At 45.0% G+C, this 72,089-nt stretch overlaps 1 protein-coding gene across 11 annotated transcripts; it reads left to right on the plus strand.

Annotated features, from left to right (window-relative positions):
* Window positions 1-17,914: 17,914 nt before the first annotated feature.
* LOC138749785 (craniofacial development protein 2-like) lies at window positions 17,915-51,512 on the plus strand. Of its 11 annotated transcripts, none has more exons than XR_011348861.1 (5): window positions 17,915-18,082; window positions 18,193-18,306; window positions 23,173-23,277; window positions 25,456-25,654; window positions 30,578-30,660. XR_011348861.1 is itself a non-coding variant. In XM_069911651.1 (5 exons), coding segments are annotated over exons 1-5 (780 nt in total). In that variant the 5' UTR covers window positions 17,915-18,081; the 3' UTR covers window positions 49,433-51,512. The 11 variants fall into 11 exon arrangements, 10 of the variants coding, with proteins under 10 accessions (XP_069767752.1, XP_069767753.1, XP_069767754.1 ...); XM_069911651.1 differs by lacking the exons at window positions 18,193-18,306; window positions 25,456-25,654; window positions 30,578-30,660 and adding exons at window positions 40,569-40,742; window positions 47,425-47,563; window positions 49,069-51,512 and having other exon boundaries at window positions 23,176-23,277; XM_069911652.1 differs by having other exon boundaries at window positions 29,689-31,956.
* Window positions 51,513-72,089: the final 20,577 nt, after the last annotated feature.

The raw sequence follows: 72,089 nt of genomic DNA on the forward strand, positions 1-72,089 counted from the left end.
CTAGCTTTACAGGGGTAAGGAAATCATAATGAAAGCAAATAGAATAAGATAAGCAGTGAGTCAGGGAGTTACAACAGAGGAATGAATTAATAGTAAAGTGGTGGTCAAAAACATAAAGGCAAGTGAGCAGACAAGAGTAAGAGCTGTTCAACAGGAATACAGCACAAACAATATCGATGACGAGCTTATGGGAACTTTACTTAAATGCATGTAGCATCAGAAAGAAAGTAGATGACCTGGTTGCTCAGATTCAACTAAAAAGGTCTGACATTGTGCTCAATATCCAAGGAAAGATAGGCAGGTGGGTAGAGTAGGGGTGGCTCTGATGATAAGTAATGACATTAAATCAATAGAAAGAAGGGACATAGGGTCAAAAGAGATAGAATAAGTATGTGTTGAATTAAGAAATGTCAAGGGTAAAAAGATAATATTGGGAGTTATATACAGGCCCCCAAACAGTAGCTGGGAAGTGGGTTATGAGACAGACAGAAATACAAAGGGCATGTTGCAAAGATAACATCAAAATAACATGGCAAGGGATTGGGAAGGACAGGAAGTGTTACGGAGTTAAACATGGGTGTGTGCGAAGTGACATTCAATTTCAAATTTGAAAAGGAAATTTTTTTATCGGATGTATCAATATTGCAGTGGAATAAAGGAAATTATGGTGGTATGAGGAAAGAACTGGCTCAGGTCAACTGGAAAAGCAAACTAGTCGGAGGAACAGAGCAGGATTCTGTAAATAAAAGGCATGCAGGATAGATATATTCCAAAGAAAATAAAATTAGTCAAAGATGGTACCAATGTGGCCAACAAAAGAAGTTACCGCCAAGATAAAAGCAAAGGGGAGGGCATAGAAGGAAGCTAAAACTAGTGGGAAATCAAAGGACTGAGAATCCTTTAGAAACTTACAGAAAGAGACAAAGAAAGTCATTAGGAAAGAAAAGATATGAAAGGAGATTGGAAAACAATATAAAAAAGAAACAGAGTTTTAAAAAAATATATAAATAAAAGAGAGACATGTGTTGACATAGGACTGATAGAAAATGATGCTGGGGAAATTATAATGGGTTACACAGATATGACAGAAGAATTAAATCAATATTTTACATCTGCATTCACAGAGGAAGACATTAGTAACGTTTTTGACAGACAGAGGCTTCAGGGAGTAGAATTGAATACAGTTAAGATTACTAGAGAAATTGTGCTAGGTAAATTGAATGGATTAAAGATAGATAAATCTCCCAGACTGGATGAGGTATATCCATGGGTTCTGAAAGAGGTAGCTTTGGAGATTGTAGATCCATTGGTAAAATCTTCTAGAAATCAATAGTCTCTGGTGTGGTTCTAGGGGATTGGAAGGTTGCAAATGTGGTTCCGCTGTACAAGGTGGGAAACAGAAAAAAGAAAACTACAGACCTACAAGTCTGGTGTCGGTGGTTGGAAAGATATTGGAGTCAATCCTCAAGGATGAAGTTATGAAATACCTGTAGATACATGAGAGAATAGGTCCAAGACAGCATGATTTTTAAAAGGGTAAATCCTGCCTGACCAACCTATCAGAGATTTTTGAAGAAATCTCAGGTAGGATAGACAAAGGGAAGGCTGTGGATGTTATCTATTTGGATTTTCAAAAGGCTTTTGATAAGGTACCGCATGTTAGGCTGATAAATAAGATGAAGGTCCATGGAATTACAGGGATACTACTGGATAGAAAAGTGGCTGATAGGCAGGAAGCAAAGGGTTGAAATTAAGGGTTCCCATTCTGGATGGATGCCTGTAACTACTGGTGTTTTGCAATTTATATTAATGATTTGGATTGAGGAATGACTGGCTTTGTGGCCATATTTGCGGATGACACGAAGATAGGTGGCGGAGTAGGAACTATTGAAAAAACTGTAAAATTGCAGAAGGATATAGACAGATTGAGAGACTGAGCAAAAATATGGCAGATGTAGTACAATGTTGAGAAGTGTTTGGTTCTACATTTTGGCCATGAAAATAAACAGGCAGAGAATTTTCTGGATGGGGAGAAAATTCAATCCTCGGAGGTGCAAAGAGACCTGGGTGACCTCGTGCAGAATAATCTAAAAATTAATGCCCAGGTGGGATTGGTAGTGAAGAAGGCAAATGCTCTGCTAGCATTCATTTCAAGAGGAATGGTGTATAAGATTAGAGAGGTGTGGGGCACTGGTGAGACCCCATTTGGAGAACTGTGTACAGTTTTGGGCCCCCTATCTTAGAAAAGATATGATGTTGTTGGAGAGGGCATAGAGATTTACTAGGGTAATTCCTGGTTTGCAGGGGCTGGTGTATGGGGACCATTTGGCAGTTCTTGGATTGTATTCATTGGAGTATAGGAGAGGGAGAGGGGATCTCATAGAGGCATTTCAAATATTGAAAGGTTTTGACAGAGTGAATGCAGAAAATATGTTTCCCTTGATGGGTGAATCGAGGACAAGGGGTCATAGTCTTAAAATTAGAAGTTATCCAATTAAAACAGAGAGGAGGAAGAACTTCTTTAGTCAGAGGGTCTTGGATCTGTGGAACTCACTGCCGCATACAGCAGTGGAGACCAGATCACTAGGAGTATTCAAACAGGAAATGGATAAGCATCTAATTAGTAAGGGTATCAAAGAATATGGGGAAAAGGCTGGAAATTGGAACTAGGTGTGAGCATAATTCAGCTTAGTGCAGAGTCATGGAACAGACTTGATGAGCCGAGTAGTCTGCTTCTGTTCCCTTATCTTGTGACTTGGACAAGTTAGGTGAGTGGGCCAAGGCATGGCAGATGCAATATAACCTCACACTTATCCACTTTGGAGGTGAGAACAGGAAAGAAGATCATTGCCTCAATGGTGTCTGATTAGAAAAAGGAGAGACGCAACATGAACTGGGTGTCATTGAAAGTGAACATTCATGTTCAGCAGGCAGTGAGGAAAGCGAATGGTATGTTGGCATTCACAGCAAGAGGATTCGAGTACAGGAGCAGAGAGGATCTACTGCAGCCATACAAGGCCCTGGTGAGACCACACCAGAGTATTATGTACAGTTTTGGTCTCTTTATTTGAGGAAAGACATCCTTGCCATAGAGGGAGTGCAAAGAAGGTTCACTAGATTGATACCAGGGATGGCAGGACTTACATATGAAGAAAGGCTGGATTGACTAGGCTTATACTCGTTGGAATTTAGAAGATTGAGGGGGATCTTATAGAAATGTATAAAATTCTTAAGGGATTGGACAGACTAGATGCAGGAAGGTTGTTCCTGACGTTGGGGAAAACCAGAACCAGGGGTCACAGTCTTTTAGGACTGAGATGAGATTTTTTTTTTCTCTCAGAGTGGTGAATCAGTGGAATTCTGCCATAGGAAGTGGTTGAAGCTGGTTCCTTATCTATATTTAAGAGGAAGTTAGATTTGGCCCTTGTGGCTAAGGGGATCAGGGGGTCTGGGGAGAAGGCAGGTACTGGGGACTGAGTAGATGATCAGCCATGATCAAAATGAATGGGGGTGCAGGCTTGAAGAGCCAAATGGCCTCCTCCTGCACTTATTTTCTATGTTTCTATGTTTAAATTCTCTCTGCATTCTTTCAAAACTTACTGATATTTTTGTTCCTGTAGTTAGCACACACTACAACACATTTAGCTTCAACAATGTCTTATACAACTTTAGTATAACATCTCAACTCCTATACTCAATAAGGTGATTAATGAAGGCAAAAGTGCCACAAACTCTCTGAACATCCCAAAACTGTACACAGTTCTCCAAATGGGGTCTCACCAGTGCCCCACACCTCTCTAATCTGACAGCACATTACTGGAATTAGGTATCTGCATTCCTAGACCCCTCTTTTCTACCGCACTCTTCACTGCCCTGCTGTTTCTCATGTTGAGGGTCCTTGCTGTGTAGCTTGCTGCATGGATTGCTCCATCTCACATGGCTCGTGTTGCAGTTTTCTCAATGCCATGACAGCACCAGCGACCCCAGTTCAAATCCCGTGCTGTATGAAAGGTGTTTGTACATTCTTCCTGAGTATGTGTGTGTTTCCTTCGGTTTCCTCGCACCTTTCAAATCTGAGGTTAATGTTCGTGTAATTGGGTGGCACAAATTTAAATTTAAATAATTGTCTGCCGCGCTGTAAAATTTTAAAAAAGGCAGAGACAGCTGCATTATTGTAAACCACTAATTTATCTTATTTGGTGGAAATTGTGAATTGGTTGCTACTGCTGGAGAGGTTACGCTCAAAGAAGAGACCCATATTATGGGAGTGAATTCAACTCTGGTTTATTATGCAGGCAGCTCTGCTTTAAAAGGGCTCAGAAGCCCATCTCTGATGCCATCATGCCCCTCGACTGGTGGCATTAGGATCCGCTTCCTGGGATTGGTGATTGGTTGTTTAGTGCTACCTGGGGAGCGGGCAATCAGTGAGCCCCTCTCATCCCCGGGTGTGGCTGCTTCCCCAGTTCCACTCGATAGGCTGCCACTGGCCAGTCCATCGGAGTGGGGCACTGCAGCCGCGTGCTGCTGAGTCAGGTGCCGACTTCGAAGTGTGTAGCTTGTCTCGGTCGGCTGTGTAGGCCGTGGGCTCCAGGTGACGGGTCGCTGCGGCGGTCCACTACATGACATTCCTCCCCATCCAAAATCTGTGCTTGGCAAGGCCTTGTGCTTGAGAGGACTGCCCTTTCGGTGTTGGGATGGATCAGGGATTGGATGGTCAGAGTCAAGGAATTCCAACTTGAGCGGGTCCAGGGTAAAAGTCTCGTTTCTCCCCTCAATATCGAAAAGATACGCTGACCCGTTGTGTCGTATAACTTTGTATGAGCCTTTGTAAGGCCTCTGTAGTGGGGTCTGTGTGGCCCACGTCTGACAAAAACATATTTACAAGTCTCATGTTCTTTAGGTTTGAATATTGTCCATGAGCCATGCTGCTTTAGCTGTGTCGGGGCGAGTGTCCTGCAGGCAAGACAAGACAACCTCAGGGAAATCATCCCCAGTGTCTTTGGTGGTCAGGAATTCACCCGGAATCACTAATGGTGCACCGTACACCATTCTTGCTGCAGAAACCTCTAGGTCCTCTGTAGGAGCTGCCCGGATTCCCAAGAGTACACATGGGAACTTGTCCCCCCAGTTAGGGCCATTGAGTCTGGCCCTGAGAGCTGCTTTAAGGTATTGATGGAATTGCTCCATCAAATCATTGGCCTGAGAGTGGTAAGCCATTGTATGGTGGAGCTGAGTACCCAGGGCGAGATTAACCCAGAGGCCAAAGGTAAATTGGGAGCCTCTGTCCGAGGTTACAAGCTCTGGAACCCCGAACCTATTCACCCAGTTGTGCAGGAGGGGCCTGATGCATGTTTCCATGGAGGGATGGTTTCCGGCCATCTGGTTGACCTGTTTACTAGTGTCAGTAAGTAGCGTGCACCTCTGGATATTGGAAGGGAGTCACCAGATCCATGTGGATGTGGCTAAAATGGTGTCAAGGCAGTTAAAATTACTGTGAGGGAGCTTTAATGTGGGTATGGATTCTCCTAAATAGAATAATACCTAGTGTCACCAAGAATGTTCTCCCAGAATCACAGTGAGGCTTTCGCGCAAACAGAGGAACTACTGACATGGTCTTTGCCCTCAGACAGCTCCAAGAAAAGTGCAGAGAACAAAACAATCACCTTTGTTGACTTCACCAAAGCCTTCGACACCATGAGCAGGAAAGGGCTTTGGCAAATGCTAGAGCGCCTCGGATGCCCCCCAAAGTTCCTCAACATGGTTATCCAACTGCACGAAAACCAACAAGGTCGGGTCAGATACAGCAACGAGCTCTCTGAACCCTTCTCCAATAACAATGGCGTGAAGCAAGGCTGTGTTCTTGCACCAACCCTCTTTTCAATCTTCTTCAGCATGATGCTGAACCAAGCCATGAAAGTCCTCAACAATGAAGACGCTGTTTACATCCGGTACCACACGGATGGCAGTCTCTTCAATCTGAGGCGCTTGCAAGCTCACACCAAGACACAAGAGCAACTTGTCCGTGAACTATTCTTTGTAGACGATGCCGCTTTCAGAGCCAGCTCTTCAGCGCTTGACGTCCTGTTTTGCGGAAACTGCCAAAATGTTTGGCCTGGAAGTCAGCCTGAAGAAAACTGAGGTCCTCCATCAGCCAGCTCCCCACCATGACTACCAGCCCCCCCCCACATCTCCATCGGGCACACAAAACTCAAAACGGTCAACTATTTTACCTATCTCAGCTGCACCATTTCATCAGAAGCAAGGATCGACAACGAGATAGACAACAGACTCGCGAAGGCAAATAGCGCCTTTGGAAGACTACACAAAAGAGTCTGGAAAAACAACCACCTGAAGAAACACACAAAGATCAGCGTGTAAAGAGCCATTGTCATACCCACACTCCTGTTCGGCTCCAAATCATGGGTCCTCTACCGGCATCACCTATGGCTCCTGGAACGCTTCCACCAGCATTGTCTCCACTTCATCCTCAACATTCATTGGAGTGACTTCATCCCTAACATCGAAGTACTCAAGATGGCAGAGGCCGACAGCATCGAATCCACACTGTTGAAGATCCAACTGCGCTGGGTAGGTCACGTCTCCAGAATGGAGGACCTTCGCCTTCCCAAGATCGTGTTATATGGCGAGCTCTCCACTGGCCATCGTGTCAGAGGTGCACAAAAGAAGAGGTACAAGGACTGCCTAAAGAAATCTCTTGGTGCCTGCCACATTGACCACTGCCAGTGGGCTGATATCGCCTCAAACCGTGCATCTTGGCACCTCACAGTTCGGTGGGCAGCAACCTCCTTTGAAGAAGACCGCAGAGCCCACCTCACTGACAAAAGACAAAGGAGGAAAAACCCAACACCCAACCCCAACCAACAAATTTTCCCTTGCAACTGCTGCAACCGTGTCTGTCTGTCCTGCATCGGACTTGTCAGCCACAAATGAGCCTGTAGGAGACGTGGACATTTACCCCTCCATAAATCTTTGTCTGCGAAGCCAAGCCAAAGAAAGAAAAGAAAAAGGATTTTCGAGGTCTGACACTGTATACAATTCCTGATCCACTGTCTAACCTCTTTGTGGAAGCCATGCCAGATGAATCGACTAGCAACCATTTTGACAGTCATTTTGATGGCAGGGTGTGCCTTGAAATTATAATGACCTTGAAAATGCACCTCCTCCACATAGTGGGAATGATGGGATGAGGCTTAACCATAGAAATGTTGCACAGGATGATCTGCTCCCCAGGGCCAAGCTGTATGTCCTCAAACTGGAGGCTGGTAATCGCAGTGCGATATGTGTCGATGTCCTTGTCCACTGCCTGTGCTTCAGCCAGAACCTGATAGTCACTGCTAAATGCTGAGGTGTGAACTGCCTGTGGTGGGACGTGACAAGACATTGGTCACCACATTGGATTTACCTGGAATATGCTGAATACCAGTAGAAAATTATGAAATATATGAAATGTGCCTATGTTGCCTGGTTGACCATGGGTGGGAAACCTTAGTGAAGACAAATGTGAGGGGCTTGTGGTCTATAAAAATTTGAAATTTCCTGCCCTCAAGGAAGAATCTAAAATGTCTGACTGCCAGGTACAATGCCAGGAGTTCTCTAGGGAAAGCACTATATTTCAGTTCAGGCGCCTGCAAATGTCTACTGAAAAATGCACTCACCCACTGTTCCAAGATTCCCCCCACTGCTGTGTCAGAAGCATCCACTGTGAGAGCAGCATTAGCCCGGGGGCCTTTGTTGCTTGGAAAGCATCGGATGCCTCTTGGTTCCACGAAATCGTCGTCTTTGTACAAGTCATGGTGCAAACCGCTCCTAGTCCCCTTACTGTTGTAGGTTTCAGGAAGGCCCAAATAGCCTCTACCTTATCGAGCGGTGGTTTGGGCCTGTGGCAGTTGATCCTGTGACCTAAAAAGTCAATTGAGGCTTTGCCGAACTGGCATTTTACTGGATTAATTGTCAGGCCAAACTCACTCAACCTGTGGCACAACTCTCTGATGTGAGCGGTGTGTATGGCACGGTCACGGCTTGCATCAGAATGTCATCGAGGTAGATGAACACAAACTTCAAATCCCTGCCCACAGCATCCATAAGCTTTTGAAAGGTCTTTTAGGCCGAAGGGCATTCTGAGGAATTCGAACAGCCCAAATGGCATAATAATGGCAGTCTTTGCGATATCCTCAGGGTGGACAGGGTCCTCAGGATGATAGCCGCGGATTAAGTCAATTTTGGAAAATATCTGTGACCCCTGCAGGTTTGCAGAAAAGTCCTGAATATGGGGGACAGTGGTGGCTTCATTTAGCTGGGGGTAGTCCCTGTGTGATCTCCAATCCTCTGATGCCTTAGGGACTACATGGAGTGGGGAGGCCCAGTGGCTGTTGGAGCAGTGGACGATGCCGTTCCTCCATTTGAGAAAACCTCCTTGGTGAGGGTGGGTTTATCTGGTGCGAGGCAATGTGCTCTGGTGTGGTGGGGGTCTTTAGTGAGAATGCAATGCCTTACCCCAGGTTCGGGCTCAGTGGAGTTAAAGTGCGGCATCGTGATGGAGGGGAACTCGGCTAGAACCTTGGCAAACTCATTGCTTGGACTTGCCACTGAGTGTAGGTGGAGAGCGGTCAGTTTGGTGCCTTCCAGTGCAAGGGTCTGCAAGGTCTTTGCGTGTACTAGCTGGTGGGAGGGAGTTGACCCTCAGGAAGTCTGCCCCAAGGAGAGGCTGGTAGACTTGTGCTAAAACAAATTGCCAAGTGAAGCGGTGGTGGCTGAAATGAAGGGGGATAGTAAGTCCATATTGAAGAGTTATTGGCAGCCTGTAACCCGCATCCTGCCTTCCAGTGGCATTCGTTGGAGATAGAGGGAGGGAAGATGTTGACCTCGGCCCTGGTGTTGACCAGGAAGCTTTGGCCTGACACTGTATCCCAGACATGGAGAAGGCTATTGTGTAGGACTGCCGCCTTAGCCACTAACGATGGCTGGCGTTGGCGTTTCCCGGGAACCCGCAGGGTGATTGGCATTGATGGGCCTCAGCACCCCATCGCTGATGGTAGAAGCAATATGGCTCACCGGTGTTTGCAGGCTTAGAGGAAGACCTGTTGGGGTCTGTTGAGTGGCCTCCTGGTAGGCCGATGTTGATGAGAAGAGGCCACGTGGACTAATGAAACTGGTCCTGGCAACAACCTTTCTGGGGTCTGCAAAGTCCTCTTCAGCTATGAGTAGTCTGATGTCCTTGGGTAACCTCTCCAGGGAAATTTGCTCGAATAGAGCACAAGGGGTATGGCGATCATTCAAGGCAAACATGTCCCTCGAGAGTGCATGGGGCCCTATCCCCCAAACCATCCATGTGTAGCAGATCGGCAACACGCTTGTGCCATGAAAGCCTGAAAACTCCTTGATGGCCTGATACTTCCCTTGTTCTGGAGGTTTCTGGAGGATGTCGGTAATACGTGCTGCCATATCCTGCTCAAGGGCGTCAACCACATAGTAGAAGCAGGTGTCCTTGTTCCATACGGCGAACTGTGCTTTGGCTTGCTGTGATACCCAGAAGCTGGGCAGCTTCAACGAGGCTGTTTTGATTGCAGGCTGGTCACTAAATCTTCAGGACCATGATGCTGGTTGGACTAGTCAGGGGTCATCACAGTAGCAGCTGCTAATGCTGGAGAGGTTACACTCAAAGAAGAGACCCACATGACGGGAGTGAATTCATCTCTGGTTTATTGTGCTGGCAGCCATGCTTATAAAGGGCTCAGAAGTCCATGTCTGACATCATCATGCCGTCTGACGTCATCATGCCCGCCGACTGGCGGCATTACGATCTGTTTCCTGGGATTGGTCATTTAGTGCTACCTGGGTAGACGCCAATCAGTGTCCCCCTCTCATCCCTTGGTGTGGCTGTTTCCCTAGCTCCACCTGATTGGCTGCCACTGGGTGGAGCGCTACAGCCGCGTGATGCTGAGTCGGGCACTGATTTCTAAGCATGTAGCCCATCTCAGCTGACTGTGTAGGACACTGTCTCCCGGTGTTGGGTCATCGTTTAAGTCATGGCGCATTCGGCGGCCCGCTACAGAATGCTTAAATTCAGCCACCTTTTGTATTTGTGAGGTTTATTAATTTAACATACACTGTTGATGGTGTTTCTACTGAGTAGCAGTTTGTCTAAGGCAGTGACACACACCTACACCCAAACCCACACTGACACACATACACACACACACACACACACACACACACACACACACACACACACACACACAAACCCACAACAACAGACACACCCACACACACATATGCACCCACACACACACACACACCAACACACAAAGACACACCCAAACAGACACACCAACACTGACATACACCCACACCGACACACATACACACACCCACCCCCAGACCCACAACAGCACAAACACACACAAAGCCACACCGACACACACACACCCACACCAATGCCCACATACCCACACCAACGCCCACACACCCGCACACACCCACACCCACACCGACACACACCCACACCCACACACAAATCCACACCAGCACACACATGCCCACAGGCAAACACCCCTCCCCACATACACAAACCCCACTCTCACACACATACCCCACACAAACACACACCAACACACACACACCCTCACACACACACCCCACACAAACACACATCAACACGCACACATAAACACCCACCCACCCCTCACACACACACAGACACATAACACACCTTCACACAAACATGCACACACACACACCCCCCACGCACACACACACTACCCCCCACACACGAACAAACAACCATCCCACACACATACTTTTTTTTGGCTTGGCTTCGCGGACGAAGATTTATGGAGGGGTAGGTCCACGTCTGCTGCAGGCTCGTTGGTTACTGACAAGTCCGATGCGGGACAGGCAGGCACGGTTGCAGCGGTTGCAAGGGAAAATTGGTTGGTTGTGGTTGGGTGTTGGGTTTTTCCTCCTTTGTCTTTTGTCAGTGAGGTTGGCTCTGTGGTCTTCTTCAAAGGAGGTTGCTGCCCGCCGAACTGTGAGGCTCGAAGATGCACGGTTGGAGGTGATATCAGCCCACTGACGTGGTCAATGTGGCAGGCACCAAGAGATTTCTTTAAACAGTCCTTGTACCTCTTTTTTGGTGCACCTCTATCTCGGTGGCCAGTGGAGAGCTCACCATAGAACACGATCTTGGGAAGGCGATGGTCCTCCTTTCTGGAGATGTGACCCACCCAGCGCAGTTGGATCTTCAGCAGTGTGGATTCGATGCTTGCGGACTCTACCAGCTCGAGTACTTCGATGTTGGTGATGAAGTCACTCCAATGAATGTTGAGGATGGAGCAGAGACAGCGCTGATGGAAGCATTCTGGAAGCCGTAGGTGATGCCGGTAGAGGACCCATGATTTGGAGCCAAACAGGAGCGTGGGTATGATAACGGCTCTTTACACGCTGATCTTTGTGTGTTTCTTCAGGTGGTTGTTTTTCCAGACTCTTTTGTGTAGTCTTCCAATTGCGTTATTTGCTTTGGCGAATCTATTGTCTATCTCGTGGTCGATCCTTGCATCAGATGAAATGATGCAGCCGAGGTAGGTAACTGGTTGACTGTTTTGAGTTCTGTGTGCCCGATGGAGATGTGGGGGTCTGGTAGTCATGGTGGGGAGCTGGCTGATGGAGGACCTCAGTTTTCTTCAGGCTGACTTCCAAGCCAAACATTTTGGCAGTTTCAGCAAAACAGGAGGTCATGTGCTGGAGAACTGGCTCTGAATGGGCAACTAAAGCGGCATCGTCTGCAAAGAGTAGTTCACGGACAAGTTGCTCTTGTGTCTTGGTGTGAGCTTGCAGGCACCTCAGATTGAAGAGACTGCCATCTGTGTGGTACCAGATGTAAACAGCGTCTTCATTGTTGAGGTCTTTCATGGCTTGTTTCAGCATCATGCTGAAGAAGATAGTAAAGAGGGTTTGTGCGAGGACGCAGCCTTGCTTCATGCTGTTGTCAATGGAGAAGGGCTCGGAGAGCTCATTGCTGTATCTGACCCGACCTTGTTGGTTTACGTGCAGTTGGATAACCATGTTGAGGAACTTTGGGGGGCATCCGAGGTGCTCTAGTATTTGCCATTATTATATAATGGGGTTAGAATTGACAATTTACCTTTTGATCCTAAAATCTTATTTCTTTTAGTCCCCACCTTTAATAAATGCTTTAATATTGGCATATTATATTCTCACAACAAATTTATATTCCATCAATATATAAATTGATGCACCTCAATTTCAGAAATGCTAGCTATCTCAACTTTTGCCCAACTTGGGGGCTTGGTCCAAATCCATCAATCTACTAATAAATTTCAACTGGGTTGCTTCATAATAATTTTGAAAACGCCCACCTAATGTATACTTCCAAGTAAGTTTATAGAAAGTTACCCGCAATAATTTACCTTTCCATAAAAATTCTCTCACGGCTTTATTTCAATCCTGAACAAATCCCTTTAAAAGAGGACATGGTATTGATTGAAATAAATATTGAATTCGAGGAAAAATATTCATTTTAATACAATTAACTCAACCAATTAAAGTTAACGGGAGATCTTTCCATTTAATTAAATCTGCTTTAATCTTTTTTAATAAAGGAACATAATTTAACTTATATAATAATTGATGATCAGTATTTACAATTATTCCTAAATATCTAATTTTATCAGACTATTTCAATTTTATAATATCTTTATGTTCTTAATAATCTCCTTCAACTGGTAAAATTTCACTCTTATCCCAATTCACCTTATATCCAGATAATGTTCCATATTGCAATAAACATTCCTGCAGATGTGGCAATGATCGTTTTGGGTCTGTCAAATTTATCAAAACATCATCTGCAAATAAATTAATCTTATATTCTTCATCCAAAACTCTCATCCCTCTTATCTGTTCACCCTGTCTTATTGTTCGAGCTAAAAGTTGAATAACCAATGCAAACAAGGCTGGTGACAATGGACACCCTTGTTGAGTCGAATGCGTCATTTTGAACGGTAATGAAACTTGACCATTTGTCACCACTCTAGCAATCAGGTTTGTATATAAAGCTTTAACCCAACCAATAAAAAAGGGCCAAATTTAAACTTCTCTAACACCTTAAATAAAAATTCCCATTCAACCCTGTCAAAGGCTCTTTCTGCATCAAGTGCAACCACCATTGGAAGAGTTGCAGAGCCTTGCCTGTGTAGGCTTGTACCATGGATTTCATTTTTGATGTAGCCAACAAAAAAAGCGAGCATTGTTGGGCCCTTTATGAGTACCCATGGCTACCAATTCAGAGCAAGTCGATTTGTTAACACTTTTACTATAATTTTATAGTCTACATTGAGTAGACACTTTCAATGGATCTCAATCTTTTTTTGGAATTACAGTAATGAAAGCACTGGAGCAAGATTCCGGTAACTCGTGCTCTTCAGTTACTTGTTGTAATACATCCTCAAACACAGAGGATAAATCTTCATAAAAAATTTTGTAAAATTCCACAGAAAATCCATTGTCCCCCAGTGACTTTCCATTTGGCATCTCTTGTATAGCTTCCATAATCTCAAATTCTGTAAACGGAGCTTCCAATTCCACAACATCTTCCTCCTTTAATGCTGGTAATGTTAATTTAGATAAATAAGATTCAGTAACACCACTATCCTGTTTCCCTTCAGAAGTATATAATTTTTGTTAAAATGAATAAAACTGGTCATTAATTTCCTAAGGTTTATAGCTAACTATTGAATTCTTTTTAACAGCATTAATAATCTGTGAAACCTGTTCCATCTTTAACTGCCATGCAAGTACCTTATGTGCTCTCTCACCCAACTTGTAATAATGCTGCTTAGATTGATTAATTAACTGCTCAAATTGATAAGTTTTTAATGTGTTATAATGTAGTTTCAAATTATCCAAAACCACTTTTTAAAAAATCTTCTGTCACATCTTTCTGAAATTCCTTCCCCAATTCAGCAATTTGCTTCTCCAGTTCTAAACTCTCTGCCATATACTGTTTCTTAACTTTAGTAGTATAACTAATAATATAAATAAGCTTTTAGCACATCCCATCACACAAAATGACTATCTACAGAATTATCATTCTCAGTCAAGAACAAAGTGATCTGTTCTTTAATAAAGGTAACAAACTCTGGTTTTTTCAACAACATTCACTGTTGTTCCATCTATAAGATGAACGTACCACTTCTGAACTTACACAAGAAAAAATAATAAAGAATGGTCCAATATAACCTTATTTTTATATTCTGCCTACAATACACTTCCTTGTAAATGTGCCGATACTAAAAAATAATCTATTCTGGAAAATGAATCATGTCGAGACGAATAAAAGGAAACATCCTTCTCTGTAGGATTGACACTTCTTCAAATATCCACCAAATTTAAGTCTTTCATCAAGGCCCCAATTTTTATCACCATATTTGATTTCTTTATACTTTTTGGAGACTATCTAATAAAGGATCCAAAACACAATTGAAATCTTCTCCAACTAAAATATTTAATTAGCCTGATTTAACAACAAAAAAGCATCATAAATAAAAAAGCATCATCTACATTAGGTGCATAAACATTAAGCAATGTCCAAGATTCAGCAAAAATTTTACAATTCACCCTTAAAACCCTCCCAGCATTTCCTTCCATAGATTGTAATTCAAAAGGCAAATTCTTATGAATTAAAATCACTACACCTCTTGCCTTGGAATTAAATGAAGAAATAAACAATTGACCAACCCAATCTCTCCTCAATTTGAGATGTTCTTTTTCAGTCAAAAATGTTTCTTGGAAAAAAAGCAATATAAATCTTCATTTTCTTAATATAAGCCAAAACTCATTTTTGCTTAATCGCTAACTCCTGCACATTAAAAGTTGCAAATTTTAGATTAGATATCCCTACGAATTAACAACATGATCACTCATTACAAATTGCTCCCCTCATAATATCTTAAAATCACTATCACTTTCCCTCCCCTACATATTTTTAAAAATTCCAAAACCAAATTTTTATTAACCAAAAACAACTACCCAATGGTAGTAACGCTCTAAAAAAACTGGGTGTGGTGAACCCCACTAGTGGCAGATGACTATCAAATATTTCAGTACCATCCACACCCCCAGCCAGAAATACATTATTCACATCAACATAATCAAATATAGTCAATATATTCAACCCATTGACTCCAATCCCAGTGATTGTTCTGGGTCTTCAATGTCAATCAGACTTTGACTTAACACTTCTTTCTTTCCATTCTTCCTATTTCTCCCATTCTTCCCATTCCCATTGCCATTTCCATTTCCATTTGTCTTCCTTTTAGGTGATGGCGGCAAAAATCGACAGAACTCTGGTAGTGAATTAGCAAAGATTAATGCATCATATTCATTTTCAAAAAATTGAGATTGAAAATTATCATAAAAGACTTTTAACATTGCAGGATAATGAAAAGCAAATTTGTAAACCTTCCCCCACAACACTTCTTTAGTCTAATTGAATTCCTGTCGTCACCTAATAATCTCCTGACTCAGATCTGTGTAAAAAAATACTCTGTTATTTTGAGTCATCATTGGAGATTGACTTTGTCGCCTTCTGCACCATTTCTCTATCCTGATATTTCAGACAATGAATTAAAACCGTCCTTGGCGGTTGTCCCGGAAGCAGTTTCTTTCACATTGCTCTATGTACCCGGTCCAACTCGAGGCCTTCTGAAAAAAACTCCTTGCCCAATATCTTGGGAATCCATTTCTTAAAATTTTTTATTGGATCGGAACCTTCAATATCTTCTGTAAGACCCACAATCTTCACATTATTTCTTCAACTTTGATTATCCAGTGAATCAATATTTTTAATAATTTCTTCTTCTGAATTCCCCAATCTACAAAAGAATCTTCCGCTCTCCATTTTTTCCTTATTATGTTCAAAAAAAAGCTGTCTCAATTTTTAAAACAATTTCTTGCACTGTATCCACTGATTTGATACATTTATTAACATCACTCTTAACTGCAGTCTTGTATTCAGACATAGTATTCATTTTAGTTGTCACTTCCAAAAATCCTCGAGTCATTTGTTTAAACATATTATCCATTTGGTAAGCAATCCCTTCCAAAACAGCAGATTCCAGTGCCTCTTTGTGAGGCCTACCTTCTCCAGTTTCCACTTCCAGTTGCTCCTGCGTGCTGGCCAGTAAGTCTTTTTCCTCTTCACATGTCATTGGTCCCTTTCTGGTGCTGCTGAGGGTCTGAACACCCAACGACGGCACTCCGACAATGTCGCGATGCTGCCGCTTGGGCCCCCCACAGCCCACACCCGATCCACCAACTCCAGAACTCCTAGAGGCACCGTGCATGCCCGGTACGGACAGGGACTGCTCATGTGCGGCTTCCAACAACACTCTGCACGTCCCCAGTCCACCTGATTGCCATCAGGTGTGGGCTCACAGGCTCCTCTCTCAGCTGAGTCACCCGTGCACCCAACATCATGGGCACGCGGTTCAGCACCAACTGAGCTCGTCGTCAAGCTGGTGCCATCTTGCGAAGTATAACCGGGGTTATACTCAGCCGGGCAGGGGTCCTCTGTGCCTTAGGAACTCCCGAAATTGACTCCGTGGCTTCAGTTAAGCAGGTAGGCCTCAATTCTTTAGTACTCTTAAAAGGTAGTTTCTTCTGCAATTGAGTTTTCATTTTTTTTTACATTAGTAGCCATTGTAACCCACTAATGTTCCACAAAAAAAAACCCAATTTTTAATCACTTTTAAAACTTTAATAATGGGTACTTTAAAAACTAGCTGAGGAGGGGTGGGATCGCACATCTGTCCTCTATGCCATCTTGCCACGCCCCCCCCCCCCTTCTAATTCTAAGCATATGTGTATGTAAGTTCAGAAAAGTTTTCTGATTCACAGCCGAATCTCACTTCTCTTTCCTCCAAGTTCCTTATACTGGGCACAGAATTTAACATTTATGAAGTTCACCAGGCTTTGGTGCTTGAAAGGTAAACAGGAAGGTGCTTGTTGGTTTTCAGAGAGAGATTTGTTGTTCCAGACACCCACAACTGATTGATTTTTAGTCAGCCACTTCAGTGTCTTGCTGATGAAACTTTCCCCCTCAGGGTTTTCCAGATGATAACCTCTTTCTTTCATGTCACCACAGAGTTCCTTTTTGTCTCACTTACTTCAATGAAAGTTTAAGCAGCCAGTCCTCTCCTCTTGCATGAACTACAAGGGCTTTGACCAAGCTGAACTGAGCACTCACAACCCATCTTCCAAGGGGGGTTTTCCACAAGCTTTCCAGCTTGTCCTGTTCCAGTCCCAGCTGCTGTTGAATTGTAAACCTGCAGAACTGAATCCTCTCTCTCTCTCAGAGAAAATAATGTTTGACTCTTTTTGCTTGAAAAACCACATGATCCTCTTAGAACAGCAAGTTCCACTTCAACTGTGGCTCCGACAAGTTCTTTCATCTGTTGCCTTTTTGTAACCAACAATCCATTAGTGAAGTCTCTTGGGTACCGTAATGGAAAATTCTAACCTGTTTTTTTTAATTTGCTGCTCTTGGTTTTGCAAGGCTGAGAACCTGCTTGTGTTTTAGAATCAGCAGACATAAGCTAAATTCCACCGAGGGGCCAGAGATGCTGTTATCTGAAGAAAGGACATCTGTGTACCAAGAACATTTAATCTTCCTGCTTGTTTTGATCACAGACTGTCAGAGGCCTAGCCTTGATGCATAATAAACCATTGTATTCAAAGTGATAAGCTGAAAATTATGTTACTAGTTAGAAACCTAGTATGCTAGCTTGCTTGCTTATCTTTCTTGCAATGCTGGGAATAGGTGCTTGGGTAAGCAGTTTTTGGGTAATATAACCCATGGTCCCGCTGCTGAAGAGAGAGACTCTCCGAGAGGTGGCAACATCTCTCAGCAAGAAGAAGAACTTCTAGGGTCCAGCCAACGTCCCGGTCAGGGGAGGTGGAGAAACTGCTACTGGCGCCCTGACAACCTACTACAAGTGTGCAGTCGTTGCCTCGCTTCGGCAGTTGGGACCAGTCCAAGCGTTGATAAGTATAGTTGGGAAGGGCTTGCATATTGTAGTTTGAAATCAGCTTTTGAATTTGTAATAATCATTTGTATAATCTGAACTGCTCTCGGTGTGTGTGTCTATTTTCTTTCAGTAGCTCAAACACTGTGACCAATCTAAAATGAACAAAATGAGAGGTACAAGTTTACCCAAGACAATTGGCGTTGCGAGCAGGGTTGGTCTCAAGATGTTTCGCCGAAAGAAAGAGGTGAGCCCTGAGCAGTTCTTGATTCCTGGATGGACTTCCAAAGATGATGGGTTTGGCATGTTGGCCAATACCCTGTCTTTGTTGGGACCACCCATTAGTTGGGATGAGAAGTTAGATTCATCAAGTGCACCTCTGGGAGAGCGGGTTGCCACTCTCCTTCGAGAAAGTAAATTTCCTGGTAAAAAGGTGACGCTGATGGATAGTTTTTGGTTGCTGGCCACAGCCTTATGCCACTCCGTTCAGCATGAAGCAGAATCAGTACAAAGAGAAGTAGAATCTCAGCGCAAGAGAAAGCAATGGAGATCGATTTAGGCAAAAGGGAGGAGAAACTCTGGCAGCCTGGCTCTTGCGTGTCTGGGAACAAGGAAGGGGTAATGTATTTTTAACCCCTGAGGAATTGTTGGGATTAGGAACATTGTCTACTGATATCAGGGTCACTGCTGAGCTGCAGGGTAGAGGGAGAGAGGTGGATTACTTACTTACTACTCTAGGGGATGCCCTGCTACGAGTATACCCATCACCAGTAGATTGGGATTTACATTTGCAGAACAATTGGAGAACTCCAGAGAAGAGCATAGCAGTAATTCATCAACAGGCCCTGGCCTCTGCCTTGTAGAGGCCTTGTAGAGGCTGTGGGTACACGGGGGGAGCCCTGATGAAGAGATATTCACGGCCGGAATGCATACCAGATTGGTTCATTCCGCCCAACCCACTACACGGGGTCTGGTTCTGTCCTTAACTAGTCCACTAATTGGGCACCCTGTGTCTGAGGCGGTGCATGCCTTATCTGGGCTTCGAGAATTAGAACTGGGAGGTAAAATCCACTCACATACAACCCACGTTAAATCAGACAATCAGGATGAAAAGAGATGGGCTGCTGCTAATAACGGAGCGACAAGAAAGGACCTTTTTCTAACCTTGTTAAAGTTAGGCGTACCTAAAAGTGATATTGATGGGAAACCTACTGCAGTCCTTTATGCCCTTTATAAGAGAAAAGCAGGGGAACATCATCCCCAGCTGCTGAGTCCTCTTGGCTCAGTTGTGCCCTCTGCTCCCCCTGCTGCTTCTATCGAGCTGGCTTCTCCTGCTCCAGTTACCCGTGATGAGGTACAACGAATGGTTAACAAGGCTCTAATGGATAATAATGGCATGTGGGCCTGGAAGCCCCCGAACCCTACTAAAGCATGAAGGTGTGGGCAGGCCTTCCATGTCTACACCATTGAGATACAGTGGATACACGGGGACCCACGGCCCTACATACCGTTAACAATCCATTAGGGTGGGGGTAATGACCGCCAATATTTGGCTTTGGTCGATACCGGTGCGGAGCACTCGGTGATTCCGGGTAACCCCGACCTCTGGACTGGACCGACCTTTCGAATAGAGGGGTTGGGAGGGGCGGTCACCCTGGCAAAGGAAATAAAAGTCCGTGCCACGGTGGGTGATAGCCCTTCTCCTATCTAGTTACATGCCCTCGTGGCTGCTACTGACGAGTGTATCCTGGGTATTAATATGTTGGCCGGTATGGCCCTTAATACTAGCCAAGGGGGATTTGCATTTGGAATTCGGACTATTACAAAAAAACTAGTAGTGGGTCAGGCTAAGTGGGATCCTGTGATGGTGCCACCCCCCATGAAACCAGTGTGCATTCCACAATATCGCCTCCCTGGAGGGCAAGAAGAGATTAGTGCCACCATTGGTTTTGCAAGAAGAAGGGGTAGTGAGGCCCGCAACATCGCCCTTTAATAGCCCTGTTTGGCCGGTCCAGAAGCCGGACGGCTCCTGGAGAATGACAGTTGATTATCGCTTTTTGAACAAACATGCCCCACTACTTGCTTCAGCAGTTCCGGACGTTGTTACCCTTATTGAAAACATTGCTACTGGGAACTCAGGAACATGGTATGCTGTCATTGATCTCGCTAACGCCTTCTTCAGTATTCTTATAGCTGAGGACTCACAGGATCAGTTCGCCTTTACCTGGAAGGGGGCGCCAGTATACCTTCACTCGCCTCCCTCAGGGTTATGTACACTCTCCCACTATTTGCACAGCCTAATTGCCCGTGACCTGGAGACAGTGCCAGTATCGCCTTCTCTCTCAATTCACCATTATATTGATGATGTGATGATCCAAGGGGCCACAGAAGAGATGGTACAGGAAGGTTTGGAGAGTGTCCAAGATACCCTGATGCAAAGAGGGTGGGCCATTAACCCCACCAAGGTACAGGGCCCATCCCAGACAGTTATTTTCCTTGGAATTCAGTGGCATGCTAGAGAACAAGTGGTTCCCGATAAAGTTCGCAATAAAATCGCAGACTTGGCCACTCCTACTAACAAACAAGAGACCCAGCGTTTCCTGGGGTTATTGGGATACTGGCGACGCCATATTCCACACTTGGCATTGCTTTTACGTCCTCTGTATAAGGTTACCCGAAAGAAAACAGATTTTGTATGGGGTGACGATCAGGAAAGGGTGTTCCAGTCCGCCGAGTAGGCTATTCTTCAGGCCCTGCCCATTGCTCCCCGCATTCCAGATACCCGCTACGAACTACAGGTCTCCGTTACTGATGATGTGGCCTGCTGGAGCCTCAGGCAGAAACAAGAGGGTCGCCGAGTCCCGCTGGGATTCTGGTCACGTACCATGCCTGAGGCTGCCACTCATTATTCTGCTTTTGAACAACAGTTACTAGCCTGTTACTGGGCCCTGCTGGAGACTGAAAGAATGACAGGTGATGCAGATGTTCAATTGAGACCTGCACTTCCAATAATGAATTGGGTTCTGGCTAATGATGCTAATCTAAAGATCGGGCGGGCACAGCAGTCTTCTATTGTTAAATGGAAGTGGTATATTCAGAGTCGTGCAACCAGAGGGGCTGAAGGGGTGGGCCGCATACACGAAGAGGTGGCTGATCTTCCGTCTCGTCATGAGGACGTTGAACCTGCCTTGCCCCCTCCTTCACCAGTTCAGTGGGGTAAACTATATGATTTGCTCACTCCAGCGGAACAAGAGGATGCCTGGTTTACTGATGGTAGCAGCCGGTGGGTGCAAGGAAAGCAAAAGTGGAAGGCAGTAGCTTACCATCCCAAGTCAGGAACTCACTTATCAGAGGAGGGGATGGTGGCTCCAGTTAGTATGCTGAGTTGAAGACAGTCACTTTACCACTAGATCCCCATGATCACCCTCTTCGCCTGTTTTTTAAGCTTTACTTTACTTTACTTTACTTTACTAAAGCTCCAGCATTTTAAATAAGATTTGTTTTAAAGTGTTTATATGTGACCTACACAAAATACCTGCCTAAATTTATCTCCCAAAAACATATCTATAATCCGTTACATCTCTCTCTCTCTCTCTCTCTCTCTCTCTCTCTCTCTCTCTCTCTCTCTCTCTCTCTCTCTCTCTTCTCTCTCTCTCTCTCTCTCTCTCTCTCTGCCCTGAGTTTTCTCTCTCAGACTGACTGGTGTCTGACTGGTGTCTTTTTGCAGGGGATATCTGTACAGTGACCGGTCTCTCTCTTTATCCCTCTCATCAGGGGGTTAGCTGTACACTGACCAGTATCCCTTCGTTCCTTTCTCTTGGGGGATATCTGTATACTGACCACTGTCTCTGTCACTCTCTCTCAAGGGGATAGCTTTTCACTGACCAGTGTCTCTCCATCCCTCTCCATCAGAAGGAATATCTCTACACTGAAAGGTTTCTTTCCATCCCTCTCTCTCAGGGGAATATCTGCACTGAGCAGTGTATCTTTGTCACTCTCTCTGAATGATAGTTATCTATTTGTCACCCTCAGGTAGATATTTGTACACTACCGGTGTCTCTCAGTCCCTCTGTCTTCTGGTGCTATGTCCACACTGATCCCTGTCTCACCATGCATTCCCCCGCCCATACTCACTCTCCCCCTCTAGTTCACTCTCTCTCTCTGCCTCTCATTCTTCACACCCCTTCTACCCAATCTCTTCCATGCCTTCCCTTCCCTCGCCTTCTCCCCCACCATCTCACACCCCTCTCCTCTTTCCCCCAAATCCCCTCTGCACTTCACCCCCACTCATCCCACTACTCCTTTCACCGGTCTCCCTCTCAAAGCCTCCAAATCTGAGAGTTAAACAGCACGGTCACACCAGAGAGGACTGAGGGAGACAAGGGATCTGCACAGCAGGGGACTGACCGTTGACAATTTAGACATGTATTTCCAAGAATCCGGGTCACATACGTATAAAGAGACAACAGGAGGGTTAAAAATAAAAAAGCTGCAGAAATGGAAATGAGGGGTGTCAACAAATACATGGCCACAAACTTCATCTCAGATGCTCATAAATAGTCCATCATAGTGTAACTGTGGCGTACAGGTCAAGACAGATATAAAACCAAGAGGGGGAGTGGGGAAGAGGGCGAGAGAGAGAGGGTGGGTTGGTAGGCAGGGAGATAAAGATAGATAGTGAGAGAGCGGGAGAGAGAGAGACCAGTATACAGAACACCGATATCTCTCTGAGTGAGAAGGGCAGGTGGACACTGGTTTATGTACAGATGATGTACAGATATCCCCTTGGGAGAAAGTCAATTTGCAAATGCCACTGTAACATATTTGGGTCATATAATTGTTCAGGCAAAGTTGTACCTATTCAAGCTCAGGTGAATGCAATTTCTGAGTTTCCTACTACCAATGGCAAGAAGGCAGTGAAAAGGTTTTTAGGAATGGCAGGATATTATTAGAAATTTTGCTGAGGTTGCTCTTCCTTTAACCAACCTTTTGAAGAAAGAGGAGAAATGTGTGTGGACTAAATTTTGTCAGAGAACTTTGGAAAATTTAAAGGAGATTCTATGCCATTTTCTTGTGTTAAATTCTCCTGATTTTGACAGACCGTTTTCTTTAGCAGTGGATGCCAGTGAGGGAGCAGCAGGTGCAGTTTTATTACAAAAACATGATGAAATTGACCATCAAGTTGCCTACTCTTCAAAAGATTCAATGTTCATCAAAGGTACTATTCCTATCATTTTTGCTCTGTGGAATTTTGATGTATATCTCGGTACCTCTCATGAACCAATTGTGATATTTACTGACCACATTTCTCTGGTGTTTTTGAATAAAAACAGAAGATTGTTAAACTGGAGTTTAATATTACAAGAATGTAATCTGCAAATTAATTATATCAGAGGCAAAAATAATATGATAGCAGATTGTCAAGATGTTAAAATTGTCATGTATCATCATTGGGTTACTTTATTATAACATGTCATATTGTGTGTATTGTTATTTCTTTAGTGATCTTAAAGACGGTTTAGTTATAACAAATTTAACTCAAGAGTCAAAATTCCTTTAAAGGGGAAAAGTGTGACAGAGTATATGGATATGTTTTTTTGGGAAGATAAATTGGGAAAAGTTTGTTAATGTAGGCCACATACAAACACTTTTAAACAGATCTTATTTAAAATACTGGAGTTCTGCTCATGCTGGACATGTTGGGGCCTAAAATGCTTTGGAGAGTGCTCAAAAGACTTCACAAATGGATTGTTGTTTACCAAAAAGCAACAGGACCTGCAGAAAGTCTGCAGTGGAACCAGCTGTTCTAAGAGGGTCATGTAGTTTTGCAAGCAGAGAGAGTCAAACTGACTTTCTCTCTGAGAGAGAGAGAGAGAGAGCGAGAGAGAGATCAGAAATCAGTTCTGCAATGTTACAGTCAGCAACAGCAGCTGGGACTGGAACAGGACAAGCTGGAAAGCTTGTGGAAAACCCCATTCAGAAGACGGGTTGTGAGTTCTTATTTCAGCCTGGTCAAAGCCCTTGTGGATCATGCAAGAGGAGAGGACTGGCTGCCTAAACTTTCATTGAAATAAGTGAAACAAAAAGGAACTCTGTAGTGACATGGAAGAAAGAGGTTATCATCTGGAAAACCCTGATGGAGCAAGTTTCTTCAGCAAGACACTGGAGTGGCTGATTAAAAAGGAATCAGTTGTGGATGTCCTAGAACAACAAATTTCTCTCTGAAAACTGACAAGAAACTTCCTGAGTGGTAACCATTCACCTTTCAAGCACCAAATCCCGGTAAACTTTGTAAATGTTAAATTCTGTGCCCAGTATAAGAATTGCCTGCAACCAGTGAACTTGGAGGAATGAGAAGTGAGAATGGACTGTGAACCAAAGAACTTTTCTGAACTTACACGCACATTACATACACATGTGTTAGAATAAGAAGAGAGTTAAGTTAGGTTAGTTAAATCAATAGTGATAAGTTAAAGTGTAATTCTGTTTTTATGTTTAAAGATAATTAAAAGCAACTTTTGTTTAAGTAACTATTTCTCTTGGTGAATATCTATTGCTGTTGGGTTTTGGGGACCTCTGGGCTCTGATACGGAGAGATAGAGATGGAAAGACACCAGTCAGTGGACACATATCCCCCTGAGGGAGAGGGAGGAGAGACATCAGTCAGTGGACTCATATCTTCCTGAGGGAGAGGAACAGAGTCACCAGTCAGTGTACCGATATCCTCCTGAAGGAGAGGGACGGAGAGACAGCAGTCAATGGACACATATCCTCCTGAGGGAGAGGGATGGAGAGACACCAGTCAGTGTACATATATCCCCCTGAGGGAGAGGGATGGAGAGACACCAGTCAGTGTACATATATCCCCCTGAGGGAGAGGGACGGAGAGACATTGGGCACAATCATTAATTCTTATTGTCTTGCCTTTGAAGACATGTCCACCCACATGAGCTGTGGTCACAACACTCCTGGTCCATTTGTAGGCAAGACTTCAACTGAGCAGCCTACTCAAAGCTTCCAAGACCCTGGCACTGGTCTCTCCAAGTAACTTCACTGTTAGTCACCCTCAAAATAAAGGACTTTGTGAATGACTGGGGCTTTTTCGTGGATTGACCTGTCCCAAGAGGGTTTTTTGAGAAACAGAGCATTCTTTGTTCTGAAATCCACAAAAATGGTTGCCACGAGCTGCTTTAAAAAGATGTTTTCTGCCCAGTGGTCAGAATGATTTAACCTCACAAAATCACATCTTTGTAAATCAGGAACAGATGGGAACAAGCCTTCCCTCAGTTCTTCCAATGTATCAAATTATCATTGGGTGTGGCTTATGATGCTGCTTGTGTGAAATGTTAAATGTTAACTGTAAATATTCAGTCCCTTCTGTCTATATATCTTTCAGTCTTCACAAACAGGATTGTTGTAGGTGTTTCTACCTGGTATCAGTTTGGCCGAGGCAGTTACGATTTTCAGAGTCAGACCCTCTCCAAATTGGACCCATATGCAGGACAACAACTTTTTCATCATTTTATGATCTTCCGTCGTGGTCATCGATGTGAGATGGCCTTTGCAATGTAAATGTGGAAGAAAACAGAGGTGGGGTAAGTCTGATATCTCAGCACAATCTCCACCAACTGCCTGTGCTCTCACTGTCCATGGGACCAGGTGCACACACTTCCTCAAAAATCATTTCAAACCTCATGACCACATTTCACATTTCTATAACCACACTCATCACATGCGCACGCGCGTGCGCGCACACACACACACACACACACACACTCATTCGCACATGTAAAAGCACCACACACACACGCACTCACACAAACACAGGCACACACATACACACACACTCACAAACACACATGTGCACACATGCACACTCATACAAACACTCACACACACATGCACATACACACTCACAAACACACGCATGCACACATGCACACACACATACAAACACTCACACATACATGCACACACACTCACACACACAATTTATATGTAAGACCTGGTGTGCATGTGTGTGCGCATGTTTATGTGTGTGTGTGAGTACGTATGTGTGTGTACATGTGTGTTTGAGTGTGTGTGCATGTGTGTATGAGTGTGTATGTGTGAATGTTTGTGTGTGAGTATGCCTGTGTGTGAGTGAGTATTAGATTGTGTGTGTGCATGTGAGTGTATGTGTGTGTACACATGTATGAGTGTGTGTGTGCATGTTTGTGTGTGTGAGTGCTTGTGTGCATGTGTATGTGTATGTGTGTGCATGTTTGTGTGTGTGTGAGTTTGCATGAGTGTGTGGGCATGTGTGTGTGTGTGTGTGAGTCCTGGTGTTAATTTGTGTGCACATGTTTGTGTGTGTGTGTGTAAGTGTGCATGTGTGTGTTTGAGTGTGTGTATATGTGTATGAGTTTGTGTATGTGCAAATGTGTGTGAGAGTTTGCCTGTTTATGAGTGAGTATTAGATTGTGTGTGTGCATGTTTGTGTGTGCGAATGTGTGTTTGTGTATGTGTGAGCATGAATGTTTATGTGTGTGCGCATATGTGTGTTTGTGTGTGTGAGTGTGTGTATGTGTGTGAATATTTGTGTGTGTGTGCAAGTGTTTGTTTGTGTGCATGTGTGTGCAGGTGTTTATGTGCATGTGTGTGTGTGTTTATGTGCAAACGTTTGTGTTTGTGCGCATGTGTGAATGAGTGTGCGAGTGTATGTGTGTGTCAATGTGTGTGCGTGCCTGTGTGCGTCTGTGTGTATGATTGTGTGTAAGTGAGTGTGTGTGTATGAGTGTGCATGCGTGTGGGTGTGTGTGCATGTGTGTGGTCGAGTGCTGGTGTGCATGTGTGGGTGTGTTTGTGTGTGTGAGTGTGTGTATTTGTATATGAGTCAGTGTGTGTGTGTGAGTGTGCCTGTGTTTGAGTGTGTATGAGATTGTGTGTGCATAAGTGTGTGTGTGTGAGAGTGTTTGTGCATGTGTGTGTATGAATGTGTGTGTGTCTGTGTGTGTGAGTGTTTGTGCTTGTGTTTGTTTGTGTGTGTGTGTTTGAATGTGTGTGTGCAAGCACGCGAGTGTTTGTGTGGGTGTGGTAATGTGTGTGTGTGTTTGTGTGTGTCCGTCCAAGGGTGTATTTGTGTATGTGTGACTGAGTGTGTGTGTGTGTGTTAAACTGTGTGTGTGCATGAATGTGTGTGTGCATGTGTGAGTGTGTGTCTGTGTGTGCATTTTTATGTGAGTGTTTGTGTGTGTATGTGTGAATGTGTGTGTGTGTGTGAGCATTTGTATGTGTGTTTGTGCATGTGTGAATGCGTGTGCATCTGTGCGTGTTTGTGAGTGTGTGTGTGTGTGTGTGCAACTGTGTGAGTGTGCGAGTGCTGTTGTGCATGTGTGTGGGTTTGTTTGTGTGTGCATGTGTGTATGAGTGTGTGTGTCAATGTTTGTATGTGAGTGTGCATGTGTATGAATGTGTAAATGTGTCTTTGCAATTGTGAATGTGTGTCCATATGTGTGTGTTTGTGAGTGTGTGTGTGCAACTGTGTGTGTGCAACTGTGTGTGTGCGAGTGCCAGTGTGTGGGTGTGTGTGTGTGAGTGTGCATGTGTGTATGAGTGTGTGTGTGAATGTTTGTGTGTGAGTGTGCATATGTATGAGTGTGTAAATGTGTGTGTATGCATGTGTGAGTGTTTGTGTGTGTTTGAATGTGTGTGTGCACATGTGTGAGAGTGTTTCTATGTGAGAGTAGGTGTGCGTATGTGAGTGTGTGTTTGTGTGTCTGAGTGTGTGTTTATGTGTGTGAGTTTTTGCGTGTGTGTCTGAGTGTGTGTGTGTGAGTGTGCATGTGTGTGCACATGTGAATGTGTTTGTGCATGTGTGGGTGTGTTTGTGCATGTGTGTGTATGTCTGAGAGTGTGTCTGTGTGTATGTATGTGTTTGTGAGTATTTGTGTGCGTATATGTAAATATGTGTGAGCATGAGTGTGCATGCATGTTTGTGTGAGTGTGTCTGAGTGTGTCTGAGTGTGTGTGAGTGTGCATGTGTGAATGTGTTTGTGCATGTATGCACAAGTGTGTTTTCATGTGCGAGTGTGTGTCTGTGAGTGCATTTGTGTGTGAGTGTGCATGTGTGTATGAGTGTGTGTGTGAATGTTTGTGTGTGAGTGTGCATATGTATGAGTGTGTAAGTGTGTGTGTATGCGTGTGTGAGTGTTTTGTGTGTGTTTGAATGTGTGTGTGCTCACATGTGTGAGAGTGTTTCTATGTGAGAGTAGGTGTGCGTATGTGAGTGTGTGTGTTTGTGTGTGTCTGAATGTGTGTTTATGTGTGTGAGTTTTTGCGTGTGTGTGTGAGTGTGTGTGTGTGTGAGTGTGCATGTGTGTGTGCACATGTGAATGTGTTTGTGCATGTGTGGGTGTGTTTGTGCATGTGTGTGTATGTCTGAGAGTGTGTCTGTGTGTATGTATGTGTTTGTGAGTGTTTGTGTGCGTATATGTAAATATGTGTGAGCATGTGTGTGCATGCATGTTTGTGTGAGTGTGTCTGAGTGTGTGTGTGTGAGTGTGCATGTGCGTGTGCATGTGTGAATGTGTTTGTGCATGTATGCACAAGTGTGTGTTTTCATGTGCGAGTGTGTGTCTGTGTGTGCATTTGTGTGTGAGTATTTGTGTGTGCATATGTGTGAATGTATGTGTGTATGTGAGCATTTGTATGTGTGTGTGAGAATCTGTGCATGTTTGTGAGTGCATGTGTGTGCGAGTGCTCATATTCATGTGCATGGGTGTGTTTGTGTTTGTGAGTGAGCATGTGTACAAATGTTTGTGTGTGTGAGTGTTCATGTGTATGAGTGTGTAAGTGTGTGTGTATGTGTGTGAGAGTGTTTGTGTGTGTTTTAATGTGTGTGTGCATGACTGTTTGTCTGTGAAAGTGTGTGCATATGTGTGTGTTTGAGTGTGTGAGTGTTTGTATGTGTGTGTGTCCGAGTGTGGGTGTTTAAGTGTGTGTGAGAGTGTTAGTGTGCATGCATGAATGTGTTTGTGCATGTGTGGGTGTGTGTGCATGTGTGCATAAGTGTATGTGTGCTTGTGTGTGCAAGTGTTTGTGTGTGCAAGTGTTTGTGTGTGCGTGTGTTTGAATGTGTGCATGTGTGTGAGCATTTATATGTGTGTGTGTGAATGTGTGTGCATCTGTGTGTGTGTGCATGTGACCGTGTGTGTGCATGTGCAACTGTGTGTGAGAGCACGTGTGTGACTGTGTGCAAGTGTGTGCGTGCATGTGTGCGTCTGTGCAAATATGTGTGTGTGCATGTGTGAATGTGTGTGTGTGCATGTGTGTGTGCATGTGTGTGTGAGTGTGTCTGTGTGAGTGTGTGTCTGTGTATGTGTGTGCAAATGTTTGTGTATGTGTGTGTATATGCATGTGCATGTGTGTATGCATGTGCGTGTGTTGTGCGTGTGTGTGAGTGATTGTGTGTGTGTACGCAGATGTGTGTGTGTGTGTGAGTGCGTGTGTTTATCCGAGTGTGTGTGTTTGTGTTTGTGTGTGTGTGTGTGTGTGTGTGTGTGTGTGTGTGTGTGTGTGTGTGTGTGTGTGTGTGTGTGTGAGTGTAACAAGAGGCACTGCTCAATGAACAAATATCTCTCTGATACAGAGATATAGAAATGGAGAGACAACAACACATTTACCCTGAGGGAGAGGGACAGAGAGACACCAGTCAGTGGACACATACCCCCCTGAGGGAGAAGGAGGAGAGACACCAGTCAGTGGACACATATCCCCATAAGTGAGAGGGACAGAGAGACACCATTCAGTGGACACATACCCCCCTGAGTGAGAAGGAGGAGAGACACCAGTCAGTGGACACATATTCACCTGAGTGAGATGGAGGAGAGACACCAATCAGTGTACAGATATCCCCCTGAGGGAGAGATGTTGGGCAGAATCATGAATCCTTTGAAGCCATGTCCACCCACATAAGCTGTGGTCATAATACACCTGGTCATTTTGTAGGTGAGACTTGAACTGGGCAGTCTCCACGAAGCTTCCAAGTCCCTGGCACCGTCTCTCCAAGTAACTTGACTACTAGTCACCCTCAAAATGAAGCACATTGCTTCCCAAAAAACCCTCTTGGCACAGGTCAATCCACAGAAAAGCCCCAGTCATTGACAGAACCGGCTTTGCTCTGAAGCCACAAGAATGGCTCGGACAAGAGCTGCTTCAAAAAGCTGTTTTCTCTCCAGTGGTCAGAATGGTTCTTCCTCGCAAAATCCCAATGTCTTTGGAAATATATTGAATGTGGAACAGACTGGACAAACCTTCCCTCAGTTCTTCCAATATATCAAATTATCACTGGATCAGACTTGTGTTGTGCTTTTGTGAAATGTTAAATGTTATCCTATCTGGTGTAGGCTTCATGGTCAAGAACTTCATTGCCTCCAAACTCAAAAACCGGCCACTCGGACCGAATTATGTCCATGCGACTCCCCCTTCAAAACAAGCGTTGCATCACCCTCATCAGTGTCTATGCTCCAACCCTCCAGGCGGAACCAGCAGAAAAGGACAAGTTCTACACTGACCTGCGCAACCTCATCCAACGCACCCCTACAGCCGATAAGGTTGTCATCCTTGGCGACTTCAACGCTCGCGTCGGCAAAGACTCAGAAACCTGGCCAGGAATCCTGGGCAAGCACGGCGTCGGCAAGTGCAATGACAATGGGCGCCTCCTGTTGGAGCTCTGCGCAGAACAGCGGCTTGTCATTACAAACACCCTTTTTCAGCAGAGGGACAGCCTTAAGACTACCTGGATGCATCCCCGATCCAAACACTGGCACCTCCTGGACTACATCCTGGTGCGGGAAAGTGACAAACGAGATGTGCTCCATACCAGGGTCATGCCCAGCGCGGAATGCCACACTGACCACTGGCTGGTTCGCTGCAAGCTCAACCTTCACTTCAAGCCAAAGCCCAGGAACAGTAAAGCCCCCAGAAAGAGGTTCAATGTTGGAAACCTGGAGTCAGACGAAGCGAGAGGAAACTTCCAGGCAATCCTCAAAGCAAAGCTCGACGATGCAATCCGCCTCACGGACCCGTCCCCTGAAACCCTCTGGGATCAGTTGAAGACTACCATACTGCAATCCACTGAAGAGGTACTGGGCTTCTCCTCCAGGAAAAACAAGGACTGGTTCAACGAAAACAGCCAGGAAATCCAGGAGCTGCTGGCAAAGAAGTGAGCTGCCCACCAGGCTCACCTTACAAAGCCGTCCTGTCCAGAGAAGAAACAAGCCTTCTGTCGCGCATGCAGCCATCTTCAGCGCAAACTCCGGGAGATCCAAAATGAGTGGTGGACAAGCCTCGCCAAGCGAACCCACCTCAGCGCAGACATTGGCGACTTCAGGGGTTTCTATGAGGCTCTAAAGGCTGTGTACGGCCCCTCACCCCAAGTCCAAAGCCCGCTGCGCAGCTCAGACGGCAAAGTCCTCCTCAGCGACAAGATCTCCATCCTCAACCGATGGTCAGAACACTTCCAATCTCTTTTCAGTGCCAACCGCTCAGTCCAAGATTCCGCCCTGCTCCAGCTCCCTCAACAGCCCCTAAGGCTAGAGCTGGATGAGGTCCTCACCCAGGATGAGACATATAAGGCAATCGAACAACTGAAAAGTGGCAAAGCAGCAGGTATGGATGGAATCCCCCCAGAGGTCTGGAAGGCTGGCGGCGAAACTCTGCATGTCAAACTGCATGAGGTTTTCAAGCTTTGTTGGGACCAAGGAAAACTACCTCAGGACCTTCACACACACACCAACACTCACACATGCACCCACATGCAAACACAGACACACTCAAACACAGACATTCACACACACACACACACACACACACACACACACACACACACACACACACACACACCAACACTCACACATGCACACAGGCAAACACACACACACACACACACACACCAACACTCACACATGCACCCACATGCAAACACAGACACACTCAAACACAGACATTCACACACACACACACACACACACACACACACACATACACACACACACACACACACACTCACACACACCAACACTCACACATGCAAACACAGACACTCTCAAACACACACACACACACACCAACACTCACACATGCACACAAAAACAAAGGCGAAAATCAGACTGCTCAAACTACAGGGGAATCACGCTGCTCTCCATTGCAGGCAAAATCTTCGCTAGGATTATCCTAAATAGAATAATACCTAGTGTCGCCGAGAATATTCTCCCAGAATCACAGTGCGGCTTTCGCGCAAACAGAGGAACTACTGACATGGTCTTTGCCCTCAGACAGCTCCAAGAAAAGTGCAGAGAACAAAACAAAGGACTCTACATCACCTTTGTTGACCTCACCAAAGCCTTCGACACCATGAGCAGGAAAGGGCTTTGGCAAATACTAGAATGCATCGGATGCCCCCCAAAGTTCCTCAACATGATTATCCAATTGCACGAAAACCAACAAGGTCGGGTCAGATACAGCAATGAGCTCTCTGAACCCTTCTCCATTAACAATGGCGTGAAGCAAGGCTGTGTTCTCGCACCAACCCTCTTTTCAATCTTCTTCAGCATGATGCTGAACCAAGCCATGAAAGACCTCAACAATGAAGACGCTGTTTACATCCGGTACCGCATGGATGGCAGTCTCTTCAATCTGAGGCGCCTGCAAGCTCACACCAAGACACAAGAGAAACTTGTCCGTGAACTACTCTTTGCAGATGATGCAGCTTTAGTTGCCCATTCAGAGCCAGCTCTTCAGCGCTTGACGTCCTGTTTTGCGGAAACTGCCAAAATGTTTGGCCTGGAAGTCAGCCTGAAGAAAACTGAGGTCCTCCATCAGCCAGCTCCCCACCATGACTACCAGCCCCCACACATCTCCATCGGGCACACAAAACTCAAAACGGTGAACCACTTTACCTATCTCGGCTGCACCATTTCATCAGATGCAAGGATCGACAACGAGATAGACAACAGACTCGCCAAGGCAAATAGCGCCTTTGGAAGACTACACAAAAGAGTCTGGAAAAACAACCAACTGAAAAACCTCACAAAGATAAGCGTATTCAGAGACACCGGCCAATTTACTGTGACAGATTATACATATGTTTTTGGGAGATAAATTGGGACTTGTTTTTTAGTGTAGGTTACATACAAACACTTTAAAACAGATCTTATTTAAAATTCTGGACCTATGCTCATGTTAGATGCAATGGGGCCAACAAACTTTGCAAAAGCTTTGGGGAGTGCCCAAGAGACTTCACTAATGGATTGTTGTTTACAAAAATGCAACAGATGAAAGAACCTGTCAGAGCCACATTCTGCCTGGAGTGCAACTTGCTGTTTTAAGACGGTAATTTGTTTTTGCAAGCAGAGAGAGTCAAACAGGCATTCTCTCTGAGAGAGAGAAAGAGAGAAAGAGAGAGAGAGAGAGAGAGAGAGAGAGAGAGAGAGAGAGAGAGAGGGGGAGGGAGGGGGAGAGGGAGACAGATGGACAGACAGACAGACAAACAGAGGTCAGTTCTATAGTGGCACTGGAACAGGACAAGCTGACAAGCTTGTGGAAAACCTCATTTGGAAGATGGGTTGTGAGTGCTTAGTTCAGCCTGGTGAAAATCCTTGTAGTTCATGCAAGAGGAGAGGACTGGCTATCTAACATTTCAATTTAAATAAGAGAAATAAAAAGGCACTCTGTGGTCACCTGAAAGAAAGAGGTTATCATCTGGAGGGGGCTGGTTTCTTCAGCAAGACACTGAAGTTGCTGATTAAAAACAATCAGTTGTGGGTGTCCAGCATACAATGAATCTCTCTCTCTCTCTGAAAACTGACAAGAACCAGTTACCTTTCAAGCACCAAAACCTGGTGAACTTTATAAATGTTAAATTCTGTGCACAGCATAAGAATTGCCTGCATCCAGTGAACTTGGAGGAATGAGAAGTGAGATTGGATTTTGAACCAAAGAACATATGCACTTAGAATTAGAAGGGGGGTTAAGATAGGTTAGTTAATTCAATAGTGCTAAGTTAAAGTGTGATTATCTTTTCATGTTTAAAGGTAATTAAAGGCAACTTTTGTTTAAGTAACCATTTGATTTGGAGAATATCCATTTCTGTTGGGTTTTGGAGTCCTTTGGGCTCATAGCATTTTATGGGAGCTCGTCCATCCAGCATTTGAAAATTAGAGGGTTTTTTTTTAAGTTATTTGTTAATTTTTTTTTCCAAGCTCATTTAAAGTTTGTGTGTGAAAAAAATAGCAGCATTAGATATTAATACATTTTTGTCACAAACATCATCTGCAGAGTTCCACAGCAAGAGAAAAGAGGAACTGATGGTTATTTCTAAGGCATTAAAACTGACTGAAGTTAAACAATGGATGAGAAAATTACAAATACAGAGGATTATAATGAAATATTATCTTGGTGAGGGAGGACAAATTTGGTGAGTTGCAATTGGAATTGGAGAAATTGTGGGTGGAAGAAGAAAGAGGAAAACAGAGGGTGGTAGAGGAAAGAGAGAAACCAGTCAGTGCACAAATATTGCTCTGAGATAGGGATGTAAAGTTCATTTAATAATTCTTCAATCCTCTTTCCATATGGATTCCATTCCATACCTTTAGTAAATGCTTTAAAATTGATGTTTCCATTTTCCCTTTTAAAAGTTCTTCTTGCCAGAATGTGTTCCAGATTGATTTATCCTATTTTACTCATTTCATTCTGTACCTATGCTGCCTTTTCACCAATGCGATAGCTGCAGGTCAAGAATCATAATTGAATGGCTTTATAGTAATTTTTAAAATTAGGCATTCTTAGTCTCCCTTGGTCAAATTTCCAGGTCAGTTTTTACAATACCATTCTTGGCATTTTATCTCGCCAATATTTAGTACAAATTTTCCATAAAATCCCAACTCCTATGGTCAATACTTTGATTTACAAAGGCACAGATGCCAAAAGCTCTCTTTACAACCCTATCCACTAGTGACAATAGTTTCAGGGAATTTCCATCTGTATTCTTAGATCCCTCTTCTGCACTCCTTAGTGCCCGACCATTTACCATGTATGTCCTACCTTGATTTGTTCTTCCAAAGTGCAACACGTCTGATCTTCAAGGTGACCAATCATAGAAAGATAGAAGATAGGAGCAGGAGTAGGTCATTCGGCTCTTCGAGCCTGCTCCGCCATTTAATGAGATCATGGCTGATATTAAAGTTCAGTACCCCGTCCCTGCCTTCTCTCCGTAACCCTTAATTCCCTTATACTGAAGAAATATATCTAATTCCCTCTTAAATATATTCAATGAACCTGCCTCTACTGCTCTCTGTGGCAATGAATTCCACAGATTCACCACCCTCTGGGTAAAGAAATTCCTCCTCATCTTGGTTCTAAATGGTTTGCCGATTATCCTCGAACCATGGCCTCCCACCATTCTGGACTCCCCCACAATTGGAAACAACCCTTCGTCATCCATTCTGTTCAGTCCTGCCAGAATTTTATATGTCTCTATGAGATCCCCTCTCAATCTTCAAAACTCCAGCGAGTACAATCCCAAATTGCGCAATCTTTCCTCATAAGTTATTCCTGCCATCCCAGGTATCAGCCTGGTGAATCGCCTTGGCACTCCCTCCATTGCAAGAACATCCTTCCTCAGATAAGGCGACCAAAACTGCACACAATACTCCAGGTGTGGTCTCACCAAGGCTCTGTACAGCTGCAGTAAGGTATCCTTATTCCTATACTCAAATCCTCTTGATATGAAGGCCAACATACCATTTGCCTTTTTAAACCGGCTGCTGTACCTGCATGTTTGCCTTCAGTGACTGGCGCACAAGAACCCCTAGGTCTCTCTGCACTTCCCCATCTCCCAATCTATTGCCATTCAAATAGTAATCTGCCCTCCAGTTTGTATTACCAAAGTGGATAACCTCACATTTATCCACATTGTAGTGCATTTGCCATGTATCTGCCCAGTCCGCAATTTATTCAAATCACACTGGAGCTTCCTGACCCCCTCTTCAGTGCACACAACCCCTCCTAGCTTAGTGTCGTCTGCAAATTTGGAGATATTACATCCAATCCCCTCATCTAGATCATTAATGTAAATTGTGAACAGCTGGGGTCCCAGTACAGATCCCTGTGGCACCCCACTGGTCACCGCCTGCCACTCAGAAAATGAGCCGTTTATCCCAACTCTCTGTCTTCTATCTGCCAGCCAGTTCTCAATCCACATCAATGCCTTTTTGCATGCCAGTCGTTTATGTGGGACCTTATCGAAGGCTTTTTGGATATCCAGGTACACCACATCCACTGGCTCTCCCCCATCTATTTTACCTGTCACCATCTCAAAGAATTCCAATAGATTTGTCAAGCACGATTTACCTTTTGTAAATCCATGTTGACACTGTCCGATCCCTTCTCTGCTAGTCATATGCTCTGCTATTACATCCTTAATAATGGATTCCATTATTTTACCCACTACTGATGTAAGGCTCACTGGCCCATAATTCCCCACTTTTTCTCTACCCCCCTTTTTAAATAGTGGGGTAACATTAGCTACCCTCCAATCCATGGGTACTGATCCTGAGTCTATCAAGTTATGGAAAATAATTCTTAAAGAATCTGCTATCTGAATGTCCACTTCTTTAATTAGATTAATTAGATGTAGATTATCAGGCCCTTGGGAATTATTGGCCTTCAATCCCTTCAATTTCCCCAAGATCATGTCCTTAGAGATACTGATTTCTTTCAGCTCCTCCCTTGCATTAGTCTCTATGTGTCCCAACATCCTTGGGAGGTTATTTGTATCCTCTCTTGTGAAAACAGAACTAAAGTAAGAATTTAATTGATCTTCCATTTCCTTATTCCCCATTATATATTCCCCTGATTCTGACTGCAAGGGACCTACTCTGGATTTCACCAATCTTTTCCTCTTGACATATCTATAAAAGCTTTTGCAGTTGGTTTTTATATTTGCCGCAAACTTACTTTCGTAATTTATTTTTGCCCTCTTGATTAATTTTGTCTATAATGATCCTTTTAACATCCCTGTAGAAACTCTTGAGGTTTTCCATCAAGCTGTCTGCCAAAACAACCTCGTGCCTTCTTGAGAACTCTGAATTTGTTTAGGTAATCCAAAAACTGTGAAAAATCTTTCCACTGTTTTAGCTTTAATATTTCTTAATCATATAGCCTCTGGAAATCTCGATGCTGATAAAATAAAATAAAATAAAATAAAATTAACATAATTGTTAATAAGTACTGATTACCAGACTTAATTTTAGTCTACGATAACACTAGTTCCCCAACCACAAGAATAAGTTGCAAAGGGGCTACCGGAGGAACCTGGTTAGGTTTCCCCACACCTGACAAATGTGGCATATCCGGCAAAAATATACAACATCCCTTCTCAAACAAGGCCAAAAAAATTGTCTCAAAATTTTATTCATGGTCTTCTTCACACCTAAATGACCTACCAAAGATGTACTATGGGCTAAATTTAAAATTTAATTCTGGTAGACTTTAGACCACCTGATGAACCACTGCCCATTCCTCATTTGCAACCACATCGCATGGTCTCTATTTTCTCATTTATAGTTCACCCTTCCAGTAATATCCATAGGGCATTTCTTTACTTTCCTCCTCATTCACAACCTTATTTCTCAAGTCAGCAATGAAATTTTCCTTGACAAAGATAAGCCCTGACTATCAAATTTAACCTGTTCTTTCTGCTTCTCTTCTATTTCAGAATTACGGGCAAGTCTCTATCAACTGGATCTTCCTTTGCTTTCATCTTCTTAGACAAAGTACATGCAGGATATATTTCACAACCTTCATGAACCTCATCTTTACTTGGATTATTTGATAATTTCAAGACTGACTGAACCTTATCTTCTGCTAAGTCATTTCCTAATAAGAATGAGATTCCTCGCATGGGTAACTTTAAAATAACTCCCACTACAACTGGTCCTTTAATTAATTCTGAATTTAACACTATTTTGTGAAAGGCAATTGATTCTATCTCTCCTCCAACACTTCTAATCAAAGTTGTCTCTCCTGTGTCAGTCTTCTAATCAAGGGTTAAGACATTTTCCAAAAAAAGTGATTGGGCAGTCCCCATATCTCTGAGAATTTTAATAGGCACCTGTAAAGCTCCTTCATTCACAGAAATCAAGCCTTCTGACACAAAAGGCCTGAAAACATTCATAACCTCCTTGGCAGGTATGAAACTTTTATTCTCATCACATTCAACTGTCTGAATACGCCAAACTTGACCAGGTTTCTTACAGAAATAACAGACAAAACCTAAAATTCTGTCTTTTTTCTGAATTATCATCTGGTTTCTTGATTTTCTCCCCAGGATTAATTTCAAGTTTACTGGGCTGTTCAACCTCAAACTTCTGAAAAGGCTTACTATACTGAAATTTATTTTTGTGAATCAATGAATACTCAGCAGCTAAACAAGCAGCCTATTGCCTTGTATCTACATCTTTTTCATCCAGACACAATTTGATCTCATTAGGCACACTCCTTTTAATTTCTTCAATTTAAATCAATTCTCTAAATCTATTGAATTCATTGTTTATATCTTTTGAGGCACATCAATGGTGAAAACGTACAGATTTTTCAAGTGCAAATCCATATAAGATTGGTTTCATGCTTTTCCCAAACTCCTAAGCTTTTGTCGATACGCTTTTGGAACTAACTCATAAGGCTTTTCAACAGTGTCATTCAAACTAAAATCTGCCAGTAGTTATTTTCCCTTCTATACACTTTGAACCATGAGAGGCCGTTTTTCTTCTGGCCATTTTGAACTCTGAGCAACCTTTTCAAAAAGCTGAAAATATGTATGAATTGTCCTCTCATCAAAAGGAGGAAATGAACCTCTCTACTCACCATAAACTTCTCTGGAGAAGATGGAGCTTCAGTTTTATTCTCTCCCTGTATCCCAAGTCTTATCCTAATTCTTGTAGCTTTCTCATATTTCCTATTTTATCAGCTTCTTCCACCTCATGTTTTCTCTTATTTATCGGCTTCTTCTTTAATTTTTTAAATTACAATTGCAGTTCAAAAGAGCAAATTACAGGAGCATTTTCTAAGTATTCCTTTTCAATTATTTCTTTGTTGATACAATATTTTGCTATAATTCTCTGTATTTCAGTTTTCTTCATACCAGTTTTGACTTCATCAAGATTTAATTCCCTAGCAATGAATAGCAAATCTTGTTTACTCATTTTCTGCAGGTCAGCGAAAGATGCAAGCTTCATAAAGTCATCAATATCCATTGCTGCTGTTTCCCCTTACAAGCTTTAAATTAGGTTGGAGAAACAATTAAGCAATAAATCACAAAACTCTAAAAGTTTACAATCCCAAAACTGTAAATAGTTTAGAATGATTCAAAATTGGACGAGACCCCACAATGTTATGAGTTCATGTTATGAATTCTTTACATGAAAATTATGGCCAAGAGCTGTTATTACCAGTAGAGACAGAATTAGAATTATTGTCACATAATGGAAATATAAAGAAATTTATCTCAATGATGTATATGTTAATACAAAAGAAAGTCCAAAAATAGGGCTTCATAATTCTAGACAAAGATGGGAAGTAGATTTAAATAAACAAATAGATGAACAAGATTGGATTGGGATATGTAGAGAAAATATGAAAAGTACAATAAATGTGAGATATAGAATGGTGCAATATAATTTTATATCTAACCATATAAACTTAAAAATGGAATCAGACTCTTTTGAATTTACGTCTTAGATGTGGACAGGAAATTGGTACATTTTTGCATTCTACTTGGCAGTGACCCAAAATTAAATTTGGTTAGAAATGGGGAAATTATTGGAACGAATAATGGGAATTAAATTCCCATAGGATCAATGTTGTTTTTATTGGGTGATATTAAGAATATTGAATCTAAGTTGAAATTGAATATGTATCAAAAGATGTTCAAATTGCTTCAGCAATTTGTATGACCATAACTTGGAATCTGATACAGATTTGGGTATATAGAGATGGTATGCTTGAAGTCGAGAGTTGTATACCACTTGAGAAAATTACTTATACTTTAAGAGACAAATATTTTGGAAGATATGGAGCCCTTGTTTACAAAATATGGGTGTTAATATTTAAATGAAGCTGTAACATTCCCTTCTCCTTAAGGTCTCAGTATATAAGAAACTTTAAGGTAATAGACCCTGTTGAGGGTCTCTTGTCTTGTTCTTTCTCTTTTTCTTTTTTCCTTTTGGGGGAAGGGTGGTATATGGGGGGATGGGTGTGTGGTGATATGTAATTACATCACGAGGTTACCAGGGGTCATCCCAGTGACCTTGTATATAAAGGAGTCCAGAGCTACAGTTCAGCCTTCCAGGTTCGTCTTCTGAGAGACAAGACCTCTTAGTGTACATATTAGTTTATTAAAGCTGTCTTATACTTGCACTGTTGGTGTGGTTATTGTCAGTACAATTTAATAAACTAATAAAATACTACTAGGATGGAAGCTGCTTCTGCTCCAATGCGCATTCCCCACCACCTGGAGACTCTTCCTGAGGAATGGAATCCGGGGACGACTAGCACGCATGACCATTCGAGGTCAGAGAAGGCGAGGGACTGCTGTACTGGAATCATGGTGGAATGCGGGAAGACCACAGAAGTCTGATAGGGCAGGTAATAAATGGCCAAGAGCTCTGCCTGCCTGTGGGTTTGCCAGTACAGGCACCGCCGATCTTAAACCCTGGTCTGTTCAGAAAGGGGCCACTACAAGCACGGGTGGAAGGATCACCACAAGTCGTGCTCATGATCACCACATATGTGCAGAATTCATGACCATGCCAGAGCCAGGGAAAGCATACACCGCTACCGTGACTCCCCCAGCAGCAGTTTCCCCTGTACCATGGAGACCTGTCGCTACCGCTGGAATCCCCCCAAGCCTGCTGCAAATGTCCCAAAGCCAGAGACTCAGTCAACAGGCCCAAGTGCCCAGGATACTCCTCCAGCAGATACAAGCCCCACAGAAGCTCTACCAGCAGCTCCCAGTACTCCAGGGTCCACCCTTTCTACACCTAAGGGATCAGAGACTGCGGCTTAGCCATGTGCTTCGACCAGTCAGGCTGGAGCTCAACCCCAGAAATCCCGGAGCTGGCACGCACTTCGGCCGCTGGCAGAGATGCTTTCTGAATTACGTGGAGGGTGCTGAGGCATCGGATAAAGAGCTGCTGTTAGCACAGCTGGGAGACCACCCTTACTCCCTTATACAGGATGCCAAGTCCTACCAAGAGGCAATGAGCATTTTACAGAGTCATTACAATAAGGGGCATAGCGAACTCCACTCCCGGTACAGACTCATGACTAGGTCACAACAAGTAGGGGAGTCTGCCAGAGACTTTATACTATCTCTGAAAGACCTGTCGAGAGGCGGCAACTTTAAAGCAGTATCAGCTCAGGAGTATGTGGAGGACCTTATTAGGGACAGAATTGTTGCAGGCATACAGTCCACTGAGACGAGACATCAATTGCTGGAGAAAGGAATGGTGGGGCTAAAGGAGGCAAAGACTATTGCAGAAGCTTTAAAAAGCACCAGGAAATCATTGGAGGAGTACTCCAGGACCCTGGGGCTGAGACAAATGTCACACTGTTGGACTCTCTAGCCCAGTGGTTCTCAACTTTCTTCTTTCCACTCACATACCACTTTAAGTATTCCTCTGCCATCGGTGCTCTGTGATGAGTAAGGGATTTCTTAAGGTGGTATGTGGTTGGAAAGAAAAAGTTTGAAAAACCATTGTTTTAATTGAACCTAATTGACACGTTATGTGCACGGTTTCAGAACTCCAAAAGATCAAAATATTTCAGTCACAATTGGGTCCAGAGCAGTGATTCTCAACCTTCCCTTCCTACTCACATCCCACCTTATGCAATCCCTTATTCATCACAGAGCATTGATGGTGTACAGATTGCTTAAAGTGGTATATGAGTGGTGTAATGCTCGTCGAAAGAACCAAAGACTTGTTGATCCAAACCAAGGCTTTTATTAACTAAAAGACTGGAGCATATCACAAGTAGGTCGACCAGTCCAGAATGAACTGGTCTGGCTAGGAGCAATTCTTTAAGACCTGCCAGTAGGTGTAGCTACATTCTGAGCCAATCACTGTCATCCTACACTACTATCTGTACATATGTACATATACACATTGGTGATAGAATCTGTACTATCACATTCACCCCTTGTTTGAGAACCGACCCCAGGGTGGATGGAGGTTAAGGGCTGTACCGGTCAGGGGGCCTGACCATCCGGTGTGACCACCGTGGTGCCGGAATTGGGGTTGCCAGAGTTGTGTCACCGGGTGCGGCCACTGCTTTACTCAATTCCCCAATGGCGTTGTCAACAAACTGGCCTGAGCTGGTGGGGTGGTGCTGGTCCCTCTGTTCAAGCACATGACCTGGGGGAGAAGGAATAGAGGGAAGTTTGGTTAAAGGCACTCTTGCGCCTGATCCAGCTTGGGCTAGGTCCCTTACCAAGACTGTGTCCTCCTGTCCGTCCGGGTACTCAACGTAGGCATAATGCGGGTTCGCTTGGAGCAGAGTCACGAAGGGGACATTCTTAGAGTACCGGACGTGGCGTCGTAAAAGGGTGGACCGGGAACCGACTCGGATTTCCTCGGGAAAGAGAACATCCTTTCATGGGGGGTGGCATTGGTCGTGGTGCATAGGAGAGAGCAGATGGAGTGTAGGGCACGAGTGAGCACATCCTGCCAGCGAGAGGTGGGGAGACCTTTGGACCAGAGGGCAAACATAACCGCTTTCCAGACGGTGGCATTCTCTCTTTTGACTTGCCCATTACCACATGGGTGATAGCTGGTGGTCCTGCTTGAAGCAATACCATGCTCCAGAAGGTACTGCCGCAGTTCTGCGCTCATAAATGAGGAACCCCTGTCACTGTGGATGTAAATGGGGTACCTGAAGATGGCAAAGATGCTGTGTAGGGCCTCTATGAGGAGGTAGTCATGTCCGAGCTGGACACAGCAAACGGCAAGCGGGAGTACTCGTCGATGGCTGTAAGGATGTAGGTGTTACGGTTGGTTGACGGTAGGGGCCCCTTGAAGTCTACGCTGAGACGCTCAAAGGGGCGGGTGGCTTTGATGACGTGGATGTTCTCCGGAAGGAAGTGGGGCTTGCACTCAACGCACACTGGGCTGTCTAGTGACCCCTGGATGTCAGAGCTCCTCATGGACTTTCTGCAGCCTGTCCAGTTGCATGTTGGTGCAAGTCCCCCTGGAGAGCGCATCTGGTGGGTCATTGAGTTTACCAGGCCGATACAGTATGTCATAATTAAAGGTGGAGAGCTCGATTCTCTACCTGGCGATTTTGTCATTCTTGATCTTACCTCACTGGGTATTGCTAAACATGAAGGAGACCATGCATTGGTTGGTCAGCAGCGTAAAGCACCTGCCAGTGTGGTAGTGTCTCCAACAATGTACTGCCTGGGCCTCCTTCTCAACAAAGGAGTGTCGGCTCTCAGGACCTTGGAGGGTTCTGGGGAAGAAGGTTACTGGCCAGCTGACCTGGTTCAAAGTGGCTGCCAGTGCAAAGCCAGATGCATCGCTTTCGATTTGGAATGGAATGGACTCATCGATGGCGTGCAGCATTGCAGCAGCGATGTCCGATTTGATGCGGTCGAAGGCCGCTCTGGATTCAGTTGACAGGGGAAGGAGGCAGTCTTGATGAGTGGCCGTGCCTTGTTGGCATAGTGTGGAATCCATTGGTCATAGTAAGAGAAAAAACCCAGGCAGCGTTTGAGTGCCTTCTGGATGATGGGGGTGGGGGGGGACATCCACAAGGGGACGCATGTGGTCAGGATCCAGCATGACCACCCCGTTCTGAACCACATAACCCAGAATTGCGAGCTGAGTGGTCCGGAAGACTCACTTGTCGAAATTGTAGGTCAAGTGCGGCCGAGATGCAGTCCGAAAAATTTTCTCAAGGTTGGCATCGTGATCCTCCGTGTCATGGCTGCAGATGGTGACATTGTCCAGATACGGGAAAGTAGCAGTCAGCCCATTCTGGTCCACCATCCGGTCCATTTCCCGCTGGAAGATCGCGACGCCATTTGTGACCCCAAAGGGTACCCTGAGGAATTGCTACAGCCACCCATTCGCTTCGAAGGCCGTGAAAGGTTGGTTTTCTCGGCAGATCGGGAGCTGATGATAGGCCGAACGCAAGTCAATGATGGAAAATACACGGTATTGGGTGATCTGATTCACCACATCCATGATCCATGGAGGGGGATACGCATCCTGGAGCGTGAAGCGGTTGATAGTCTGGCTATAGTCAACCACCATCCGCGGCTTCTCCCTGTTTTTAACAACCACTACCTGGGCCCTCCATGGACTCGAGCTAGGTTCGATAATGCCCTCATCCAGCAGTCTGCACACCTCGTTTGTGATAAATTTCCTGTGTTCAGATCTATATTGCCGGCTTTTGGTGGCCACAGGCTTCCAGCCAGGGGTGAGATTTGCGTAAAGTGCTGGCTGAGCAACTCGGAGGGTGAAGAAACTACAGGTGAGGCCCCGGGGCGTGAGGGCGGGTGGCTCAGGCTGCCGCTGGCAGGAGGTTCCCAGGGTGGAGTGGTTATAGACAGAGAGCAGAGCGTGAGGCCCCCCAAAATGCAGGGAAATAGTTTGAAATTGGCAATGAAAATCCAGTCCCAGCAGAGCAGGGGTGCACAATTGGGGAAGGACTAATAGTTTGAAGTCTGTGAATGTGATGTCCTGGACTTTCAGGGTCACCACACAGTATCCCTTTACACCAGTCGAGAGCGATCTGGTCGCCAATTAAATTTTCTGTGTAGTGGGGAGACGGTGGGGCAGGTCCATGCGGATAAAACTGTCTGTTGACCCCGAGTCAAATAAGCAAGTTGTATAGTGTCCATGCACTTTAATCAATTCCATTGCTTTTGTGAGGGGTTGGGGGTAGTCCTTGTCAAGGGTTATTGATGCAGAGACTTGTAATGTAGACAATGGAGACCTGCGTGATAACATTACGCAAACAGTGGGGCCTGGAAAAACAGTGTCGGGGAGGTGGTGTTGCTGCCTGCAGCCAAAGGTAAGTATTGGGGGTCGCTGCTTGCCATCGGCGGTGGGGCGGTCAGCAGGGGGCGGTCAGTGGTGGTGGGTCCCCGGATGGCAGTGTTGGGTTCCCGGTCAGCAGCGTCGACAGGTACCGGGTTGGCAGCGTCGGCATGTCACCAGTCCGCAACAGTGGTGGGTCCCCGGACGGTGGCGTCGGGTCCCTGGTCGGTGGTGGCAGCGACGAACCCTGGTAAGCAGCAGTGGTGGGTCCCTGGTCGGCGGCGACTGCAGGAATTGAGGTCTGGGCTGGGTCCTGCTTGGATGTTAGGGTGAACGTCATTGCGGCAATGGTGGGTTGTACCTTGTGCTCTCGGCGTCTGACCCGTGATGTCAGGCGCTGCCGCACGGTGGAGCCTGTGCTCTCATTGGATGAGAGCTCTGAGGAAGAAGTGTTTGAAATGGACAGTGGTGATTTGGCTTCACACGAGGCACTGTGTGGCCATTTTGGAGCAACAGATTGCAGCAAAGTGGCCTGGCTTTTCTCGCCGGGCATTGGGACCTGCTGTGCTCATTCTTCCCGCAGAAATAAAACTTTTGGTTTGCATCGGGCAGCGTAGCGGCAGTAGTAGGGTAGAGGGAAGGCATCCTACTTACATCAGAGTGTGGGGTCCAGCCCCGGTGTACATGTCCATACTTAAGACCGTAGTCTCCATTGTCTCTGTGATCTGGATCACGTCCTCTAGGCTTTCTCCCCCGTGCTCTAGCGATCGAACCCTGGCCACATAGGCATTCTGAATGAGATCATCTGTGGTCTCCACAGCAGTTCTGTCTGTGCAGGCACAGTCCCTTAGTGCCTGAATATAAGCTTTAAATGAGGCTGTTGCCTCTGTGAGAAGCAGAAGTACCTTCACAGATTTCGTTCGAGACAAAAATTGAGAACAAAGAACATTTATTGTACAACAGTGCAAAGTTGGGTGCTTCCCCTTACCCTGGGAATACACACACATACTGGGGCTCACCCAACTTTTATACAGTTCATTTCAGTGTAGAGGTACTCCCCCCACCTTAACATTCTTGGCCTCCTGAATTGGTTTGGCATTTGGTAATTCTGTCTGCCTAAGTGCAGTTTCTGTAAACTTGAAAGACCATGGGGTATCCTGTCTGGGTCCCATCATGTCATTGTCCTTATTCATGAATCTGCTTTTGTCCTTATTCACACATCTCAACCCCCAGTACTAAATTCTATATGCAGAACTTGCTAATTCTTTCTATCACTATGACCCTTATTCTATTATACTTGCCTAACCCTTCCTCACACTCTTATCGGAATTCATCCTTATCAGAATTCATCCCTACTCAGCACTTACTTAACTTCCTCTAATCTAGTCTAGTATTCCTTATTTCATTCATACTAGCTTTACTTCCTATATTCTATTATCTCTCACACCTCCTTGTAGCAGGTTTGTACCGAGCATAGACCTTGTTCACTGGTTGCTCGTAGAGCCCTTTCTGCACCTTCAATGCTGCGCCGTAAGTGGTCGTGTCCTGGACACTCTGGTAGACTCTCGGGGACACCATCGTCATCAATATTAGTAGTCGAAGGCTGTCCTCTTATCACGGGAGGATCAGAGAGCCGTAAGTATGTTTCAAAGCACCTCACCCAGCGCTTAAAGTCATTCGAGGCTGTAGCTGACTGTGGGTCGATGTCGAGGCGTTCCAGCCGTAGCATACGCTCCATCCCTTCAAAATTTAGTTTTCGTTAATAAAATTGTAATGCACGTCAAAAGAACCAAAGACTTGTCGATCCAAACCAAGGCTTTTATTAACTAAAAGACTGGAGCATATCACAAGTAGGTCGACCAGTCCAGAATGACCTGGTCTGGCTAGGAGCAATTCTTTAAGACCTGCCAGTAGGTGTAGCTACACTCTCAGCCAATCACAGTCATCTACACTACCATCTGTACATATGTACATATACACATTGGTGATAGAATCTGTACTATCACAAGGGGAAAGGAAAAGGTTGGAAAACACTGCCCTAGACCCATGAAAAGAAAAGTATGCTGCCTCACAGGAGTTCACAGCAGCAGCAGCACACCTTGAGGGTCCCAAGTGCTTTTTCTGTGGACAAAGGTCCCCCAGAGCCCTCTGCCCTGCCAGAGGAAATGTCTGTTCCAACTGTGGAAAACATGGGCATTATGCAAAAGTCTGCAGAAACCCCAAGGCCACAGCCAAGGCCCATTCTCATGCTAATGAGAGGCGGGAAAGCTCTTCTTTCTCCACAGACAAACAGAAGAAGAAGAATGCCATGTGCAGCCGGCCATCTTGGACAAATGCTACAAAGCAGAGGACACAATCTTCAGGAGATGAATATAACGCCGAGTACTATTGGATGGAACGACACGAAGGACACGCCAGAATCAGGCGAGTCTTCACAATTTATCTGATGCCACTGTGTGCATCAAAATTAATGATGTGAGGGTAAATTGCTTAATAGATAGTGGAAGCACTGAAAGTTTTATTGACCAGGGGTTAGTGAACCACCTTGCCCTCTCCACATGCCCGAGTAAGCACCAGATCCTGTTAGCAGCCATCAGCCTTGCAGCTGAGGTAAAACAGTTTTGCAGGGTTACTCGAGAAATCCAGGGCACAAAATACAAAGGGTTCAAATTACTAGTATTCCCTCACCTCTGTGCCCTGGTACTATTGGGGTTAGATTTTCAGTGCCAGTTAGAAAGCATTACAGGCCTCACCCCTCACTATGCCTTACGAAGAAACAACACTGCAGCCTGTCTGTCCTGAACATAGAACCCCCTCCACTGTTCACACACCTGACCCTAGAATGCACACTAATAGCCACAAAGAGCAGGAGGTACAGCCCGAGGGACAGAGCCTTCATTAGGACAGAGGTCCACAGGCTACTACAGGTGGGCATCATAGAGCAGAGCACCAGCCCCTGGAAAGCCCAGTTGGTTGTAGTAAAGTCAGGAGAAAAACTGCGCATGGTAGTGGATTACAGCCAGACAATCAACAAATTTATAGAACTAGATGCCTACCCCCTGATATGCATAGCAGACATGGTCAACAACATTACACGGTATAAGGTGTTCTCCATTATCGTCCTGAAAGCAGCATACCACCAACTGCCCATTAGAAACAGCGATCGCATTTACATGGCATTTGAGGCAGATGGCAGGCTGTATCAATTTCTGCTAGTCCCCTTCGATGTCACCAATGGTGTGTCCCTGTTTCAGAGAGAAATGGACTGAATAGTAGATGAGTTCCAACTGAAAGCGGTGTTCCCCTACTTAGACAACGTGACAATCTGTGGCCACACTCAGGAAGATCATGACACGAATTTAAAATGCTTCTTCCAGGCAGCCGAGGAAAGGAACCTAACATACAACAGGGATAAATGTGTCTTTAAGTGCCAGGAAGTTGCCAATCCTGGGCTACATAGTGCAGAACGGGGAAATCAGCCCAGACCCAGCCCGTATGCACCCTCTCCTAGACCTCCCAGTGCCACACATGCTAAAAGCACTTTCTTCGCCCAATGGGTCCCCAACTATGCCGACAGGACCCGCCCACATAAAAGCCTCCGTTTTCCCACTGTGCTCAGCAGCCACCAGAGCATTCAGGGACATTAGGGACCATATCGCTAAAGCTAACATGCAGTCCATAGATGAGTTGATCCCGTTTCAAGTAGAAACAGATGCATCCGATGTAGCTCTGGCAGCCACCCTAAACCAAGACGGATGACCAGTGGCCTTCTTCTCGCGACCCCTACAAGGGTCAGAGGTCCTAAAAGCAAAAGACCTGCCTGTTACTAGATGGCAAGAATTATTCCCAGAAGCCCTACACTCTATACGTTCTTTGTTGTGTACTGCCACTAACATGACCCCACATGACCGTATATTTTCTTTCACAAGGAAAGCCACGACGGGCACAGTGCTGCCTAAATGGATGATGACACCAGGATCTGTTCTCCTTTGGAAGCACTGCAGACCCCACAAAGCAGTCCCACTGGTGGATCAAATGGAGTTGAGGCATGTGAACCCTCAGTACGCCTTCGTCACATTTCCAGATGGAAGAGAAGACTCGGTGGCCACCAAGGATCTCACACCAGCCAGATGTGTGAATAACGTGGAGGAAACACAGATGTCTATGAATCAACAAGGAGCACAGCAGAAGTCACTAGAACAGTTGTTCATTGAGTCATCCCAGAGTACTATACCACCCACCCCAGAAATCAGTCCCTGGATATGCCCACCCCACAAAATGTCACCACCCTAAACATGATGGCAGGACCTAATCCCATACAAGGGGATCACCAGCCTACACGACCTTATAGCCATCTAGTACTTCCCACTCCCACACCTCCACCAAGAAAGGCCGAAAGGCAGACTGCACTACCCACCCCTATACCACTACGAAGGAGGTCCTGAAGACAACGGAAAAAAAATTTTGGACTTATGAACTTACAAACAATGGAACGGGGGTGTGGGGAATAACAATTTTTTTAAGGGGGGTGAAAGTGGAGATATGTAATTACACCACTAGGTCACCAGGGGTCATCCTGGTGACCTTGTATATAAAGCAGTACAGAGCTATAAGTCTAGCCTTCCAGGTGAGTCTTGCAGAGAGACAAGACCTCTTAGTGTTGTCTTGGGTAAACTTATACCTCTCATTTTGTTCGTTTTAGATTGGTCACAGTGTTTGAGCTACTGAAAGAAAATAGCCACACACACCGAGAACAGTTCAGTTTATACAAATGTTTATTACAAATTCAAAAGCTGATTTCAAACTACAATATGCAAGCCCTTCCCAACTATACTTATCAACGCTTGGACTGGTCCCAACTGCCGAAGCGAAGGAACGACTGCACATTTGTAGTAGATTGTCAGGGCTCCGGTAGCAGCTTCTCCACCTCCCCCGACCGGGACATTGGCTGGACTCCAGAAGTTCTTCTTCTTGCTGACAGATGTTGCCACCTCTTGGAGAGTCTCAAACTTCAGCAGCGGGACCATGGGTTATATTACCCAATAACTGCTTACCCAAGCACATATTCCCAGCACAGCAAGAAAGATAAGCGAGCAAGCTAGCATGCTAGGCTTCTATCGAATAACATAATTTTCAGATTATCACTTTGAATACAATGGTTTATTTTGCATCAAGGCTAGGCCTCTGACAGTCTGTGACCAAAACAAGCAGGAAGATTAAATGTTCTTGGTACACAGATGTCCTTTCGTAAATGTCCTCGGTGGAATTTAGCTTATGTCTGCTGTGACCAAAACAAGCAGGAAGATTAAATGTTCTTGGTACACAGATGTCCTTTCGTAAATGTCCTCGGTGGAATTTAGCTTATGTCTGCTGATTCTAAAAAACGAGGCTGCAAAAATAAAAAAAACACGGTTAGAATCTTCCATTACATTCAACCCCTTGGTCACATGCTGTCAGACACGAGACTTAACAAGCATAAGAGTACAAAAAGAGCATAAAAGAGAAATCAAAACTACAATAATCACAAAAACAAGCAATAATGCGAGCAACCAACAGAGAATAGGGTGGCCCAACCCCCCAAATGTACCAGCTAACCATGAAAAAGGATTCCAACCAAGGCTCAAATTATCCTTGTGGGCCACAATACCCAGATACTGGAGCTCACGAACAGATTTTGAAACATGCTGAACAATAACATGAAACTCCACTAGTTCCACCTACCCACTCCCTTGCCCATAACCCTCCAAGCTGCACTTGAGGCGGATGACCGAGGAATTCCTTGATGTAATGCATCGGACCATGTTTCCCACGGGCAACTCCCTCGGAACGTCCTCAACATTACAAGTCCAATTGTTGGCACCAAAGCAGCTGTTAAGCCAGATCACCAGGAGCGTAAGACGGAGAACCTGGAACAAAGAAGCCTGACACATGTCACTCACGATACCGGAAGCATTCAGCGTTTAAACAGACTAAATCATCCTGTCCCTCAATAGCTACCCACCGAGTGTTACCCTGAGCAGGTGTCACTATTTCTCCTTTTGCAGGAGGGCCAACCATATATTTTGTCCGGCATTCTCTAGTTCGGGAGTGGGGGGCAATGACTGTTTTTCCTCTGGAATAGGCTGTAATTCAGAAGCGTGAAGAAGTCGGTGGAAAGGTGTACCTCCTTTTAAAGGGCGATGATTCAAATTGTGGACTGCCTGCTGCAGCACATGGCACCACCCCTTCAGGATCCCCAGTGGTGTTGGCTATGATCAACCTCTTAAAGCATTGCAATCCTCTACTGACCCACTAATTTTTGCTTCCTTGTATTCCTTTCACGTTCACTTTGGCTTCCACAGTTAGCCACAATTGTGACATTTTTCCATTAAAGTTTCTGTCAAAAAGATTATATTTTTTTGATATGTATTTATCGTGCATCTTCCCCATGTCTTGTGGAAACTTCATCCAGTGAGGAAGGGACATTGTTACCGATTTACACTGTCTGTTGGCTTCTGCTGAGGAAGTCAAGGATCCAGTAGGAGAGCGTGGTGCAGAGACCCAGGGTTCAGAGCTTAAGGGGATGATGATAATAGAAGCTGAGCTGTAATAGATGAATGCATTCTAGGGATCAATGTTTTAAAGGAACAATCCCTTTATACCATCTTCCCTACGAGTGCCCCCCCTGCAACCTACTTTGACCAGTTCCCCTCTTGTGGCACTGTAATTCAGTTCACAGAAATCCCAATACATCTGACTTTCTTTTCTCCTTGTCAAACTTGAATTTGAATATAATCATATTGTGATCACTGCCTCCTAATGGTTCCAATACCATACACTCTCTAATCACCTCAGGTGCATTACACAATCTTTTCTTCTTTGGCTTGGCTTCGCGGACGAAGATTTATGGAGGGGGTAAGAAGTCCACGTCAGCTGCAGGCTCGTTTGTGGCTGACCAGTCCGATGCGGGACAGGCAGACACGATTGCAGCGGTTGCAAGGGAAAATTGGTTGGTTGGGGTTGGGTGTTGGGTTTTTCCTCCTTTGCCTTTTGTCAGTGAGGTGGGCTCTGCGGTCTTCTTCAAAGGAGGCTGCTGCCCGCCAAACTGTGAGGCGCCAAGATGCACGGTTTGAGGCGTTATCAGCCCACTGGCGGTGGTCAATGTGGCAGGCACCAAGAGATTTCTTTAGGCAGTCCTTGTACCTTTTCTTTGGTGCACCTCTGTCACGGTGGCCAGTGGAGAGCTCGCCATATAATACGATCTTGGGAAGGCGATGGTCCTCCATTCTGGAGACGTGACCCATCCAGCGCAGCTGGATCTTCAGCAGCGTGGACTCGATGCTGTCGACCTCTGCCATCTCGAGTACCTCGACATTAGGGGTGTGAGCGCTCCAATGGATGTTGAGGATGGAGCGGAGACAACGCTGGTGGAAGCGTTCTAGGAGCCGTAGGTGGTGCCGGTAGAGGACCCATGATTCGGAGCCGAACAGGAGTGTGGGTATGACAACGGCTCTGTATACGCTTATCTTTGTGAGGTTTTTCAGTTGGTTGTTTTTCCAGACTCTTTTGTGTAGTCTTCCAAAGGCGCTATTTGCCTTGGCGAGTCTGTTGTCTATCTCATTGTCGATCCTTGCATCTGATGAAATGGTGCACCCGAGATAGGTAAACTGGTTGACCGTTTTGAGTTTTGTGTGCCCGATGGAGATGTGGGGGGGCTGGTAGTCATGGTGGGGAGCTGGCTGATGGAGGACCTCAGTTTTCTTCAGGCTGACTTCCAGGCCAAACATTTTGGCAGTTTCCGCAAAGCAGGACGTCAAGCGCTGAAGAGCTGGCTCTGAATGGGCAACTAAAGCGGCATCATCTGCAAAGAGTAGTTCACGGACAAGTTTCTCTTGTGTCTTGGTGTGAGCTTGCAGGCGCCTCAGATTGAAGAGACTGCCATCCGTGCGGTACCGGACGTAAACAGCGTCTTCATTGTTGGGGTCTTTCATGGCTTGGTTCAGCATCATGCTGAAGAAGATTGAAAAGAGGGTTGGTGCCAGAACACAGCCTTGCTTCACGCCATTGTTAATGGAGAAGGGTTCAGAGAGCTCATTGCTGTATCTGACCCGACCTTGTTGGTTTTCGTGCAGTTGGATAATCATGTTGAGGAACTTTGGGGGACATCCGATGCGCTCTAGTATTTGCCAAAGCCCTTTCCTGCTCACGGTGTCGAAGGCTTTGGTGAGGTCAACAAAGGTGATGTAGAGTCCTTTGTTTTGTTCTCTGCACTTTTCTTGGAGCTGTCTGAGGGCAAAGACCATGTCAGTGGTTCCTCTGTTTGCGCGAAAGCCGCACTGTGATTCTGGGAGAATATTCTCGGCGACACTAGGTATTATTCTATTTAGTAGAATCCTAGCGAAGATTTTGCCTGCAATGGAGAGCAACGTGATTCCCCTGTAGTTTGAGCAGTCTGATTTCTCGCCTTTGTTTTTGTACAGGGTGATGATGGTGGCATCACGAAGATCCTGAGGCAGTTTACCTTGGTCCCAACAAAGCTTGAAAAACTCATGCAGTTTGGTATGCAGAGTTTTGCCGCCAGCCTTCCAGACTTCTGGGGGGATTCCATCCATACCTGCTGCTTTGCCACTTTTCAGTTGTTCGATTGCCTTATATGTCTCATCCAGGGTGGGAACCTCATCCAGCTCTAGCCTTAGGGGCTGTTGAGGGAGCTGGAGCAGGGCGGAATCTTGGACTGAGCGGTTGGTACTGAAAAGAGATTGGAAGTGTTCTGACCATCGGTTGAGGATGGAGATCTTGTCGCTGAGGAGGACTTTGCCGTCTGAGCTGCGCAGCGGGCTTTGGACTTGGGGTGAGGGGCCGTACACAGCCTTTAGAGCCTCGTAGAAACCCCTGAAGTCGCCAATGTCCGCGCTGAGCTGTGTTCGTTTGGCGAGGCTAGTCCACCACTCATTTTGGATCTCCCGGAGTTTGCGCTGAAGATGGCTGCATGCGCGACAAAATCTCTCAAGGTCCATTTCCAACGTGTTTTTCCCAATCAACTTGCATGTTAAAATCCCCCATGACTACTATAATATTGCCCTTTTGATATGCCTTTTTTTTATCTGATGCTCCAAATTGTTTTCCACATCACGGCAACAGTTTGGAGATCTGTACATGACAGTCAACACTGTCTTGTTAGCCTTGCCATTTTATAACATCTAATTTCATAACTTCCATAACATAAAGTTCCATAACTTCTAATTTTATGTCACTTCTTTCTAAGAATAAATGATCCTTACCAACAAACCACACCACCTCTACACCTTCTCCCCACCACAATGCTTACCTGCCTATCCTTTTAATACACTGTGTATCCATATAACCATATAACAATTTACAGTACAGAAACAGGCCATATTGGCCCTTCTCGTCCACACCGATTTAAGTGAAACTCCACTAGTTCCACCTACCCACTCCCTTGCCCATAACCCTCCAACCTCCTCACATCCATGTACTCATCTAACCTCCTCTTAAATGACAGAATTGACCCTGCTGCAACTACCTCTTCTGGAAGATCATACCACTCAGCTACCACTCTCTGAGTGTTGGGCACTATCGGTAGCCTAATAATGATGTAGACAAAAGACTGAGGGGAACGATTGGCTTTATTAAGCAAGAGACTCCTGGTCCGGGTCTAGGCTAGGAAAATGAGCGGGAAGGAGAGGGGACTCGACCTTTATGGCCAGGAGTCACATGGGAAGGATCAAGGGGGGAATTAAGGTAGGGAGACCCCTGGAGGACAGGCCAGCCAGTACATACAGCCATATCACCACACTGAGTGAAGAAGCTTCTTCTTATATTACTCCTAAAGTTTTGCCCCCTAACCCTTAACTCATGACCCCTTGTACCAATCTCCCCTACCCTCAGGGGAAAAAGCCTATTCACATCTACTCTATCTATTCCCTTCATAATTTTAAATACCTCCATCAAATCTCTCTCAACCTTCTACGCTCCAATGAATAAAGTCCCAGTCTACTCAATCTTTCTCCGTATTCAAAATACTGCAATCCAGGTCACATTTTTGTAAACCTTCTTTGCACCCTCTCAACCTTATTGATATCCTTCCTATAATTTGGAGAGCAGAACTGGACACAATACTCCAAACCTGGCCTCACCAATGCCTTAAACAGTCTTAACATCACCCCCCAACTCCTCTATTCTATGCTATGATTTATAATGGTCAGCATACCAAAATCCTTCTTCACCACCCTATCTCCATGGGAATCAACCTTCAAGGAATGCTGAACCATTATTCCAAGATCCCTGTGTTCCTTTGCATTCCTCAATGTCCCCCCCCCCCTTCACTACATATGTTCTATTTTGGTTATTCCTCCCAAAATGAAGCACTTCACACTTATCTACATTAAACTCTATCTGCCACCTTTCAGCCCACCTTTCCAAGCAGTCCAAATCCTTCTGTAGTCCATGAAAAAACCTCCTCACCATCCACAACTTCCCCTAATGGACACTCAGCTCGCAATGATGTCCATCCTTTAGCCACGACTCTGTCATGGCCACTACAACATACCTGCCATTCTACAGCTGCGCTACAAGGTTATCCACTTTATTTTTTATGCTGCATGTATTTAAATAATGACCCTTTAGCACTTTATTTGTTACAGTTGACTCCGTGTCCCTTTGTATTGCAGGTCATCAAAGGGCTCCAATGTTGACCTATCTGCCTGATCATTCCACACAAATTCCCTATCATCTGTCCCTACTTGTGTGCCAAACACCTCTTTCTCTGCAACCCCTGTATCTACAACCCCTCAGCCAAGTCTCTGTAATGGCCACAGCATGTTTAGTCCGTACACTGAGCAATGTTACGAATTCATAACCAATCTTTTGAAACACTATTCATTCCTTTGGTTCCCCCCATCTAGTTTAACCCTCCCCCTGCAATAGCATTAGCAAACATTCCTGCCAGCATATTGGTTCCACTTGAGTTGCGGTGTTACCTATCGCAGTTGTACAGGTCACCCCTTTCGCAGTGACCATCCACCATATCCACGACCCTCATGACTCACTCACCGATCCTTCCAAAGCGACTGCTCTTTCTGCACCTGTGATACAACCCCTCAGCCAAGTCTCTGTAATGGCCACAGCATGTTTAGTCCGTGCACTGAGCAATGTTACGAGTTCATGACCAATATTTCGAAACACTATTCATTGAAGTATACACATTTCAATACAGAAGGTCCCCCTCAGCCTATCAGCATGGGTCTATCAAGTCTCTCCTTCTAACATGAGACCCTCCAGTCCAGATGAATAATTTCTGCTCCCTTTTCAGTTCAACGCCACCTGTAGATACCATTCCTTAAGTCACGTTGCAGCAAAATAACTCCGGAGTATTCAAGAGGCTTATGGGGCGATAGACAGGAGTAACAGGGAGGCAGTCACCTCAAGGAGACATGAAGAAGATTACTGTCTTCTTTACTGTCAACAGAAGGAAAGGGAATCAGTAGAAGACAATCAGACCATTCTCTTAAAAAACAAAGACATCATTTTATATATTTTGTGGGGGAAAACAACCTAGCAGGTGCAAGCGTCAGCATTCAAGTCACTGGCACGGAGTATGGCACTGTGTCTCAGGAGAGAAAGAGAGTGACAGTGATAGAGATTCATTGATAAGGGGATCAGACAGGAGATTCTGTGATAAAGATGGAGATTGTCAGATGGTATTTTGCCCAGCAGATGCCAGGGAAAGACTTGTCTCTGAACATATGCTTGGAATTCTTTAGTGGGAAGCTGTTCATCCAGATGCCATGGCAAACCTTGGCACTGATGCCTTAGGCAGGAAAAGGGATGAAGTATGAAGAGTAAATATAGGGAGTTAGGAAGAAAGCTAAAAAGGAGGAGCTCACAGGTAATAATCACTGCATTTTTGCAAGTGGCAAGAATGGGAAATTATGGCTGATATACACATGGCTCAAATGTAGGGACAGCGTTTGGATTTGTGGACAATTTGTGGACATGTAGAAAAGGGACAGGTTTGCTCCTGAACTCCAGAGCTGACATTTTTTCTGGAACTGCTGGCGAGGGTTTAAAATTGTTAGGTGGAGGATGGGAACCAGTGAGTTAGGTCAGATAAAGATGCAGTCAGTGAAATGGTAATTGCAATGTATAGTGAAATTATGAGTCAGTTTGATGGTTTGAAATGTGTATCCTTCAATGAATAGTGTTTCGAAAGATGGTCATGAACGTAACATTGCTCAGTGTTACTTTCTCTCAGTCATCGATGACAGCCTTCCAGATCAGGAAATTCTCTTTTTGGGGTTGTAACTGGTAGTCCTGCTGGATGTGATGCCCCTCACCAGCAGATACTGACACGGCCTATCACTCATGATAGCTGAGCCCCAGTCGCTATGAACAAGGTAAAAATAGAGTCTAGGGATTTATAACGGACAAGGCATGGATGGTGGACGGGATGTGGGAGTACTCATCGATGACTGAGAGAAAGTAGGTATTCCAGTTCGTGGAGGGGAGAAGTCCCTTAAAATCAATGTTGAGCCATCCGAAGGGCCTGGATGATTTAATCAGGTGCACTTTCACGGGGTGAAAAAATTAAGGCTTGCACTCAGTGCAGACCTGGTCATTTCTCTCGCATCTTCTATTGACTAGGGCATATTGTGGGACTTGACAAAATGAGCCATGTGGGTGACCCCTGGATGGCAGAGCTCATTGTGTATGGTCTGCAGTTGGCCATTGTGTGCAGAGGCACAACATTGCACAACACTCCCTGGACAAGGCAGCTGGAGGGTTGTTAACGGCCCCTGGCCGGTAGGCGATATCAAAACTGTAGAAGAGATCAATCCTCCACCTAGTGATTTTGTCATTCTTAATTTTGTCCCTCTTGGCATTGCTGAACATGAATGTGACAGAGCACAGATCCATTAGGAGCGTAAATCGTTTGACCAGCCAGGTAGTGCCTCCAGTGCCTTACGGCTTCTATAATGGCCTGAGCCTCCTTTTCCACAGATGGTTTCCGAAGCTTGTGGCTTTGAAGCATCCGTGAGAAATAGGGAACTAGCCTGCCTGTCTAATTGAGAGTAGCGGCCAGGGCTACGTCCAAAGCATCACTTTCCAATTGTAAAGGTACATTTTCAACTTCTGCATGCATGCGACTTTTGCAATGTAACTTTGGAGGTAATTAAAAGCTATCTGGGCTTCGGCTGAAAGGAGGAAAGTCGTGGCCTTTAAGAGGGGACGAATCTTGTTGGCGTATTGAGGGACCCACTGGGCGTAATATGAGATAAACCCCAGGCATCTCCTCAAAGCCTTTGTGGTTCTGGGGGGAGGGGAAGCTCTAATAGGGGGCACATCCTATCATGGTATCAATAATGCCATTCTCCACCACGTATCCAGTCTTGTAGTCCTGAATGCACATTTGTCAGAATTGTAGGTAAAGTTCAGGGCTCTCACCACGTGGAGAAAGCTCTGGAGATTGGCGTCATGGTCTTCCTTGGTGTGGCCACAGATGGTGACATTGTCAAGATAGGGGAAGGTAGCCTTCAACTATCCACTATCCTGTACATCTGCCGCTGGAAAATAGATACCCCATTGGTAATACCGAAAGGGAACCTCTGGAACTGACCTTTAGCCTCAAATACCGTATATGGGTGGTCCTTGGAACAGATTGGCAGCTTTCAGGTCGATGGTCGAATAGATCTGATATTGCACAATATCGTTCACCATATTCAACAGACAGCTGCCCCTGCCCTGACTCAGGAGCCAGTGTTTGCTCTGTGGCACCTCTCCCTACTGCAGACCTTTCAGGTGGCAGAACTCCACCTTCAGTGCTGCCACCTTAACGTCCCTTTGCAGACACCGCAGCTGGCTCTGGAGCCACATTCTCCTGGCGATTTCACCTGAAAGCTGCTAAGGATATAATGGACAATTGACATCTCTGGGAGATGTTGAATAGGTTGTAAATTGCAGCAGATTTCACTGTGGACTGCGACAAGTAACTTCCAAACTGCTCTTGTGAGTTGAAATGGAGAGGAATGGAGAAGAATGCATTCTTGTTGCAGGGTCTGAACTATCTTGGAGGGAGGGGGACAACAACTGGTTCCCCTTTGCCTGTCCCATCTACAATTGTAGCCTTGCAAACCTGAATGTAAACGTATGCCTGTTGGTATAAAGGGATTGTTCCTTTAAAACATTGATCCCTAGAATGCATTCAGGTAAAGGCACTATTAAGACTATTACAGGAAAATGTGGTTTCAGGTCCCCAGGCACGAGTGGGCAATGGAAAAAATGTGCTAGGGGCCCTGGTCTTCATCCTATGGGAGTGGGGTGGGGGGGAGGGGTCTGACACCCCAGGGGTAAGGATTCCTGCTGACACAGCAGATCTCTAGCTCAGCCTTGAGGGCAGGAGAGACTGTTTCAAGTGGGAAAGGAGCAGAGACAGTGACAGAGTCGGCAGAGGCAGCTCTAGGCTTTATCCCAAGGTGGTTGTAGGTTTTCTCCAGGCCTTTTCTCTCCCCACAAAGTTCTTTCCACAGAGCGTAAATGGCAGAGGTCGGGATCCCATCTATGCTGGCACAGTCCTCCCCAATGCACAGCAGATCCACGAACAGATGCCTGTGTGTAAAGCAGGGAGGGATTGTTTTTTTGTCCTCACTGCTGCCCTATGGACATGGGTGAGTGCCCCCACTGCATGTATTCTAGCCCTTTCAGGAGGGTGATGGCATCCTGCACAGTCTTCCCATTAGCTGGTACCATGAGGAGCGGAACCACTGATTTAAGGTCAGGGACTGCAGTGGTTACAAGGTGCTCTACGAGTGCACCAGTCATCCTTGTATATTCAATAAAATTTTGGTTTTTCAATAAAATCCCTTTGATCAGCACCTACTCTTTTATAACCTGGGTGCCCTCACTGAAGGTACCCCATTGTGGGCACCTTTGTAGATCCCACTCCAGGAGGATGGGGTACCAGACCCTTACTTCAGTCACCACCCAATCCCAGAGGGTGGTGCCTTCCTGGACCTCTGGCTGTGGTGCCCACAGGGCATTGTTAATGCTCTACTGGTCAGAGAGGCTCCCTAGGGTGCTCGCCTCTTGGTGGGAAAAGCTCAAATAGGGGGCCCCTTCATCCCACAGCCAGAGAAAACAGATGCTTGTCAGGTCGCTGACAATACTGGTCTGCTAGCTGAGTTAACTCTTTTTGGGAGAAGTTGTGCATTTCAGTCGATTTGGAGAGGAGCCCTCTCTGCACTGGGTCTGGAACTGCATGGTTACGGGTCACATGTGCAGGCGTTTATTTTGGGGAAGGGAGAAGTGGCTGTGGAGCTTGGGCTCCAGCTCCTCCTCACCCTTATATTACCAGATGTCCCATACCCCAGTCACACATCCAGCTTGTTGTCCTGCTGGATCAATTTTCGGACTTTCAGTGGGTCCAGCTCCCAGCCAGACCTTCTGGCAGCCTGTGCCTGCTGCAACTGTATAAGCCTGCAGGCAACTTCAGTTCCCATGACCTTGAGATCGGTGGCTCGAGTCTGGGCAACCTGTGCTGCCTCCTGCAGTGTGCAGCAGCGCTGCTGGAGTTCCTCTAACTCCCTGTCCTTCTGGCTGTATAAATGCTGGATCTGGTTACTAATCTCGACCTGGTGTCTCAGGAGGGGCACACACAGCCAAAAGGCACCCCTCTGACTCCCCTTGGCTTTGGGGAACCCAGTCTTCTTAAGGAGGGAGACCATATGGTACCACAGTTTCTCACCATGTGAGTCCAATTGCTCAGACTAGTCCACTGGTTTACAGTGGTCTGCCAGCTGCTGGCCAAGCACTCAAATCCCTCCCTCTCGCCTATCCACCTGGGTATCCAATCCTCAGTGCTTGCATTGGCTTTTTTTCTCCTGTTCCAGAACATTTCCCCACACCTGTGTCCAGGCAAGACTTCGGAGACCCTGCTTGCAGCGCCAATTGTTGTGAGTGAGGCAACAGGTTTAGTAGGTCTCAAAGCCAAGGACTCTGAACACAGTTTTGATGTAGGGAAGGATTTTCTTTACAGAAGGCAACTGATGCAAAGAACACACACACACACACACAACACACAATGAACTGCTACACACAATGATCATGGAAAAATCACTACGATGCCCCACCACCGATCCACTCAATGCAGGCACAGCTTTATGCTACAAGGGACATTAATTAAAAGCTCCCAACCATTTTAACAGTTTCTCCAGCACCCTTCCACATTTCTAGGCCTGGAGTGAAACAGGGTGGTCCCAAGCTGGCAAAGGGAGAGAACAAAGAGCACATGGCACCTTTATAGTGCTGGAGGGACAAGCCCACATCATTTACTGGGGGCCAATAGCTCAGTGGCAGGAGGGGTAATCTAATTACAACACCCAAGGCCAAGTACAGGCAGGCTGGAGAGTGCAGTCCAGGTAATTTATATGTGCCCCACAGCAAGGTGTGCACTAACAGGTGGAGCAGAACCAAACCTTGATTGGCAGCTGGTGTGTCCTCTGACGAGGCGTCTTGGGTAATCTTATACCTCTCATTTTGTTCATTTTAGATTGGTCACAGTGTTTGAGCTACCGAAAGAAAATAGACACACACACCGAGTGCAGTTCAGTTCATACAAATGTTTATTACAAATTCAAAAGCTGATTTCACACTATAATATGCAAGCCCTTCCCAACTATACTTATCAATGCCTGGATTGGTCCCAACTGCTGAAGCGAGGCAACGACTGAACACTTGTAGTAGGTTGTCAGGGCGCTGGTAGCAGCTTCTCCACCTCCCCTGACCGGGACGTTGGCTGGACTCTAGTTCTTCTTCTTCCTGAGAGATGTTGGCACCTCTCGGAGAGTCTCAAATTTCAGCAGCGGGACCGAGGCCAAAAACTGCTTACCCAAGCACCTATTCCCAGCACTGTAAGAAAGATGTGAGCAAGCTAGCATGCTTAGGTTTCTATTGAATAACATAATTTTCAGATTATCACTTTGAATACAATGGTTTATTTTGCATCAAGGCTCGGCCTCTGACAGTCTGTGACCAAAACAAGCAAGAAGATTAAATGTTCTTGGTACACAGATGTCCTTTCGTCAGATAACTGCATCTCCTGCTCCTCGGTGGAATTTAGCTTATGTCTGCTGATTTTAAAACACAAGCAGTTCTCAGCCTTGCAGAAGCAAAGGCTGCAAAAGTAAAAAACACGGTTTGAATCTTCCATTACACTAGGTAGGGGGCAGTGCTGTCACATGACAGCCATGCCCTTTCCCAATACAAACATAAAAAGAATAATCTGCATCAGACAATGGCATAAGTTCACTTTTCTCCCAATTAACTTTGTACCCAGATAATTCTCCATATTCCTTTTGTGAGAGATGAGAAAAACTGATATTGCAATATGAACTTGAAGAAATGAAGAAAATAAAACTGATACATAAGTAAATGAATGAAGCCAGTACAAACAACATGAGACATGGATATTAGAAGGCAGGAAGCTGACACTGTCTGAGTAAGATAAGAATCTCCTAGCCCTTCAGACAGAAGCAGCAAGTTCACTGAATGAAGGAGATAAGGACAGACAATTGATGATAGAAGTAGAGTTAGTCTGAACGAGATAAGGGTCTCCAAGCCCCAGATAGAATTAGCAAGGCTTGCATAAATAATTAGAAAACCTTAGACAGTATTAGCCAGTTCAACATATATAATTAGTAAGCCATACACAGATTTATCAAGTTATGCATATTTAATTAGTAAACCCTAGACAGGATTAGCGAACTCTGCATATGAAGGGACTGTAGCTCTGAGAGTTGGAAAGGTGTGAATGGGGACAAGGGCAAGGTTATGAATAAGGACAATGGGGATAATGACATGAGAAGACACCGACAGGATACCCCCTGGTCCTCCAAGTGCACAGAAACAGAATGTAGGCAGGCAGGATTGCCTAATGCCAAACCTCTCCAGTAGGAGGCAGAAGAATGTAAGGGGGGGTTATTCCTATACTGAGAAACTGTATAAAAGTTGGGTGAGCCCCAGTGTATGTGTGTATTCCCAGGGAAAGGGGAAGCACCCAACTTTGCATTGTTGTATAATAAATGTTCTTTGTTCTCAATTTTTGTCTCGAGCAATTTCTTTAAAGGTAATTCTGTTTCTAACACTTTAATCTATCCTGTAAAACATTTAATTACTTTCTTGGCTCAGTTAAATAAATCAACATATCAACTGCAAAAGGTTCTATCATCAATGCAAATAATACAGGTGACAAAGGACAACCTTGCTAGTTGATCTCTCTAACTTAAAAGATTCAGGTAAAAATCAATTTGTCACAACTCTAGCCATTGGCTGTTTATATATTGCCTTAATCCAACTTATAAATATTGGTCCAAATCGAAACTTTTCCAAAAACTTAAATAAAAAATGTCATTCAACTCTGAGAGAGATGAGAAAAACTGACATTGCAATATGAACATGAAGAAATGAAGAAAATAAAATTGATACATAAGTAAATGAATGAAGCCAGTGCAAACAACATGAGACATGGATATTAGAAGGCAGGAAGCTGACACTGTCTGAGTAAGATAAGAATCTCCTACACCAGCAAGTTCACTGAATGAAGGAGAGAAGGACAGACAATTGAGAATAGAAGTAGAGTTAGTCTGAATGAGATAAGGGTCGCCAAGCCCCAGATAGAATTAGCAAGGCTTGCATAAATAATTAGAAGACCTTAGATAGTATTAGCAAGTTATACATATATAATTAGTAAGCCATACAACAGATTTTTCAAGTATGCATATTTAACTGGTAAACCCTAGACAAGATTAACGAACCCTGCAGATGAAGGGACTTTAGCCCTGAGAGTCGGGAAGGTGTGAATGGGGACAAGGGCTAGGATGTGAATAAGGACAATGGGAATAATGGCATAAGAAGACACCAACAGGATACCCCCTGGTCCTCCAAGTATACTGAAACTGCACGTAGGCAGGAAGGATTGCCTCTGCCAAACCCATCCAGGGGGCAGAAGAATGTAAGGGGGAGGGTATTCTGATGCTGAAATTTACTGTATAAAAGTTGGGTGAGCCCCAGTGTATGTGTGTATTCCCAGGGTAAGGGGAGGCACCCAACCTTGCATTGTTGCTGTAATAAATGTTCTTTGTTCTCAATTTTTGTCTCGAGCAATTTCTTTAAAGGTACATCTATTTCTAACAAATGGGGGCTTGTCCGGGATCACACTCCCTCCACTGACAGAGTACCCCGTCGACGAGGGTAGGTGCACCCCGGCTGATTCAGCTGGACTCACGGACGACGGGTGGCTGGTCAGTGGAAGAAGCGAGTGATATCCGAGAAGAGGCATTGAGAACAAACGACGGAAGAAACGTTAAGGAAGCGCACTAGAACCTTGCTACTGGAACCCGGTAAGAGGAATTTTACTTGCCTCTCAGTATGGGAAATATGGGTAGCAAGGAAGAGAGTCCTGGTTCAGGATGTGAGGATCAGATAACTACACACAGCCCGCTTGGGTTGATGTTATCTGACTGGGGCACGGGAAGGACCCGTGGAAAGGACAAACTGACCATGGTCAGGTATTGTTGTAGGGACTGGGTTAAATACCCGATAAAAGGGAGCTCCGTGTACTGGCCAAAACTCGGATCCGAGGATGACTGGATGTGTCAAGCATTGAACATCTGGCTCTATCAAAACCAGAGAGATAACCTAGAGAGCGGAGAATATGCAGCCTGCTGGCTTAGGGGATCGTGTGATCAATTGGTTTTGAAAGAAAAAGAGTACAGGGACAAGAGAGAGGAGGAACCTTTTGTCCCTGAATCACAAGGGTGGGATGTGCTACATTCCCTCCCTCCACCTTATGTTCCTCCTATGCCGGCTCCTATCTTTCCTCCCCCTCCTATAACCTACCCTTCTGCACCTTCCCCACCTACCCCACCACTAGAGAAGAGAGCAGGAGTGGTATGATGACTCGCTCACAAAGCACTCGATTACCACCCGTGTTGACAGGAGAGAGAGGAAACTTTAATTCAGAACAGTGTGAGACTCTTCAGGAAGAAAGGGCAGAGCCCCCCAATCCATCTCCCAGGGAGCAGGAACCCAGACTTAATAAGCCAGAAACCAACTGGATGCGACCCCTGCGGGAAGTTCCCGTAGGAGAGGGTCTCGGCTTCGTAAATGTGCCCCTAACCAGTACTGAAGTGCGTAACTTTAAGAAAGAACTCTCCTCCCTGATAGAAGATCCCCAGGGATGTGCTGAACAGTTAGACCAATTTTTGGGACCAAATCTATATACTTGGGAGGAGTTAACATCTATCTTTAGGACCCTGTTTACTTTGGATGAGCATGAAATGATCCGCCAGGCAGGGATTAAAGTCTGGGATAGGGATCACCAAGGGGGACTAGATGCAGTACCAGGAGAAACTAAATTCCCCTTGGCAAGACCTAATTGGGATAAAAATACCAATGATGGTCGGGTATTGATGGAAGAATACAGGGTTAATTTGATAAGAGGAATCAAGGAATCTGTCCCAAAGGGACAGAATTTCAAGAAAGCCTTTGAGGTTCCCCAAGGTCCCGACGAGACCCCTTCCGCATTTCTGAATAGATTGCGCACGGCAATACAGCAATATGGGGGTCTCGACATAGAATCCCCAGCAGGGCAGCAATTGGTACTAACTGGTTTTGTTACCAACTCAGCCCAAGACATTAGAAGAAAATTACAAAAGACAGAAAATTGGCATGAGCAGGGAATAACCCAGCTTCTACAGATCGCACAAAAAGCATTTGTCCAGAGGTCTGAAGATAAGCAAATAGGGAAGGCAAAAACATTAATCCAAGCAGTCAGAGAGGTAGTAGATGAGCGACCTAAAAAGGATAGGGACTGTGTGCCAGCTCCTGTATGCGGTGAGGGAAGCCACGGGTGGGGAAGTGCGGTCCCCAGTGGATGGAGGAGTAGAGGAGGATTCCGGGGATGACGACCCTTCCCGGGGCACCTTAGAAACCCAGGTAGAGATTGGGAAATGGGAACATTTGTCTGTTTCCATTGTAAAAAGGAAGGACACTTTAAAAAGGATTTCCCACTGTGAGCCAGGGACACACGATCCTATGCCCTGATGGAAGCAGATTATGAATAGGGGGGTCACGGTTCTCAGTCAATACACACTGTGGGACTGCACGGAGAACCATTAGTTAATTTATGCATAGGACCCCACCGTGACAACATGATATTTTTAGTTGATTCTGGAGCAGCCTGATCCAGTATTTTACACCAACCAAAGGGGGTTAGAATAGAAGGGACAATGATAGTTTCAGGGGTGGGAGGAAGAGACTTCACAGTCCCTGTATTAAGAGAGGTCAGAATCCAAATGGGATATAAGGTAATAGTAGAGGATCTTCTACTACTTCCCCAGGCTGGGGTATGCTTATTAGGACGAGACTTACAGGACCAATTGGCTATCAGTACCAGACCACTAGAATCAGGCATCGGGGTTCAATTTTATATTTTAAGCGAGGAAGATTGAGAACTTATCAATCCAAGAGTATGGGCAGAAAAAGGCAATAGAGGAGTTTTAGACATTCCTCCCCTCCAAGTTACTTTAAAAGACTCGCAACAAACAATTAGAAGAAAACAGTACACAATTCCTATGGCTGGCCGCAAAGGTCTGCAGCCCGTAATTGACCAGCTGCTTAAGGATGGTATACTCGAACCTTGTATGTCACCCTTTAATACCCGGATTTTACCTGTCCAGAAACCTGACGGTACCTATCGATTAGTACAGGACTTAAGGGAGTTGAACAAAATCATTCTCACCCGTCACCCTGTTGTACCTAATCCCTACACGATCATGAGTAAAATCGATCCCCAGAGTAAATGGTTTAGTGTGATTGACCTCAAAGATGCTTTCTGGACCTGTCCCTTAGCAACAGAAAGCAAAGATGTTTGCCTTTGAATGGGAAAACCCTTTTACTGGACATAAAAATCAATACCGGTGGACTGTCCTTCCTCAGGGCTTTACAGAATCTCCAAATTTATTTGGCCAGGTCCTAGAACAAATATTAGAGGAGGCTCCTCGGAAAGAGAGTTGTCAGTTAATTCAATATGTAGATGACTTGTTAATTATGGGAAGAACATACGAATTGGCTAAAGAATTTACTGTTGCACTTTTAAATTTTTTAGAAAAGAAAGGTCTTAGAGTGAGTGAATCCAAATTACAATTTGTTCAATCAGAAGTTAAATACTTAGGTCATCTGGTAAGTCAGGGAACTAGGAAAATAAGTCCAGAGAGGATACGTGGTATTCTGCAGATTCCCCCTCCCAAAAATGCCAAGGAACTTAGGAAATTCCTTGGCTTAGTGGGATTCTGTAGAATCTGGATGGAAAATTATTCTAGCCTTGTCAAATTTCTTTACGATAAACTCACGACTATAGAGACCGAAGCTCTAGTCTGGACAGACGATGAGATTAAAGATTTTGACTTCATTAAACATAGCCTTACGCGTGCCCCAGTCTTGGCACTACCCGACTTAAATAAGCCTTTTGATTTATATACTAATGCCAAAGGAGGTGTAGTCACCGGAGTACTAACCCAGGACAGGGCAGGCTATAGACAACCAGTGGCTTTTCTATCAAAGATTTTAGACCCCGTTTGTCGTGGCTGGCCAGAATGTGTACAAGCCATCGCAGCCACTGCTGTTTTAGTTGAGGAAGGACGGAAAATTACTTTCGGCGCCCCTATGATAGTTCACACCCCTCACACAGTCTGCACTATTCTGTTACAACGTGCTGGGAGGTGGCTCACGGACCCTAGAATTTTAAAATATGAAACGATCCTAATGGATAGGGATGATTTGACCTTGCTCACGACTAAAACCCTTAACCCAGCAGCCTTCCTCGTTGCTCCAAATTTGGACAATTCCACAAATGAATTAGAACATGAGTGCTTAGAAGTCATAGACCTACAAACCAAGATTAGGGAAGATCTAACTGATGTCCCTTTAAAAGAAGGTGAAAGATGGTTTATTGACGGCTCTTCACGATGCATTGCAGGAACTCGCTATAGTGGGTATAGTGTAGTGGATGGGAAGCAAGGACTGGTGATTGAAGCCGGTCACCTCCCTGGTCATTGGTCAGCGCAATCCTGTGAATTATACGTCCTATGTAGAGCACTCCATGGCTTAGAGAACAAAATAGGCACTATCTACACTGACTCTAAGTACGCTTTTGGTGTAGTCCACACCTTTGGGAAGATCTGGAAAGAACGGGGAATGATAACTGGTAAAGGACAAAAGTTAGCCCATGAACACTTAATTGTCCAATCCCTAGATGCTCTGACGCTCCCGACTGAAATAGCCGTAGTACATGTCCGAGGACATCAAAGTGGTGACAGTCCTGAAGCTAACGGCAACAGACAGGCTGATGCAGCTGCCAAACAGGCTGCACTTACGGAAAATATTCACATCCACCTATTACTGCCCACACCACTAGAGATTAAAAAAACCCCATCTTTTCACGGGAAGAGGAGGTCTCATTGAAAGATCAGGGATTTCGCCAAACTGCCGATGGGTTGTGGTGGACAGTAGACGGACGTCAAGTCCTTAACAAAGCATTAACCCGCCAAGTGCTGGATCAGCTACACCAACAGACACATTGGGGAACCCAGGCGCTTGTCGCTTGTTGATGCCTTTCAACGATCTTTATACTGCTCCGGTATATATACAATTGCTAAACTTACAACTCACAGCTGTCCAATCTGTCAGAGAATCAATAAGAAATCTATGCGCCCTGTACTGCCTGGCGGTCGTGACATCGCAGTTCGCCTGTTTCAGCGCATGCAAGTTGATTTTACAGAACTTCCTAAAATTGGTATTTACAAATATCTTCTAGTCATGGTAGATCATTTTACATGATGGGTTGAAGCTTTCCCCACCCCGAATGATCGAGCTATCACTGTAATCAGAATACTTATTGAATCTGTGATTCCAAGATATGGTCTGATTCAAACCATTGATTCAGACCGTGGAACACATTTTACCTCTCAGGTTCTCCAGGGTGTCTGCAAGAAACTGGGAATAGACTGGCAACTACATACCCCATGGCACCCCCAAAGTTCAGGTCGAGTTGAAAGAATGAATCAAACTTTGAAAAATCAACTCACTCAGCTTCATGAAGAGACTGGCCTCTCCTGGATTAAATCTTTACCATTAGTCCTGCTTAGAATTCGCACAGCCCCTCGTAAAGACCTTGCAGTCTCACCATACGAAATGACGTTTGGACTTCCATTTATGGGATTCCACACTGATACCCCTATCCCTGAGGCTAATGATCAATACATTTCAAAATTTCTACAGGGTCTTTCTACTTCTATACACGACCTGAAACAGAACTCCACCCCTGGAATTTCCTATCCATTCTATTAAACCTGGTGATTGGGTTTATGTCAAAGCATGGCAAGATAACCAACTGAAACCTGCCTGGGATGGTCCCTACTGTGTACTTTTGATTTCAGACACTGCCGTGCGAACAAGAGAAAAAGGCTGGACCCACAACCAACGGATTAAGCCAGCTACCGAACCACAGGATCACGACAGTCAAACTCAACCCTCCACCTGGCGTGCAGTGCCTCATCCTTCTAACCTGAAACTTACACTACGCCGTGAAAAAGTGCCGTAATGTTGTTTGTATTCTTTATTGTATTGTTTAATTGTTGCTTCTCCATTTCTGGGACATCACTTAATTACTCACAATGTATTAAGTCCTCCTGGAATAGGGGCAGCAGAGGTCACAATTTTTTTCCTTTAGAGTTTAGACAAGGTGTAGATTTAGTTTTTAGCCATAGTAAGATATGTTTTAATAAGGAATTCCAATACGGACCAGGGGATCAGAACAGCTGTAGAGACCGTCACTTAACTTCCCACATAGATATTAAAGGTATCAGTTCTAAACCTGTAGCACACAGAGAGCGATATGACACAGACACACTGAATGTTAGTAATCAATACACCTGTCAGACAGAGAAAGAGAAGACGTTTGCTAATGTACACAGACAGGCTTCGACTACTCATACTGTTACACACATCTCTGATCGTAATGCACAATCCTCCCCAGACTGGTCTTTTCTCAAACATCCTTTGGGTTCCGCCGGCATTCACAATCCTTACTACTGCATCGTTAAGGGAAGTTCCAGTTATAAACGGCAACAGCAGCTACAGATCGCTAACGCTCCTTGCCATCTGAAACATCTAATCAGACTCCATGCAGCCTTGGGCATTATCATCCAACACAACACAATGGCCCTGAGGTTACGGGCTGAAGATAAACAACGTTTAAAAGACACACTTCAACAAAACCGCCTGCCTCTCTATTACAGCTTCGCTGCTGAACGCAGCACTTGTGAACGACTCCTTAAAGACACTACTCACAATGGGCAGGCGGTTAAGAACACTTCTTCAGGACGTCGAAAAACTTCCCATGCCCAGGGACAAACTTTGCAACCTCGGTCCTCTGCGGGATGGACTGGACTTTTCACCGGTTACTGCAGTCTGATACTCGCAACCCTTTTAACAGCTGGACTTATTACTCTCACCATCTTACTGCTTCCCTACATACAGACTGTTACACATCATTTAACTCATCAACCCTTTCGTAAGAACACTTACACCCAAAGGATGTACGATTCCCAACATCTTTCTGAGGACATGGAAACTGCTATCCGTTTATTGACCAGCTGGGAAAACCAATAAATTCCACTCTACCGCATCAGTGATACTGATCTAAAAGAAACGGAGGATTGTGAGAGACCAGTAACACTGAGATCAGTAACACTGATCATTGCGTGAGATCAGTATTACTGATCTAAAAGAAAAGTGAGGATTGTGAGAGATGAGAAAAACTGACATTGCAATATGAACATGAAGAAATGAAGAAAATAAAATTGATACATAAGTAAATGAATGAAGCCAGTGCAAACAACATGAGAAGGCAGGAAGCTGACACTGTCTGAGTAAGATAAGAATCTCCTACACCAGCAAGTTCACTGAATGAAGGAGAGAAGGACAGACAATTGAGAATAGAAGTAGAGTTAGTCTGAATGAGATAAGGGTCGCCAAGCCCCAGATAGAATTAGCAAGGCTTGCATAAATAATTAGAAGACCTTAGATAGTATTAGCAAGTTATACATATATAATTAGTAAGCCATACAACAGATTTTTCAAGTATGCATATTTAACTGGTAAACCCTAGACAAGATTAACGAACCCTGCAGATGAAGGGACTGTAGTCCTGAGAGTCGGGAAGGTGTGAATGGGGACAAGGGCTAGGATGTGAATAAGGACAATGGGAATAATGGCATAAGAAGACACCGACAGGATACCCCCTGGTCCTCCAAGTATACTGAAACTGCACGTAGGCAGGAAGGATTGCCTCTGCCAAACCCATCCAGGGGGCAGAAGAATGTAAGGGGGAGGGTATTCTGATGCTGAAATTTACTGTATAAAAGTTGGGTGAGCCCCAGTGTATGTGTGTATTCCCAGGGTAAGGGGAGGCACCCAACCTTGCATTGTTGCTGTAATAAATGTTCTTTGTTCTCAATTTTTGTCTTGAGCAATTTCTTTAAAGGTACATCTATTTCTAACAACTCTATCAACTGCTTTTTTCAGCATCTGGATTTCTTCTGTGAAGCACATGGTGGCATGGAATTGTGAAAGGGAAGTGGGAGTATTCATCTATGGTGTCAAGAAAGTAGAGATTCCTGTCGTAAGAGGGGAGCAGGCCTTTAAAGTTGAGGCTTTGGCATTCAAAGAGTCTGATGGCTTTCATCAATGTCTGGCCAATAGAACTTCGGTTTGCATTCCACGCAGATGGGACAGCCAAAGGGTGCTTCTCGATCGCTTGTCAGAATTACATTTGTAATATTTCACAAGACTCGACCTTCCGCTTTCCTTGCCTTTGGGAGGCAAATTTGAAATCTGG

Source organism: Narcine bancroftii, chromosome 14 (genome assembly GCF_036971445.1).
Source record: "Narcine bancroftii isolate sNarBan1 chromosome 14, sNarBan1.hap1, whole genome shotgun sequence".
NCBI classification, from domain to species: Eukaryota; Metazoa; Chordata; class Chondrichthyes; order Torpediniformes; family Narcinidae; genus Narcine; species Narcine bancroftii.

Coding starts and splice junctions, on each gene's coding strand:
- LOC138749785 (XM_069911645.1), top strand. Junction 23,278..40,568: donor AGATTCAATGTTCATCAAAG/GTACTATTCCTA, acceptor AAATACTACTAG/GATGGAAGCTGCTTCTGCTC.